The sequence below is a fragment of the Oryctolagus cuniculus genome, chromosome 16, assembly GCF_051225735.1.
Source record: "Oryctolagus cuniculus isolate XC-2025 breed Fujian yellow rabbit chromosome 16, ASM5122573v1, whole genome shotgun sequence".
NCBI lineage: Eukaryota > Metazoa > Chordata > Mammalia > Lagomorpha > Leporidae > Oryctolagus > Oryctolagus cuniculus.
The window spans coordinates 4631365-4703453 of record NC_142882.1 but is presented as its reverse complement, the minus strand read 5'-3'; the positions used below and the strand labels follow the sequence as shown (position 1 = coordinate 4703453).

At 39.4% G+C, this 72089-nt stretch overlaps 2 protein-coding genes across 2 annotated transcripts in view; both read right to left on the bottom strand.

The window, feature by feature from the left end:
- LOC127486802 (vomeronasal type-2 receptor 116-like) overlaps positions 1-6428 on the bottom strand; it is a 20467-nt gene extending 14039 nt beyond the window's left edge. Inside the window, exon 1 of the mRNA XM_089316310.1 lies at positions 6267-6428. Within this exon, the coding sequence (XP_089172436.1) occupies positions 6267-6428 (162 nt within the window). The remainder of the gene's footprint in view (positions 1-6266) is intronic.
- Positions 6429-23620: 17192 nt separating this feature from the next.
- LOC127489194 (vomeronasal type-2 receptor 116-like) lies at positions 23621-67455 on the bottom strand. Its single transcript, XM_089316309.1, has 9 exons — positions 67210-67455; positions 65869-66084; positions 34804-34967; positions 31411-31696; positions 30239-31045; positions 29291-29518; positions 28823-28946; positions 26306-26308; positions 23621-24555 (listed from the first exon to the last, which is right to left on the bottom strand). Exons 1-9 carry the CDS (start codon positions 67453-67455, stop codon positions 23621-23623), a joined length of 3009 nt encoding a protein of 1002 aa, XP_089172435.1.
- Positions 67456-72089: the final 4634 nt, after the last annotated feature.

Here is a 72089-nt window from a genome sequence, read left to right as displayed (position 1 = left end):
TCTATGCTCTTGAGGGAGATTGGTTTGTAATTCTCTTTCTCTGTTGAATCTTTTTCAGGTTTAGAAAATAATGTGTACTGGCTTCAAAGACAGAATATGGGAGGATTCCCTCTTTTGATTGTTTTAAATAGCTTGAAAAGAATTGTAGATAGTTCTTCTTTAAATGTCTGGTAGAATTCAATAGTGATTCCATCCGGTCCTGGGCTGTTCTTTGTTGGGAGGGCTTTTATTACTGATTCAATTTCTGTGTTGGTTATGGGTCTGTTTAGGTTTCCTATGTCTTCATAGTTCAATTTAGGTAGGGTGTATGTGTCGAGGAATCTATCCATTTCTGTTAGATTTCCCAGTCTGTTGGCATACAACTCTTTGTAGTAATTTCTGATGACTTTTCTTTCTATTTCTGAGGTTTCTGTGTTAAACTCTTTTTCTTCTCTAATTTTATTGGTTTGGGTCTTCTCTCACCTTTTCATGGTTAGTTGGGCCAAGGGTGTGTCAATTTTGATTACTTTTTCAAAAAAAGCTTTTAATTTTTCTGATCTTTTGTTTATTATTTGGATTCAATTTTGTTGATTTCTTCTCTAATTTTAATTATTTCTCTTCGCCTACTAGTTTTGTGTTTGCATTGCTGTGTTTTATACAAGATCCTAGAGATGCATTGATAGCTCATTTATTTGGTGCCTTTCCAATTTCTTAATGTAGGCACCTATTGCTATAAGCATTCCTCTTAACACTGCTTTTTCTGTATCCCATAAGTTTTGATATGTTGTGTTGTTTATTTGCTTCCAGAAAGTTTTCAATTTCTCTTTTGATTTTTTCTATGAGTCTGTTCATTTTGGAGCATGTTGTTCAGTCTCCATGTGTTTGCATATGTGCTAGGGATTCCTGAGTTGCTAATTTCCAGCTTAATTCCATTGTAATCTGACAAGATGCATTGTAAGATTTTGATTCTTTTGAATTTGCTGAGACTTGCTTAATGGCCTAGCATCTGGTCATTCTTGGAGAAAGTTCCATGCACTGCTGAGAAGAATGTGTATTCTGCAACCGAAAGATGAAAAGTTCCATAGGTATTCATTAGATCCATTTGTCTGTAGTGTCAATTAAATCTGCTGTTTCCTTGTTGATTTTCTGTCTGGTTGATCTGTCCATTGCTGAAAGTGGATTATTCGAGTCCCCCAATACTACTGTATTGTAGTCTAAATCTCCCTTTAAATCACTTAACATATCTTTTAAATAGTCCAGTGCCCTGTAATTATGTGCATAAATGTTTATAATGGTTACCTCTTCCTGTTGAATTGATCCCTTACTCATTATATAGTGCCCCTCTTTCTCTCTTTTAACACTTTTCATGTTAAAGTCTATTTTGTCTGATATTAAGATGGCTACACCAGCTCTTTTTTGGTTTCTGTTGGCATGGAATAACTTTTTCTAACCTTTCACTTTGAGTCTGCATCCTCTTTTGTTGGAAAGATGTCTTTCTGGTAAGTAGCAAATAGATGTGTTTTGTTTTTTAATTCATTCAGACAGTCTCTGGCATTTAACTGGAGAGTTGAGGCCATTTGTATACAATGTAACTATTCGTAAGTAATGACTTTGCCCTGTCCTTTTTCCAAAGAGATTTATAATATATAATTTGAACTTCCCATGATTATTTACTGAGAGATTTTCTTCTTTGACCTTCTTTTGTATTGAGGACTGTGTTTCGGTGTGTTACATATCTGTAAGCATCTTTTGCAGAGCTGGAAGCCTGGTGACAAATTCTTTCAATTTCTGTTTGCAATGGAAGGTCTTTATTTCACCTTAATTTACAAATGAGAGCTTTTCAGGTTATAATATTCTGGGATGACAGTTTTCTCTTTAGTACTTGGGCTATATCTTGGCATTACCTCCTAGCCTGTAGGGTTTCTGATGAGAAGTCTGCTGTGAGTGTAATTGGAGATCCTCTGAAAGTAATCTGGTGTTTCTCCCCTGCACATTTTAGAATCTTTTCTTTATGTTTCACTGTGGTGAGTTTGATTATAATGTATTGTGGCGAGGATCTTTTCTGGTCATGTCTACTGGGAGTTCTGTATGCTTCCTATACTTGGATGTTTCTTTCTTTCTCCAAACCCGGGAAGTTTTCTGCTAGTATCTCACTAAAAAGGCCTTCTAATACTTTCTCTCTCACCATGCCCTCATGAACTCCTAAAACCTGAATGTTGAGTTTCATAATAAATACTGTCGATTCCCAACATTTTTTATATTTCTAATTTCCTCTTCTTGTCATTGGTTTGACTGTATACTTTCTTGTGCTCTGTCTTCTAAGACCAATATTCTCTCTTCTGCCTCACTGATTCTGTTTTTAATGCCCTCAATGGCATTTTTTCCTTGTTCTCTTGAATTCTTAATTTCATTTTGATTTCTCTTCAGTATCTCAATTTCATGTTCTACTAAATTCCTCATTTCATTTTGATTCCTCCTTAGGATTTCATTTTCATGAGATAGATTTTCTTTCATTTCCTGCGTGGATTTCAGCAGTTTGTGTATTTGCTTTTGATTCCTTCTATGTATTCTTATCATCAGTATTTTCAGTTCCATTGCTTGCATTTCTTCTACCTAATCTTGTATTGAAGTGTCATTTTATTTTGGGAGTGTCATATTTTCATCCTTCTTCTTATTTCCTGGATTGTTGCATTTGTTGTTTTGCATTTTATGAAATAGTGGTTGGTTTCTTCTTTTTTGTCCACTGTGTCAGCTTTTATCATTGAGCTATGACTCTGTAGATAAGACTGTTTTCAGTTAATCTCTAGAGGCTTGTGGTGGGTGTGGCCAGAGAGCTCTGTTTAGTTCTCCAGGATCAAGAGTGTGCATAAAGTGAAAAACCCACTTTGGGTGCGGTCAATCTCCTCTCATTTTAATCAGAAGGAAAGTAATACCTCGCAGCTGAGCTATTCTCCTCGATGGAGACCAATGCAAGAGCACGAGCCCCAGTGGGTATAATATTTATCTACTCTGTCCCAAGGACCACACAAAGGATCTGTGCAGTCCTCAGTGTATTTCCCCAGAAATGTCTCTCACAGAGTTACGAGGACCACCCATGCTCGTGGCATCTCCCACTGAGACTGCTTAAAGTCTCAGCCACACATTGAGTTCTCCCACACAACCTTTTTTTTTTTCACAGTCCCAGTATAGAAGCCTCACACAATCACAAGTTCTTATTCGCCTTTTATTTCTCCCAACCAGAATCAGGAGTCTCCACTCAGCTGATTGCTTGGTGCAGACACGAGCAAGTGCAGCTGTTACTTATGTCCAAAATGGCAACTGCTCTATTGGCTTGTATGTCTTTGTAGGGTGATCAGTGAGAGCGAAACTTGTCTGCACCATCCTCTTTTTTCTCTCTTTTCTAGTTAGGCTGGTGAAATTTCACCCATGGGGCTTCAAGCCTCATTACCTCTAGGTTCTTCCTGCCACTTTTTCACCAGTGTCTTGGGCTACTGTGGTCTCATCTCACCTCACTTTCCAGCACACATGTGTAGCTCTCAGCTATTGGAGTCCCAAGCTGTGGGCATTCACATCCTCCCCATGGGTCCACTGTCTCTCTCTAATTTTGGAAGAGATTCCTCTGCCTTTTTTTCTCAACTCTTCCCTGAGAATACACTATCTCCACTTTTTTACAACTATTTTATCCTGAGATGGATCAGTAAGCTCCCTCACTATTCCACCATCTTGTAACTCCATCTTCTACATTCTTAATGCTGAACATTATGGTTTTTATAGCCCAGGCCACTGCAGTCTGATCTCCTCTCCTTACCCAAGATGTTATTTTCCGTGGTTCTTTGCCCCTAAAGTTCAATTTAGACAGAAATGTATGATCAGATTCTATACTTTTTTACAATTAGAATGTATATTTTCCTTAAATAAGTTTGAAGTGCTACATTTGAAGCATTCATTACAAGCTATAAAATCCATAACTTTCAGCAGAGAGCTGGAACACAAGAAAAGTGCCAGAACTGGAAACAGTGCCAATATGAGATGCCAGCACTGCAGGGAGTGGATGTACCTACTATGACAATTTGCCAGCACCAGTTTGAGAGCATTATAGATCACAACTCTTATAAAACATGTCCAGGAAAGTCCTTTTCTCCTTTACCATTTTCTTCTCTCTATGTAAAATAGAGAAAATATCACTACTCCTATCTCTGAGTGCTTCCTCTTTATATTCTACCTTTGGACAATGAAAATTTTCATTTTACATCTTTTTGTACACTTGAGAAGGTCACCCAGATGAATGTGGGTTTTCTGTCTCCCCTTCTTACCAATCTGTGGGAATTTGTAGAGTTCCAGGAGTGGCCCAATCTGAGTATAAATTCTTGTCCTGGAGAGTACTGCTACAGTAGAGGTCTCACTCTTCTTTAGCTGCAATGTGGGAAGTCTTTGTCCAGCCCTGAAGCCAGATGAGGAGACTCTCCCTTGTCCTTAGGTCACTGTGCATGACACAATACAGATCAAATCCCAGAGTCATGTTGGGCAAAAGAGAGGGGTTCCAGCTTCTGTCCTCATTGGTAAATACCAGAGCCAGAACATACTGGTAGTTCTAGGACACAAACCAACATGGAGGACACAGAGATGCTTAGGGAAAAGATTCCAACCATGATTATTACCAACTACAATCCTATCACTGCTATAGAATGAATGTGTTGTGCAAATATACAGAGGCTGAAATACTGCTCTGTTGTGTGATCATAGCTGATGAGGTCTTTGGGAGGTAATTACAATTTTTTATGACTTACCTACCCACTTTCTTGGATATTTCCAATATGAGAATGTGGAGAGAGATTGTACATCTCTACCTGGTGAGGACAGTGTGAAGAGGAAAAAAAATGCCTTTCGTTGAGGCAGGAAATGTGTCTTTAACAATCACCAATCTCATGTATCTTGACCCTTGTCTTCCCTCTGTAATTCTAAAAATAAATTTCTGTAGTTAAGTCACAACGTCATGGCATGTTGTTATACGGAAAATCTAGGTGACCAACACAACAATCAAGTTTGGATGAACATTAGTTGATTTCATTTGTGTCAACAGCTGGCTCTCGCATCTCCTTGGATTTGTAGCAAATGCCAGAACAGGCTCTGGAATGTTCTGTCTACATGCCATACACCATGACGAGGATAAACTAATTTTCAAAGGAAGGGATAATGAATTAAATGCAAATCACTCTTGGTGAATTCCTGCACATGTTCCATTCATGGGCCAAAATGGTTATTTAAGTTAGCACATCATTATATGATTCCCTGAACAGTGTCAACATGAACACAACTTTGCACAAGGTCATAGGATTGAAGAATAACTCACCTGAAGGCTATGTGGTCAGCAGAGGCAGGATATCTAAGTTTGGAGAATAGTGGAGTACAAGGCTTGACATTTATAATGGTTAATCTTTGCCTTATAAAACCTAGGCATCAGCTCCCATTCCAAATCAGGAAACAAACTCAAATTCAAAGCCTGAAAGAAGGAGGATCATAAAAATACAGAACTTTAGAAGATGTCAGAATCACTGTGTGGGTTCAAGTACTGTAGATCAAAATGCACTGCACCTAGTGAATTTGAAGGCCTGCCATCTATTTTATATGGGAATCTGAAAAGTATTTTCATATAAAAATTACTATTGGTAGCAGTTCTAACTCCAAAAAGGTCTTATTCTCTGAAGCATTTTCCAGACTTGCCTGCAGATAGAATTGCATGCAAAAACAAACAAACAAACAAACAAAAAACAACACACTTCTACAGGCAATGGCACAAAACTTCCTCAAGGAGAGTACACAGGTGCCCCTTGTATTTCAAATGCCCTGTGTATTCAGTTGTGATGAACTGTCTACTTCATGTTGAAGACTTGTTCGTGCTCACTGTGTTCCTGACAGGAGAGCCATCTTTGAATTGTTGGGCACAGAATTTTATATGTTTCCAACAAATGAAATTGTAAACTTGGCTTTTGAGTTTTCTTTTTATTATCTATATTGCTTTCTCTCTGAGTTAAGTTGAAAATTCTCCTTCTACGTGAAAATATATTTCCTTTTCTATATTGTTCTTTTTCTCTTCCTTGTCATTCTTGCAGTTTTCCTCTAATTCCTCTGTCCTCTTCATCTCCTCCTCCTACTTTCTTCTACTCACAATTCCCCAGGAGAAACCCAGGGGAACCCCCTACTCACACATCTCCACTCCTCCCCAGGTCTCACAACTTGGGATAGAGTCTGGGAGGGCCCACTGAGCTGCAGAGCAGTGAGGAGCTTACAGGGGGCAGTGGCAGGAACACACTTTGCTCCTCTGCAGCTCGGTCCTTGGGGACCACATACATAAAGCCCCACATCCTCAGATTTTGCACCAAAGAAGCAAGGCAAGGTGGGGCATCTTCGCATTCCCCATGCCTCATGATCCATATTCTTGTACAGGACATGGTTCCTACTCTGTCCTCACAGAACGTACTATTTAGTTAATACAGAAACATATGATCTAGTTATAAATGATAGAAATTATAATCAGAAATATCATTGGCACATTAACTCAGGACTTAGTTTTTGCATGCAAAGAATATGGAATTTCAGTTCCAGTGATCTTGCCTTTGTAATGATTGAATAATGAGAAGAGAATCCATATGGTGCTACATGCCTTATACCTTGGAACTGCAGAGCAAGGAAGAAGGATTGGGTTGAGTTTTCACAGAGTTCCTCCATGTAGTCTATTTTTGCTAGAAAGTCTTGACTTTCCATGACTGCAATGAGGACTTGTTTTAATGGTGCTATTCACTCTGTACTTTCATGGTGTATTCAACCACCCAAGGGTTGCAGTTTTTGTTTTAATGAGTATTTATTTATTTATTTACAATTTACATGAAAGTCAGCTTCAGAAAGAGGAGCAGAAGCAGGAAGGAGGAAGAGGGAGAGAAAGGAGGACAGGAGGACAGGGAAAAGGGGACAGGGAAAAATGGAGAGAGGAAAAAGAGAAAGGGAGAGATCTTTCGACCCAGTGATTCACAGGCCAAATGATGCTAATAGCTGGAACTGGGCCATTTTGAAGCCTGTAACTAGGAGCTTCTTCTGGGTCTTCTGCATGGTGTGGGCTCAGAAACCTGTGCCATCTTCTGCTGCTTTCCCAAGCATCATCAGAGAGCTGCATTGGAAGTGAAGCAGCTGGGACTGGAACTGCTGCCCAACTGGGATGCTAGCATCCCAGCCAGAGGCTTAACCTACTATGTTACAGCACTGGCCCCCAGTTCCCACTCTAAGTATCATGGACTGGGAGGTTTACTTTGTGAATTTTGAATGCACAGGAAGCACCCAGTGATCTCACTAAAGCACATCGCTCTAAGGTAGAATCTGGATCATGTCATTCTAGGGGTAAGCACTGCTGGACAGACCACCATTAGAAGGCAAATGGTCAAGTTCTAGAAAAACACAGAAGAGCTGTCTACTTGATACCAAGTGGAGTAGTTGCCACCCTTGAGCAGGCTTCCATCAAGGAACACACTAGGATGCTGCCTGTAATCCAAGTCAGTATGTAGAACACCTTGTACCCTACTGACATCTTTCCACTTTTCTGGCTTTTTATCATGAACATGAAATTTTCTCTCCAGCTCTTTCTGCATCCTCTTTTTTTCTATACATTGCTCCATCATTGTCCAATGTCTGAACATGCAGATGTCTTCCAACATGTATTTTATTTTGGGATATTTCATACGTTGGAGACATTACATGTACCATTTTTCACAGCTTATTTCCCAGAATTGGTAAGCAAAAATAACTGTTTTGTGTGTTTAATTTTGTATTCCAGCACTACTTAACTTAGTTACTGAATCCCTGATTTCATTACACCATCCCAGTAGCAGTTGTAAATGATGCCACTTGTATATCTTACTTTTTAGTAAGTTGTATGTCATTTTTTGACAATATGCATGGAGCCAAGCCTCGGATAATTATCTGCAGAAGTTGCATTTTTTCTTCAACTTTGTGTCCAATCTTCAGCCATAACTTCTATGTTATTGAATTCTGCAAATACTCTTTAAGATTGAAAACTGATTCTTCTTTTTGTCATGTTTGAGTTGTTTTGTTCTTTTTAACAATTCTTAGATCATTTAGATTACATCAAGTGTTTTTCTTCCATTATTCTAACTATTATTACATTTTTTCAGGGACTATAAACTGAATTAGAGTGTATACATCACTTTGGGATTATGTAACCTATTTTAAAATACTGTTGGATTTACATTGTTTTAGATTTCAAATGTGAGAATTTATTTCAACAATAGTCTTACAATTTCATTTTGCTGAATTGTCTGGCAATATTTGATCAATCAATTTAAGATGTTCCTGTAGAAGAAACAGAATTTTTCCATTTTTCCTATTCTCTACAGGAGTTGAGAAAAGAGTTCCTTTCCTACGGGAAAGTTTGGTTAAAGTCATCTTAAAATTGTGGAACACATATAAGTATTGGGAATTATTTTAATAACTGGGAGGATATTTGGATTTTTCAAATATTTCTCAATGTATTGGACAAGATTTCTATCAGGAAATTTCTGAATTCCTTCTGTATTCTTCAATGTATCACCATTAAATGATTAATATGTTCTAATATTACTATTTTTAATATCTACAGAGACCTCTTCAGCTCTCTTTGTGTATACGCGTGCACACACACCCACATACACCCACACACATACTGTATGTGACTTTCTTATCCCAGGAATTCTACAAGCCAAGATTGGCCTTGACTTGTCCAAAGGCTGCCTACATCTCCTCCTTTTTTATTTTATTGAGAATGGCCTCTGTCTTAGGTTGCCCTCAGTCATCTCTGTTCTTACCCGTCATTGGTAACTCTGGCAGCTTGGCGTAGATCCCTGTCTTAGGTTGGTACAGGATTCTGAATGTCTTACCCATCTCTGAGGACCGTTCCAGCTAGGCATTAGGTGAGAGTCATGGATGGATATGATATTTGGCCAAATATCAATTATTTTTATTACAAAGGAGGTTTAGTGTGAAGTTTAAATGATGAATCTCAGCCCATATAGACTGTAGTGAAGTTAACGTAAGTTGTAAAACACACCAAAAACTACCCATACAAAGTAGGAAAAGCAGTAGTAGTCCAGCCAACATTAATAACCAATGGATCCACTGAAACCCTCCAAATTATAGGGGTTTGGTAATGAACATATGTCGTATTTCACTCTTAAGCTTATCGATAACAGACTCTATATAAGGCACATTGTTAGTTATGTTAAAACAACATCCCCAAGGCACATATTCACAATTTATATGATCTTTCAACAGCAAGTAATTGATAGCTGCATGGTTTAAAAGTACTCCTGAGTGAACTTGATCCAATTCTTTGGCTATATTGGACAATGCAGTAGCAGTAAGATTGTTTTGGTCACCAAAAATGCAAGCCTTCGTAGTCCATGATTATTTCCATAAACCAATCCAGGAACTCCTGCTACTGATATAGCCATGGTAAAGGCAGTGTCTTCTCTGATTAAGATGACATTGTCATCGCAGTTCTCAGATAACGAACATAGTAGTACTGCTTCTTCCTAGCAGAAGCCCAAAGAATCCCTTGGGCAACAGCTCACAGATCCCCATGGGGAGGGCCTGAGCTCCCATTTTGGGCATTAGGACTGTGTAGGTGGACGTACTGAGGTCCAGTCCTACGCTCCCCCTAGTTGCTCGCTGCAAGGTACCAACTGATTTAAGGTGTTTTGTTGAGGAACAAATGTCATGGCCCCAAAGATTTGTCGGTTCTGTCGGGCCAGGCCTGGGGCTGGCTCCACTTCCAGTTTCCCAAACTCTGTTCTTTTAATGAATTACCTTCTTTATCAGTTTTGGAGTGACATTCATTGGCCCAATGCCTTCCCCTTTTGCACTGGGGGCAAATCCCAGGAAGATCCCTATTTTGATTTTTAACTTTCAGACAATTTTTTCACACATGTCCCTGCAGCCCACATTCATATCACACTTGTTTATTGGGCATAGCCCTCCTTGCTGATTCTTGTAATGGCACATTGATGATCTTAACAGGTGGCCTGAGTTGGTATGTGCAAATAGTGTATCATTGATACTTTGAGATACTTTGATTTATTAGTAATTGTGCTGGCCTGCTGCACCAGTCTGATAGAACCCGAAGGAAGGAGTGGTAATGAAAAGAGGGACAAGGGTGCAGAGAATGGAGCCAAGACAACAAGGCTGATCAAGGCTCATTTATTCCAGTGTCTCAGCATGGAGAGGGAGAAAGGATTATAAGGCCTTTTTAGTGAGATATTAGCAGAAAATTTCCAAGGTTTGGAGAAGGACAGACACATCCTAGTACAGGAAGCTCATAGAACCCCTAATAAACATGACCAAAAGTGATCCTCAATATGACACGTTGTAATTAAACTCACCACAGTGAAACATAAAGAAAAGATCCTAAAATGAGCAAGAGAGAAACGTCAGATTACTCTCAGAGGATCTCCAATCAGACTCACAGCAGACTTCTCATCAGAAACCCTACAAGCTAGGAGGGAATGGCGAGATATAGCCCAGGTACTAAGAGAGAAAAACTGTCAACCCAGAATATTATATCCTGCTAAGCTCTCATTTGTGAATGAAGGTGAAATAAAGACCTTTCACAACAAACAGAAATTGAAAGAATTTGTCACCACTTGTCCAGCCATGCAAAAGATACTTAAAGATGTGTTACACACAGAAACACAGAAACACGGTCATCAATATGAATGAAGGTAAAGGAAGGAAACCTCACAGCAAAAGATCACAGGAAGTTCAAAACATATATCAGAAAATATCTTTGGCAAATGGCAGGACAAAGCTACTACTTATCAATAGTCACATTGAACGTTAATGGCCTGAACTGTCCAGTTAAAAGACACAGATTGGCTGACTGGCTTAAGGAACAAAACCCATCTATTTGCTGCTTACAAGAAACACATCTTTCCAACAAAGATCCATACAGACTGAAAGTGAAAGGCTGGAAAAAGATGTACCATGCCAACAGAAATGAAAAAAGAGTGGGCATAGCCATCTTAATATCGGACAACATAAACTTTACCACAAAAACTGTTAGGAGAGACAAAGGGCGGTACTATATAATGATTAAGGGATCAATTCAACAGGAAGATATAATGATTATCAATGTATATGCACCTAATTACAGGGCTCCGGTTTATTTAAAAGATTTGTTAAGAGACTTAAAGGAGACTTGGACCCCAACACAATAGTACTGGGGGACTTCAATACTCCACTCTCAGATATAGACAGATCAGCTGGACAGAAGATGAACAAGGAAACAGTAGATTTAAATGACACTATAGCCCAAATGGATCTAACAGATATCTACAGAACTTTTCATCCTACACGGAAAGCATTTACATTCTTCTCAGCAGTACATGGAACCTTCTCTAGCATTGACCACATACAAGGCCATAAAGCAAGTCTCAGCAAATTCAAAAGAATTAGAATCATACCATGCAGCTTCTCAGACCATAAAGGAATGAAGTTGGAAATTAGCAACTCAGGAATCCCTAGAGCATATGCAAACACATGGAGATTGAACAACATGCTCCTGAATGAACAATGGGTCATAAAAGACATTAAAAGAGAAATCAAAAATGTTCTGGAAGTAAATGAGGATAACAGCACAACATACCAAAACTTATGGGACGCAGCAAAAGCAGTGTTAAGAGGAAAGTTTATATCAATAGTTACCTACATCAAGAAATTGGAAAGGCACTAAATAGAGGAGATTTCAATTCACCTCAAGGATCTAGAAAACCTACAGCAAACCAGACCCAAATCTAGTAGGAGAAGAGAAATAATTAAAATCAAAGAAATCAACAGGATTGAATCCAAAAAATCAATACAAAAGATAAGCAAAACTAGGAGCTGGTTTTTTGAAAAAATAAACAAAATTGACACCCCACTGGCCCAACTAACTGAAAAAAGAAAAGACCCAAATCAATGAAATCAGAGATGAAAAAGGAAACATAACAACAGACACCACAGAAATAAAAAGAATCATCAGAAATTACTACAAGGACTTGTATGACAGCAAACAGGGAAATCTATCAGAAATGGATAGATTCCTGACACATACAACCTACTTAAATTGAACCTGGAACACATAGAAAATCGAAACAGACCCATAACTGAGACAGAAATTGAAACAGTAATAAGGGCCCTCACAACCAAGAAAAGCCCAGGACCAGATGGATTCACTGTTGAATTCTACCAGACATTTAAAGAAGAACTAACTCCAATTCTTCTCAAACTATTCAGAACAATCGAAAAAGAGGGAATCCTCCCAAATTCTTTCTATGAAGCCAGCATCACCTTAATTCCTAAGCCAGAGAAAGATGCAGCATTGAAAGAGAATTACAGACCAATAACCCTGATGAACACAGATGCAAAAATCGTCAATAAAATTCTCGCCAATAGAATGCAACAACACATCAGAAAGATCATCCACCTACCAAGTAGGGTTTATCCCTGGTATGCAGGAATGGTTCAACATTCGCAAATCAATCAATGTGATACAACACATTAACAGACTGCAGAAGAAAAACCATATGATTATCTCAACAGACACCAATAAAGCATTTGATAAAATACAACACCCGTTCATGATGAAAACTCTAAGCAAACTAGGTTTGGAAGGAACATTCCTCAATATAATCAAAGCAATCTATGAAAAACCCACAGCCAACATCCTATTGAATGGGGAAAAGTAGGAAGCATTTCCACTGAGATCTGGCACCAGACAGCGATGCCCACTCTCACCACTGCTATTCAATAAAGTTCTGGAGGTTCTAGCCAGAGCTATTAGGCAAGAAAAAGAAATTAAAGGGATACAAATTGGGAAGGAAGAACTCAAACTATCCCTCTTTTCAGATGATATGATTCTTTATTTAGGGGACCCAAAGAACTCTACTAAGAGACTATTGGAACTCATAGAACAGTTTGGCAAAATAGCAGGATATAAAATCAATGCACAAAAATCAACAGCCTTTGTATACACAAGCAATGCCATGGCTGAGAAGGAACAGCTAAGATCAATCCCATTCACAATACCTACAAAACCAATCAAATACCTTGGAATAAACTTAACCAAGGATGTAAAAGATCTCTACAATGAAAATTACAAAACCTTAAAGAAAGAAATAGAAGAGGATACCAAGAAATGGAAAAATCTTCCATGCTCATGGATTGGAAGAATCAATATCATCAAAATGTCCATTCTCCCAAAAGCAATTTACAGATTCAATGCAATACCAATCAAGATACCAAAGACTTTCTTCTCAGATCTGGAACAAATGATGCTGAAATTCATATGGAGACACAGGAGACCTCGGATAGCTAAAGCAATCTTGTACAACAAAAACAAAGCCGGAGGCATCACAATACCAGATTTCAGGACATACTACAGGGCAGTTGTTATCAAAACAGCATGGTACTGGTACAGAAACAGATGGATAGACCAATGGAACAGAATAGAAACACCAGAAATCAATTCAAACATCTACAGCCAACTCATATTTGATCAAGGATCCAAAACCAATCCCTGGAGTAAGGAGAGTCTATTCAATAAATGGTGCTGGGAAAATTGGATTTCCACATGAAAAATCATGGAGCAAGACCCTACCTTTCACCTTACACAAAAATTCACTCAACATGGATTAAAGACTTAAATCTATGACCTGACACCATCAAATTATTAGACAGCAATGGAAAAACCCTGCAAGATATAGGTACCATCAATGACTTCTTGGAAAACACCCCAGAAGCACAGGCAGTCAAAGCCAAAATTAACTATTGGGATTGCATCAAATTGAGAAGTTTCTGTACTGCAAAAGAAACAGTCAGGAAAATAAAGAGGCAACAGACAGAATGGGAAAAAAATATTTGCAAACTATGCAACTGATAAAGGGTTGATAACCAGAATCTACAAAGAAATCAAGAAACTCCACAACATCAAAACAAACAACCCACTTAAGAGATGGGCCAAGGACCTCAATAGACATTTTTCAAAAGAGGAAATCCAAATGGTCAACAGTCACATGAAAAAATGTTCAAGATCACTAGCAATTAGGGAAATGCAAATCAAAACCACAATGAGGTTTCAGCTCACCCTGGTTAGAATGACTCACATTCAGAAATCTACCAACAATGGATGCTGCAGAGCATGTGGGGAAAAAGGGACACTAACCCACTGTTGGTGGGAATGCAAACTGGTTAAGCCACTATGGAAGTCAGTTTGGAGAGTCCTCAGAAACCTGAATATAACCCTGCCATTCAACCCAGCCATCACACTCCTTGGAATTTATCCAAAGGAAATTAAATTGGCAAACAAACAAGCTTTTTGCATCTTAATGTTTATTGCAGTTCAATTCACAATAGCTAAGACCTGGAACCAACAGCAATACCCATCAACAGTAGACTGGATAAAGAAATTATGTGGCATGTATTCTATAGAATACTATACAAAAAAAAAAAGAATACTATACAGCAGTCAAAAACAATGAAATCCGTTCATTTGCAAAAAGATGGAGCAATTTGGAAAACATCATGCTGAGTGAATTAAGCCAGTCCCAAAGGGACAAATATCATATGTTCTCCCTGATCGGTGACAACTAACTGAGCACCAAATGGAAACTTTTTGAAGTGAAATTGGTAGTATGAAAAACAGTGACCTGATCAGCTCTTGTCCTGACTGTTGATGTACAATCTAATATTTTATTTACTTTGTATTTTTTTTGTTCTAGTACTATTGGTTGAATTCTGTAATTAACACACGATTATTCTTAGGTGTTTAAATTTTAACTGAAAAGTGATCCCTGTTAGGAATCTGGAAAGCATTATGCTGAGTAAAATAAGCCAGTCCCAAAGGGACAAATACCATATGTTCTCCCTGATTGGTGACAACTAACTGAGCACCAAAAAGCAAACCTGTTAAAGTGAAATGAACACATGAGAAACGGTGACTTGATCAGCCCTTGCCGTAACTGTTGATGAACAACTTAATACGTTATCCCTCTTAGTATGTTTTTTTGTTTATTTGTTCTATTTAATACTTTTGGTTGAATACTGCAATCAATACACAATTCTTCTTAAGTGCTGAAACTTAACTGAAAAGTGATCCCTGTTAAATATAAGAGTGGGAGTAAGAGGAAAGAGATGTGCAATTTCAGACATGCTCAAGCTGACTTACCTCAAACGGTAGAGTTAGAAACATACCAGGGGATTCCAATTCAATCCCATCAAGGTGGCATGTACCAATGCCATCTCACTAATCCTGGTGAACAATTTCTGTTCACAATTTAGCATAATGATCGGACTAAGAGTCAAAGGGATCACATAAACAAGAATAGTGTCTTCAAATACTAGCTGATAGAATAAAAAAGGGAGAGAACGATCCAACAATGGGAAGCGAGATACACAGCAGACCCATAGAATGACAGATGTCCTAAACAGCACTCTGGCCTCAGAATCAGCCCTTAAGGCATGCGGATCTGGCTGAAAAGCCCATGAGAGTATTACAGGCATGGAAAGCCATAATACTCTGGCAATAAAAAAAATCTACATGAAAGATCTCCGCAAGTGAGATCCCAGTGAAAAGAACAGGTCATCAAAGAAGGAGGTACCTTTCTCTGAAGGGAGGAGAGAACTTCCACTTTGACTACAACCTTGTCTAAATAGGATCAGAGTTGGTGAACTCAAAAGTTTCCATAGCCTTGGCGACTCATGACAAAAGCCTAGGGTGATTACTGATGCCATAAAAAAGAGTGTTAATTTGTTAAGTCAACAACAGGAGTCACTGTGCACTTACTCCTCATGTAGGATCTCTGTAGATTGTTATTTAATGCTATAACTACTACTCAAACAGTATTTTTCACTTTGTGTTTCTATGTGGGTGCAAACGGTTGAAATCGTTACTTAATAGATGCTGAACTGATTTTCTGAATATAAAAAGAATTGAAAATGAATCTTGCTATGAATGGAAGGTGGAGGGAGAGGGAAAGGGGAGGGTTGCGGGTGGGAGGGAAGTTATGGGGGGGAAGGCATTGTAATCCAAACGCTGTGCTTTGGAAATTTATATTCATTAAATAAAAGTTAAAAAAAATATTAGAGTGGGAATACCAGAGGGAATATATGGAAAATTTGGGACATGCTGAAGCTGACTTGCCCCAAATAGTAGAGTTAAAAACATACCAGGCAATACCAATTCAATCCTATCAAGGTGGTAAGTACCAATGCCATCTCACTAGTCCAAGTGATCATTTTCTGTTCACAATTGATCACACTGATAGGTTTAAGAGTCAAAAGGAGCACAAAAACAAGACTAGTGTCTGCAAATACTAACTGATAGAATAAAAAAGGGAGAAAATGATCCAACATGGGAAGCGAGTTACACAGCAGACTCACAGAATGGCAGATGTCCTAAACAGCACTCTGGCCTCAGAATCAGCCCTGAAGGCATTCAGATCTGGCTGAAAAGCCCATGAGAGTATTTCAGGCATGGCAAGCTAAGACACTCTGGGAAAAAAAATGACCTAAATGAAAATCTCTGTGACTGTGATCCCAGTGGAAAGAACAGGTCATCAAACAAGGAGGGATCTTTCTCTGAAGGGAGGAGAGAACTTCCACTCTGACTATGACCTTGTCTAAATATGATCAGAATTGGTGAACTCAAAAGGCTTCCATAGCCTTGGCGACTCATGACAAGAGCCTAGGGTGATTACTGAGGCCATAAACAAGAGTGTCAATTTGTTAAATCAACAACAGGAGTCACTGTGCACTTACTCCTCATGTAGGATCTCTGTGCTTAATGTGCTGTATATTGTGATTTAATGCTATAACTTGTACTGAAACATTATTTTTCACTTTGTGTTTCTCTGTTGGTGCAAACTGTTGAAATCATTACTTAATATATACTAAACTGATCTTCTGTATATAAAGAGAATTGAAAATGAATCTTGATGTGAATGGAAGGGGAGAGGGAGTGGGAAAGGGGAGGGTTGCAGGTTTGAGGGAAGTTATGGGGGGAAAGCCATTGAAATCCATAAGCTGTACTTTGGAAATTTATATGCATTAAATAAAGTTAAAAAAGAAGACTTGAACCAGAGGCATGCAGCTAAGCTGTACCATATTCCTGGTTTAATTCTGAAATTAATACATAGTTATTCTTAAGTGTTGAAATTTAACTGAAATGTGATCCCTGTTAAACATAAGAGTGGGAATACAAGAGGGAAGAGATGTGCAATTCGGGACATGCTCAAGCTGACTTACCTCAAATGGTAGAGTTAGAAACATACCAGGGGATTCCAATTCAATCCCATCAAAGTGGCATGTACCAATGCCATCTCACTAGTCCCAGTGATCAATTTCCATTCACAATTGATCAGAATGATAGGACTAAGAACCAAAGGGATCACATAAACAAGACTAGTGTCTGCAAATACTAGCTGATAGAATCAAAAAGGGAGAGAACGATCCAACATGGGAAGTGAGATACAGAGCACATCCATAGAATGGCAGATGTCCTAAACAGCACTCTGGCCTCAGACTCAGCCCTTAAGGCATGCAGATCCGGCTGAAAAGCCCATGAGAGTATTTCAGGCATGGAAAGCCAAGACACTCTGGCAAAAAAAAAAAAAAAAAAAAAAAAAAAAAAAAAAAAAAAAACACCTAAATGAAAGATCTCCGCGAGTGAGATCCCAGTGGTAAGAACGGGTCATCAAAGAAGGAGGCACCTTTCTCTGAAGGGAGGAAAGAACTTCCACTTTGACCATGGCCTTGTCTAAAAATTATCACAGTCAGTGAACTCAAGGGGCTTCCATAGCCTTGGCAGCTCATGACAAGAGCCTAGGGTGATTACTGATGCCATAAACAAGAGTGTTAATTTGTTAAGTCAACAACAGGAGTCACTGTGCACTTACTCCTCATGTAGGATCTTTGTCCTTAGTGTGCTGTACATTGAGATTTAATGCTATAACTAGTACTCAAACAGTATTTTTCACTTTATGTTTCTTTGTGGGAGCAAACTGTTGAAATCTTTACTTAATGTATGCTAAACTGATCTTTTGTATATAAAGAGAATTGAAAATGAATCTTGATGTGAATGGAAGGGGAGAGGGAGTAGGAAAGGGGAGGTTTGCAGGTGGGAGGGACGTTATGGGGGGGAAGCCATTGTAATCCGTATTCTGTACTTTGGAAATTTATATTCATTAAATACAAATTTAAATAAAAAGAATTTCTAAGATCAATCCCATTCACAATAGCTACAAAAAAGTAAGTACATTGGAAAAAATTTAACCAAGGAGAAAAAAGATCTCTATGATGAGAATTACAAAACTCTAAAAAGATAAATAAAAGATGACATTTAAAAGTGGAAAAAATTTCCATGTTCACAGATCGGAATAATCATCATCATCAAAATGTCCATTCTTCTGAAAATAATTACAGATTCAATGCAATACCATTCAAAATACTGAATACATTCTTCTCAGATGTAGAAAAGATGATGCTGAAATTCATTTGGAAACCTAAGAGGTCTAGGATATGTAAAAAATCTTATACAACAAAAATACAGCCAGAGGCATCACAATACCAGATTTAAAGACATACTACAAAGTAGTTATTATCAAAACAGTATGGTATTGGTACAAAAACAGATGCATACACCAATGGAACAGAATAGAAATGCAGAAATCAATCCAACAATCTATAACAGCCAACTTATATTCATTCAAGTAGCTAAAACCACTCCCTAGAGCAAGGACAGGGATTTCCACATGCAGAAATATGAAGCAAGGCCCCTTACTTACAACTAACACAAAAATCCATTCAAAATGGATTAAAGACCTAAATCTATGACCCAATACCATCAAAGTACTAGAGAGCATTGGGGAAACCCTGCAAGACATCAGCCTAGGCACAGTGTTCCTTGAAAAGACCCCAGAGGCACAGGCAATAAAAACCAAGATTAATAAGTGGGATTACATCAAATTGCAAAGCTTCTGTATGGCAAACAAACAGGAAAGTAAAGAAGTAACAAGTAGAATGGGAGAAATTATTTGCAAACCACACAACTGATAAAGGATTAATAACCAGAATATATGAAGTGATCAAAAAATCAACAATAGCCAAGCAAACAACCCAGTCAAGAAGTGGGCAAAGGATGTAGACATTTCTCAAAAAACGAAATCCAAGTGGCCTACAGACACATGAAAAAATGCTCAGGATCACTAGCCATCAGGGACATGCAAATGAAAACCACAATGAGGTTTCACCCCACTCCAGTTAGAATGGCTCTCATACTGAAATCAACAAACAACAAATGCCAGTGAGGATGTGGGGAATAAGGTACCCTAATTCACTGCTGCTGGGAATGCAAACTGGTAAAACCACCATGGAAAATAGTTTTGAGATACCTCAGAAATCTGAATATAGCCCTACCCTAGGATCCATCCATCCCACTCCTTGGAATGTACCCAAAGGAAATGAAATCAGCAAATAAAAGAGACATCTGCACCTGTATATTTATTGTAGCTCAATTCACAATAGTCAAGATATGGAATCAACCTAAATGCACATTAACCAAAGACTAGATAAACTATGGAGCCAGTGCCACAGCTCACTAGGCTAATCCTCTGCCTGCGGTGCCAACACCCTGGGTTCTAGTCCCAATTGGGGCACTGGATTCTGTCCTGGTTGCTCCTCTTCCAGTCCAGTTCTCTGCTGTGGCCCAGGAGTACAGTGGAGGATGGCCTAAGTGCTTGGGCCCTGCAACCACATGGGAGACCAGGAGAAGCACCTGGCTCCTAGCTTCAGAACAGCATGGAGCATCAGCCACACTGCTCCAGCTGCATCGGCCATTGCTGGGGTGAACCAATGGAAAAGGAAGACCTTTCTCTCCGTCTCCCTCACTGTCCATTCTGCCTGTCAAAAAAAGAAAGAAAGTAACTATGGGATATGTACTATATGGAAAACTATTGGCAGTTTAAAAGAATGGAATTTGGTCATTTACAACAAATGGATGAATCTGGAAAATATCATACTTAGTGAAAGAAGCCAGTCCCAAAGGGACAAATGTCATATCTTCTCCCTGATCTGTGACAACTAACAGAGCACCTAAAAGGAAACCTGTAGAAGCGAAATAAACACTATGAGAAGCAATTACTTGAACTGCCCTTGGCCTTGGTTTGAATGTCAAGGAGCACTTTATTATTTCACTTTATCTAGTTCTTCATTCTTTTTTTCTTCTCTACTTAATACCATTAGCTAAACTCCTTACTTAAGCTAGAATTAATCATACATGTATTATCAATTGAAAATAGATTCCAGTTAAAAATAAGAATGTGAATGGAAGAGTGAGGAGCTGTACAGATCAGCACACATTCACACAGACCTACCACTAATGGTGAAGCTAAAAATGTTCCATGGACTCCAAATCCCATTTAGCTGGGTGGCACTATTCCCATCTTATGTGTAAAAGTGATCATATTAAGAATCAACTTGATCATGTACATAGGAACATCAGACAAAGGGATCACATAAATAAGAACAAGTGCCTGATAATAACAATAGACAGAATTACAAAATAGGGAAAGTTCTAACATGGGAAGCAGTCCACACAGCAGACACATAGAATGACAAACACCCTAAACAGCACTCTGACCTCAGAATCAGCCCCTGAGGCCTACTGAAAACATGATGAGAGAATTTCAGGCATGGAAAGCCAAGACATAGTGGCAAAAATGGTTCTGCATGAAGGATCTCTGTGAGTGAGACCCCAGTGGAAAGAAAAAGCCATCAAAGAAGGATGTACTTTATGCTGAAGGGAGCATAGAACTTCCACTTCATATATGCCCCTGAATGAAAAACTGACAGAGTTTGTGAATTCAAAAGGCTTCCATAACCTTGGCAGCTCATGTCAAGAGCCTCAGGTGATCTCTGACATCATAGCTAAGAGGTCAGTTGTTAAATCAACAACAGAAGTCACTGTGCACTTGCTCCCCATGCTGGACCTCTGTCCTTAATGTGTTGTACTACAAGAATTAAAGGGAAAACTTGTCTTCAAACTGTGCTTCATGTCATGTGTGTCTGGGTGCAAAGAGTGGAAATCTCTCTTAGTAAAGAGTAGGTCTTCTATATATATGAAGTCAGTTGAAAATGAATCTTAATAGAAAATGAATGGGAGAGGGACCAGGAGTACGGGTGGGAGGGTGGGAAAGGGGACAAGAAACAGTATAAACCTAAAAGCTGTACATATGAAAATTTGTAGTCATTAAATAAAAACCTTGAAAAATAAAATAAAAATAAAAAATAAAAAGTAATGGAAACTGGAGGTGGGCTGTGGTGTAGTATATTAAGCTTCTACAAGCAGTGCTGGCATCCCATATGTCAATGGCTTGAGTCCTGGCTGCCCCACATCTGATCCAGTTTCCCGTAAAAGAAATAGGAACAAAAGAGCAAAAAACTAAACATCCAGTTAAGAAATGGAAAACAACTTCAACACTCATTTTTCAAAAAGAAGAAACTGAAATGGCCAAAAGCACTTGAAAAAAATGTTCAGGACCACTAGCCATCAGGGAAATGAAATCAAAACCACAATCAGGTTCCACCTCACCCATCAGAATGGCTTTCATACAGAAATCAACAACCAACCTGTGCTGGAGATTTGTGTGAAAAGGTACCCTAATCCACAGGTGGTGGGAATGTCAACTGATACATTCATTGTGGAAGACAGTATGGAAATCTCTGAGAGCTGAAAAGAGATCTGCCATATGACCCAGCCAACTGACTCCTAGGAATTAACCCAAACAAAATGAAATCAGCATGAAAAGGGGTCATCTGTACCCCCATGTTCATTGCACCTCAATTCAATATAGCTAAGTATGGAATCAACCCAGATATCCATCAACTGATGAGGGGATAAAGAAACCATGGTATATATATTTGAAGAATATTAATTAGCATTAAAAAAGAAATCGTGTCTTTTGTAACAATGAACTACTACAAGGAATTATCATTTTGTCATAAAAAAGTAAATACCTGCAATAATGTGGAGGCCCCTTAAGAACACCATGCAAAATGAAAGGTTACCTAAATCCACAGAGTCCAATACTTCATTTATATGAAACACTCAGGACCATTAAATCCACAGAAACAGGAATAGATTGCTAGCTGTGTAACGGGCAAGACACGGAACTGAGAGTGACAATTAACGGATAAGGAACCTGATTTGTAGCGATGAAAATATTTTAAAATATGACAGAGATAATAGTTGCACAGTAGAGTGAAAGGTCTAAATGTCATTAGATCACTTTAAAATTGTTATTTCTTTTGAATTACTTTCAGATCGAGATGTAAAATCACTTTCTTTTGTCTGGTATTGGCAAAAGTAAATCTAAAGCCAAATCAATAATAAACAGAAAAGAGCAGATGGAAAAGAAGTCTGCATAATCACTTCTATGTATAATGAAAACTTGGTGTATGATTATCACATCATTTCAAATCCATATGAAATGGTATAAAATTAAGGAGTTTCAGGACAATGCATTATACACTTGAAAATGATTTAACATGTCTAATATTTGCACTGAAATATTCCAACTCTATTATAAAGCTCACATTAATAGTAAATGAATAATGACTGAATAAATACAGTAGTGAATAAATAAAAACAGCAAACAGGGGCAGACGCTGTGGCACAGCAGGTTAGCGTCCTTGCCTGAAGCTCCCCCATTTCATATGGGGTCCAGGTCAGAACCCGGGGCTCCATTTCTCATCCAGCTCTCTGCTACAGCCTGGCAAAGCAGCAGAAAATGGCCCAAGTCTCTAGGACCCTGCACCAGGAACCCCTGGCTCCTTTCTTCAGATCAGTGCAGCTCTATTCAACGTGGCTAATAGGAAGTGAACTGAACAGATGGAAGACCTCTCTCCCTCTGCCTCTCCTCTATCTGTGTAAACTCTTTCAAATAGATGAATAAATCTTAGAAAACAGCAAACATGTAACTCATTTTATTAAAATATGAATATTACAATGTCCACCAGGTGACAATGAAAACACAGAAATGAAAAGCAATGAAAAGTTTCAAGGAGAGCCTTTATCTGAGATCAGTTTGTGTTTGTGAACATGAAACCCAGGCTAAGAAATTTATACACAATATTATTTTTGAAGAGAGGAGGATTGGGACAAGTGTGAGTGTGTAGTGGATATAACCACCACTTGTAACTATGACATCCCAGGTGGGTGCCAGTTCATATCCTGGCTGTTCCACTTGGAATCCAGCTCCCTGTTAATGATTCAAAAAAAGCAGTAGAAGATGGTCTAAGATGCTGACACTCCAATGGACAACTGAAATGATCTTGCTTTGTCATGAACCAGCACTGGGCCACAGCAGATATCCTCAGAGTCTATCACCAGATGGAAGGTTTCTCTGATTATCCCTTCCTTTTCTGTGAATTGGTGCTTCAGAACAAAAACATTTTAAGAGAAAATAAACAGTTCATAAGAAGGTTACATTCTGCAAGTTATTTTATAACATCACAATGCAAAATCGGTTTTATAAATCTTAATCTCTAACAACTGAAAACTGTGAGAGCATTAAGAGCTACACTTCAGAACATCTGTTTCCTTGGAAGCTATTCTATCCCTGAATCCTTTCAAAGCATTCTTCTCAGGTCTGAAGAGAATAATGTAGCACTTGGGGACAAAGATGCAGCCCAGGAGCCCTGCACCAGAGGCCAAGATGGAGAAGACCTCCACAGCCACCATGACCTTCCCCTTGGTGCTGTGGTAGACAGGCAGGAAGGTCACCCACACACTGCAGAACACCAGCATGCTGAACGTCAGGAACTTGGCTTCATTGAAGGTGTCAGGCAGATTCCTGGCTAGGAAAGCCACAGTGAAGCTTGCCAAGGCCAAGGAACCCAGGTAGCCGAGGACACAGTAGAAGGCAGTGACGGAGCCCTTGTTGCACACCAGGATGATGTGGCCATGCTCAGAGTGTGCATCTGTGTCAATAAAGGGAGGAGAAGTCCCAAGCCAGATGCCGCAGAGAGCCAGTTGGATCAGGGAGCAGATGGGAATAATGGAGTTAGGTAACCCTGATATCAGGCACTGTCTCATCCTTCTCCCTGGGGCAGTGACCTTGAAGGCCAGAAGCACAGTGATAGTTTTGGCCAGGACTGTGGAAACAGCCATGGTGAACACCACTCCAAACGTGGTCTGCTGGAGGACACAGGTGGTTGTGTTGGGATGACCAATGAACAGTAAGGAGCAAAGGAAGCAGAAGATGAGGGCGATGAGCAGGATGTAACTGAGACCACGATTGTTGGCCTTGACTATGGGAGTGTCTCGGTGCTTCACAAAGACCCCAAGAACCACAGTGGTGAGGACAGAAAAGCACAGAGCTGTGCAGACCAGGGTCATCCCCAGGGGCTCTTCAAAAGACAGAAAGGTCAGTTTTTTGTAGAAGCACTGGTCTCGCTCTGTGTTGGCATACTGAAGAGCTGGACACTTCACACACTGGTCCATATCTGGTGAGAAATGTAATTAACATCATCTCAAGTTCAGTTATTCCTGATTCACAAGTATCTTCTAGAATACCCAATGTGGCTAGTTTAGGCAAATGGTCCTTATTTGATGTGAAAGACAGCATATAAAATGACATATAAAATTATTGGTGATTATTTATGTCCATCTTCCTCATGTTAGCCAGTTAATACTTCATCTTCCTAAGTACCTTACATAATGATGCGTACATGCTCTTTTTCTCCTAACAAAGCCCTAAGGGCTACTCTCTGAACCTATTCATGGTGCTTTAAAAGCATACCTTAGCCTGTGTTATTTTAACACCACAAATTCCTTCTTCATTGTTTCTTTGGATTGGGAACTGATGTTCAAGATGCCAGGGGGTTCCATGTGTGGTGAGGGCTACTCTGCCTTTATACAGGGCATATTCTGCTGCATGCTCACTTGGAACAAGAGCAAGCAGCAGCCCTCAGTTTTTGTTTTTATTTAATGATTGCATTTTTCATACATTCACCTTTAGGAATATAGGGGTTCTTTTCCCTATACCCACCCTCCCACTCCCACTCCCATCACATCTCCTTCTCCCTCCTCCTATACCATCTCCTTCTTCATTATGGTTCATTTTTAGTTTGATTTTAAATACAGAGGACCAACTCCATGATAAGCATAGATTTCAACAGTTGGTATCCACACACACAGACCACATATAGAGCACTGTTTAGGAACAAAATTTGCAGTCGATTCTCATAGTACAACTCATTAGGGACAGAGGTCCTACATGGGACTAAGTACACACTGACCTCTGTTGTTACTTTAACAATTAACATGTTTATGTATGTATGATGTCAGTGATCATCTGAGGATCTTGCCATGGTCTGCCAAGCCTATGGAAGCCTTTTGTGACCAGAGACTCCATTGGTATTTGGACAGGGTCATACACAAAGTGGTTGTTCTCTCCTCTCTTCAGACAAGAGTACATCCCTTTTTGATGACCCTTTCTTTCAAAAGAGGTTTCACAGAGATCCTCCATGTAGTCTATTTTTTGCTGCAGAGTTGTGGCTTTCCATGCCTGAAATGAGCCCTTTTTTAATAGTGCTATTCCCTCTGTACTTTCATGGCCTATTCAAACACCCAATGGTTGCAGTCTTTGATTTAATGAGTGTTCATTTATTTATAACTTACATGAAAGTCAGAGTTTCAGAAGGAAGAGGAGAAGCAGAATGGAGAGAGAGAGAGAAAGAAGGAGAGGAGGAAAGGGAGAAAGGGAAAGAGGGAAAAAGAGGAGGGGAGAGATCTTCCCCCGGTGATTCACACCCCAAAAGTCATTAATAGCTGGAACTGGGCTGTTTTGAAGCCAGTAACTGGGAGCTTCTTCTGGGCTTCCTGTATTGGTGTGAGCTCTGAAACTTGGGCCATCTTCAGCTGCTTTCCCAAGCATCAGGAGAGAGCTGCATTGGAAGTGAAATAGCTGGGACTGAAACTGCTGACCAACTGGGATGCTAGCATCCCAGCCAGAGGCTTACCCTACTATACACAGCACCGGCCCCAGGTTCCCACTCTTAAAATCATGGACTGGGAGATATACTTTGTGAATTTTGGATGCACAGAAATCACCTAGCAATCTCACTAAAACATATCTCTTTAAGGTAGAATCTGGATTATGTCATGATAGGGGAAAGCACTGATTGACAAACCACCATTAGAAGGCAAATGGTCAGGTTCTAGAGAAACACAGAACAGCTGTACACTTGATACCAGCTGGATTAGTTTCCACCCTTGAACGTTTTCATCAAAGAACACACTAGGATGCTGCCTATAATCAAAGTCAGTCTGTAGATCAGCTTGAAACTTACTGGCATATTTCCACTTTCCTGTCTTTTTGTCCTTGAACATGAATTTTTTCTCCAACCCTGTCTGTATCCTCTTATGTTCAATATATTGTTCCATTGAAGACTGATGTCTCAACTTGCAGATTTCTTCCAAAATTTAGTCTTTCCTTTGGATATTTCATACTTTTGAGACATTACAAGTGCCATCTTTCATAGGTTTGTTTTCCAGAATTTGTAAAGAAAATGACTGCTTTGTACAATTTTGTATACCAGCACTACTTAATTCAATTACCAATTCACTGATTTCATTACACCATCCCAATATCACTTTAAATGATGCCACTTCTATGTCTTCCTTTTTAGTAAGTTGAATGTCATTCTTTTTTGACAATATGCATGGAGCCGAAGCTCCTGTGTAATTTTCTGTAGAAGTTGCGTTCTTTCGTCAACTTTGTATCCAATCTTCAGCTGTAATTTCCATGTTTTGTAGCATTCTAAAATACTCTTTAGGATTGAAAGCTAATCCTTCTTTTCGTCATGTTTGAGTGGTTTTGTTCTTTGTTTACAATTCATAGATCACTTAGATTTTATTAACTATTTTTCTTCAGTTATGCTAATTATTATTACATTTTTCATGTACTATAAACTGAATTAGATTTTATGAAACTCTTTGGGCATGATGTAGCTTATTTAAAAAATACTGTTGGATTTACATTGTTTGAGATTTCAAATGTATGCATTTATTTCAATAACAGCGTCTTACAATTTCATTTTGCTGAAATATCTAGCAGTATTTGATCCATCAACTTGAGATGTTCCCATAGAAGAAACAGAATTTTTACATTTTTCCTGTTCTCTATAGGAGTTCAGAAAATATCTGAAAATTGTTTATCACCATTCAAGTATTGGGAATTATTTTAATAACTGTGAGGATATTTGGATTTTTCAAATATTGCTCAACATATTTCATAATATTTCTATCAGAATATCTGAATTTCTTCTATATTTTCAATGTATCAGAATTAAATGATTAATAAGCTCTAATATTAGTATTTTTATATCTAAATAGACCTCTTCAGCTCTCTTTGTGTATACACACACACACACAGTGTAATCTTATTGTTCGCACTGTTCCATCTTGCTGAGGTTCATAAATGTTTCTTGTTTATGATCACCAACTTTAAATTCTTCCAATTTTTACTTACTTCAATTTCCTTATAATGTCCACATTTTACCTTCAAGGTCTTGTGCTGAATTTGCAGTCATTGACCTACCTTGGTATGCATACTTATTTATTTTTAAAGGCAGAGTTACCAAGGGAGGTAGAGACAGAGTGAGGCCTTCCATCTGCTGGTTCACTCCCCAGATGGCTGCAGCAACCTGTGCTGATCTGAAGACAGGAGATTCTTCGGAGTCTCTCATGTGTGTGCAGAGGCCCAAGGACTTGGACCATCTTCTACTGCTATCCCAGGCCACAGCAGAGAGCTGGATCAGAAGAGGAGCAGCTGCGACTAGAACTGGCACCCATATGGGATGCTGGTGCTTCAAGCCAGGGCTTAAGCCCACTGCGCCACAGTGCCAGGTCCACTATGCATACTTTTTACCGTGTATGTCAGGTTGAGTTCTTTTGATATGAATTTTATAAATGTGTATACATATGTAAGCATAAGAATGTTCTTGAAGATTTATATTTTGAGCAGCAATGACTTTTGTCAAAGGCTAAGATTAGCCCCATTTGTGATATTTGATGAGTATCATCCTCAGGATGATATACTGCATGATTTCTAAGATAGTTTTTCACATAACACACAGTTTGTGTAGAGTTGCACTTTCTCACTCCAAGCATGCTACACTTGAATTTGGTGAAAGGAGTTTTACCTGTATAAGCACAAGGAACCCAGACATGAGTTTTCCTATACTGAATTAGCACATACACCACACTACTCCCATGGACTGTACTCTGTTTCCAAAAACTTTCATTATCAACAATAAGTTTCAAAAAATTAGAATTATACTAAATATATGGTAAAAATAACTACTCATACAACACAAGCAAAAACTGGAAAATTTTTATGATGCATGTGATGGCATAGTTCTGATTCATGAAATAAATCTTAGAAATGCCACACTGTTTTATGGGGTGAATATTACCCAATCTTGGTTTCTATACATTTTTTACCATATGTATATCAGCCTGAACTCAAACATGGTCAGCATTACAGAGACATTCAGTCTTTTATATGCTTTCAAAAATAATATAGGGAGTGTATTGTGGAAAGTTTTATCCTTTTGTGGATTATTATTGATTATAAGGATTAATTTCTACCTGAAGGGGGGGGAAGACTGTTCTCAGCAGTCATATTCCACATACTTTCTTTCCATGGATAAGTTGATAATTTAAGAAACAGGTGGTAACTTCTCCAAGAGGCAGGCACTGACTTACCTGTCTGATTGGAAATCTCGTTCTCAGGACAAGGTGTGCAATCAAAACAACAGGCAGGCTTTCCCTCCAGAGGGGTTTTCCTGAATCCAGGGCTGCAACTCACACTGCATACTGAGCGTGGAGTCTGAGAAAAATCAGATGAGTGTTGGTCATAGTTCAGACTATTACTTAAGTTCCAAGTAGAGGGTTTTCAAGTCCTGCAAACCTATTCACTGAAACTGTAAACATCTGTTTCTGACAAAATGACAACATTCAATTTGATTTTCTTAAATAGATTCAAAAGATGTGGTGGAAAATGTGTGTGTACTGTCCATCCTCAGACACTAAAAACATAAGAAAGTATTTGGGTTGGAAGTGGAGTGGTTTAATGTCCCTAAGTGTCTTTTGAATAAGCCATACTGCACATACTCCCTTAGCAGTTGGGGGGTAACAATGTGTCGTGTGAACCTTATGATCAGTCCAACTTACCTCTGTAATTCCTGTGGCCCACTCTATCAAATTCTCAGAGAGAGACAACTGTTCACTCTGTGAAACATATGGGGAAAACCACCCTACTTTAACCTTACGTCCAAAACCATATGGAAAATTCCAAAAGTTGAGAATGTCGTATTCAGCTTCCAAATTTATCCTGTGATTCAAATTCACTAGGTCACCAGCTGGATTGGTAAACTGGAGATTCTTCAGAAACGGGTGCAACTGAAAAAATGCATCATATTCTCATGAAGACTGCCCAAGCAATAACACATGAAACCCAGGTTAGAGAAAACCTCTCTTTGTCTGTAATCACAAATAAACAATAGAACCTGTTTAGAACCACCCAATGAATTGAAGTAAAAAAAAAAAAAAAAAAAAAAAAAAAAAAAAAAAAAAAACCTGATGAGAACTACATCAAGGTAAGTATGATTTCACTCATTTTTCTACAAAAACAAGTGGAATCAAAAATATCTAGCTGTGAGATTCCGACTATTTCCAACAGTGCAGTCCAAGCTACCAACACTCATTTTCTCAGTGTACCTTGGACAACTATCTGTAATAAAGTTACTAGAATAAAGAACTGTGCAAATTATATGAGATCCCTTATGTTCATTGTAGATGAGCATCCTCAGTAACATTTGGACCTGAAAATAATTACTGTACTGCTGAAGTTGAAAATGGAATAACACAGTCTATGTATTTCACATGTCAAAATTAAATTGACAGAATTGGAGAGTATTTTTAAGTCACAGCACTGATGCTTATCCAAGAGACCTGCCCACTTTTCATTGGAGCCCTTTTGCTAATGACAAATTACAGGCAGAGGCTCATTTTTATCTTGTGTTTTGCAGAAACGTTCCCAAGCTGCTTGGATTGAACACCTGCAGAAACTCTTAAGGGGATCACTTCAGGAGTACATGTCAATAATGGAAACCAAGTTACCTGCCAGGGAGAAAATGCCACCTTTGCCCCATTGTTCACTGGCTGCATTTCTACCTCTTGTAGAAGCATCTCATGTATGCTGTGGGCCACAGCATATACAGCATTGTATATGTTGTAACTCCCATCACTCATGGTCATATCAAAATGATGTGGAGGCAAGGATTCCAAGGAGGCATTCAGTGGACAGTTCTGTAAAGTTTTACAGGATGCCCCAGTAACTGAGCAATTAAAAGCCAGCGACCAGAATCTGGAGAGGTAAGAGTCTTCTTGGTACTTGGAAGGGTTAGCTGTCCGAAGAAAGTTTTTGAAACCAGAGATCTCACTATGGTGGTCGGAAAAAATGAGAGTCCCATGGAATGAGTGGAACAGGAAAGGTTTCTCAGAACTGGCAAAATCCCATTGTGAGGTGGTGACCCAGACTTTCCACATCATTAACTCCCCCCATGAATGAAAGCTGGTGCCTATGAGTGACTCAGTGACACAGAAAAGAATCACCACATTTGCTGATGATTTTATTATCTGAATTTTAGCACTATTTTGGTATGAAATTTGTGACTCTACTGTGGCTGGGATCAATTCCACAAAGTCTACACAGATGCCATTCTTCTGCAACTCTACTTTCAAATCAGACATAAACTGAATACCTTTTGGGAGGTCTGAGATGGCCAAACCCACCCAGGTCCACCCAAAATGGAACATCAAGGAGGCCATGCCATGGGCCAGAGAAGTGTCTTTGGGTGCCATCTGATAGAGGGATGGAAACTGACCACTGTCACTCAGAAGAGGTTCAAAAGGTCCAAGGGTCAGCTAAGGGAAAAGGCAAGAAATCTGTGTAAGGTTATTGTCATAGTGTAAAACATTATTCCTGAAAAAATTAAGCAGATAACAGAAGTGTCAGATTTCAGAATATTTCATTTTTATCATTTCCCACTACATGAGATCTTCCTAGTTCATGAATCATTAGACTCACAGGTTGCAAAAACATTTCTCCTTTTTACTCACCCACACTTCTGCTTCAGAAGAAATGTGGCTAATCCACAAAATCTCTGCACGACTTCTCTTTAGATCACATACTGTGTCAACTGTATAAGGTCTCTGTCCCTTAAATTTTTGGATCTAAGTAAGGCACCTAAGATGATGTACTTTATCCCACTTTTTCACTACACACTCACCTGTGGAATTTTGTAGAGTTCCAGCAGTGTCCCCATTTGGACAGCAGTGCTGCTTTCTGATATTACAGCAACAGACTTGCTCTGTTTCCTACATGTGTAATTAGGAACGTGCTTTTCCAGTCCCGCAAGCCAAATGAAGGGGTTCTCCATCACAGTCATATGACTGTGCATGACATTATAGAAACCAAATCCCAAGGTCATGTTGGGTAAAAGATAGGGGTTTTTGTTGATCTCCTCAATAGCGAAAACCAAGGCCAGAACATACTGGTAGTTTTTGGACTGAAACCTGCATGAAAGGCACAAGGATCTTTAAGGGAAAAGCCTCCAATCCAGATTATCATCAATTCTGTGATTACTGTGGCAGATGGATTGGTCATGGCCAACATTCATATGTTCTAATCCGTATGTGTAGATTTGCTGAGTACAGAGTGTGAACTGTTGTATTTGCAGGACACATGTCCTCACCAGAACCAAAGCTGCTACCAGCTTTTACTGGTTTCCAAGCCTAAATGATTCTGAAAAATAAGATCTGCTTTTACATCATAATGTCTTGGGCATGTTATCCCATGGTTGTCCATGTAGCCAAAGAGCATGATCTTATTTTTGGATGCAAACTTCATCAATTTTAATCATCTCTGGCAACAGCTACCTCTTCTAAGTGTTTGTATTTGATATCTACAGTAAATACTACAACAGGCTCTGGAATGCCCGCTCTAAAGTTCATGCACACCTAGGAGTACACTCCAGTTGTCAAAGAAAGCATGACAAGGAAACGCGTATCATCTTTAGCACTGCCTCTAAATGTTTCCTACATCCACAAACTACAATGATTCTTCATCTTACCACATCATTAAGTGCTTCTTGAAATAGCAGTCATACGATCATAAGGCTGCAGGTTGTAAAGGGAAAAGAGAGTAACTCAATTGAAGGCTATGTGTTCAAAAAGAGGGATGATGTCACAGTACTGAGAATGGTAGATGGAAGTCTGTAATTGATCCTGAAAAATCTCTTCCCCATCATACTTACCCATCAACCAGCATCACAAGCCAAGAAAATAAAATCAAATTCAGAGATTGAAAGAAGGGAAATAGTGAAAAGGGAGGAGCACTTTAGAGAAGCTGGAAACACTCCCTAGGTGAACATGAATCACTGGGCTATGAGGCACCTGATGCTTTACAATTAAGCCAGTCATGCATTTAGAACACTAAACATATGTGAAAGTAAATCATTATGAGTAGTATCAGTATTTACTCCAAACCGGCCTGCTTCACTCACGTTTTCCTACAATATTGAATATAAATAGCCTTACATGTGAAGGAAATGATGCATTTCTACTTTTCATTATGAGTGATATCAGTATTTACTCCAAACAGGCCTTCTTCACTCAACTTTTCCTACAATATTGAATATAAATAGCCTTCCATGCAAAGAAAATGATGCATTTCTACTCTCTAGGATCTGACATTTCACAAAAAATGTAAATGAGGAGCCCCTTGTATTTATTTCTGATGTCCTGTGTGTTAATTCCTTATGAATAGACTAGGTCATGCACACTGCTTGTTAAGGGTCACTGTGTGCTCCAGAGGAAGTGACAGTTTTTCAGTTCTTGGTCCTTGCTATAACATAATATGGATATATGTATGCATATTATATATGTATTCTCTCTATATATCTATACATAGGTATACTATAACCATGCACACAGTAGCTATATATATAGTTTTTTATGTATATATAATTTGCATACATATTTGCTATCCAAATATGTCATTCATACTTTGTAGAATGAGGAAATTTGAAAATCATTGCTATGAATCAAATAAAATTCAGTTTTGTATTTCATATATCTGTTTCTCTCCTCATTACTATGACACTTCCATTATTCCGCATCCTCAAAATTCTTTCTCCAGCTGCTGCCTTGTACCAAAATGTCTAGACGGCTCTTGGACACACTGGAATTTGTAAGAATTTATCTCTTTTATGCTGTGTTCTTTATCTCTAAAAACAGTTTATCAATAACTGTTGTATATTTTAAAGTTAGTGAATCTAATGTTGGAAGGTATAGCACCTAAATCTATTGACAGTTCAGTATTTCTTGTTTTTCCAAGTATCATCAACAAAGATATTTTCCCTGAGTTTATTAAGATTTGATTATGATCTCCAGTTTGCATGGCATACATCTTGGAGGAACTTGGGCTCTATTCATAGCCTCTTTTCCTACTACTGGAAAGTCACTATTTCCTCGTCTCCATCATTAAGGGTACACTTAAATGATGTGCTGCATGCATAACCAGGGGGAATACTACTACTAATGAATAAATATTTCATGAATTGGACCCCATGGACACATATTAAGTTAGGTAAATTTATAAAAATCAATGTGAAGTGAGTAATATTGCTACACTAAGCTAGTATACATTAGATTTTTTCTGCAGAGGTCTTTGGATAAATGCCTAAAATACTTCATCAGTTGGATCACCTTGGTGGCAACAACTATACTTCTCAAATCCATTGGCTTTAATGATACTGAAATGATCTATGTCCTAATACCTACCTTCTACCAAAGTTCTATGCAGCTGCAACCTACTTCCTGTAGCCTTACAGTAGAAAACAATTAGAAAATTGTCACCCTCATAAACAGGTTTGAAGAAAACAATTCCGCTGTCCTACAAGATACTATATTCTGCATGCATGAAATTTATATATGCTATATATGTATATGAAATATTTATATTTAGTTACAAATAAAGGATCTTCAAGAGGGGCAAAAACAGAATAATCCCCCTTAAGAAATCTATTTTGCCCAGAAAAGGCAGAATCTGGGAAACACTGTAAATGTAGTAGATTACAACCATTGAAATTCTTATGAGTATATTCATCAGTAAAATATAATTACTATATTTGTGCAAAGGTGTTGCCCTGAGATTACTTTTACATAGAAAAAAATTTTGAATCTTTTCTCCTTTACAACTGTAGAAGAAATGAAGTGTTCTCATGGCCCCAAATCTAGTATGTAGCAGAAAAGAGTGTGAGCACATGTGGAAGAGCTCATGTAACTCAGTTGATTCATTTCAGTGCATGGGTTCTGTAAGAATCTACTACTGAGGCACAATAGGCCCCTGAGCTGATGAAAGTGGACAGGGAAGGATAGGAGGATACCGACCAGATTCTGGTTCCCCCTCTGATAAGACAACATTTCCCTGAGCCATCCACGGTGCCAGGCAGAAAGAAATGTCTTCCTCATGCCCCAAATCAATCACCAGCAGTTTTTAGGAGGGACAGAAGATGGACAGGGCAGGGATACAGAACATATTTGCCTATCCATTTGCAGACCCAATAACAAGTAGCTAATATGTAAATAAATGGAAAATGGTTATGGCAAGGAGAACTTACCAGCTGAATCTGCGATATTTGATGAAACTTCTCTCGATTCTGGGAACATCATATGTGTAAATGTGCAAAAAAGCAGCGATCTCAATATCTCCATCCTTGTAAAAACTCTGTTCCATCTGGGAATAGCAGTCGTGACCATCCTGACATGTCACAAGGAGATACAGCTGCAGAAAGAGCATGAGAAAAATCAAAGAAAACATCTGTGAAAAACCCTATGAGACAAGAGCACTGGAACATGCAGGGTCATGCAGGTGGAAACATAGTGTGTGTGTGTGTGTGTGTGTGTGTGTGTGAGATTGCTTGAAACAAGTCACTTTAATACTGCTCCATCTGACCTCTTTCCACCAGCTGTCCACTCATCCATGGGGGAATCTGATACTTTTCTGCCCTGAGGCTCTGCAGTTCAGGTCTTCTGTCCTGGTGGAAAACACAAGAAGGAAAACATGTTTGTGAATCATCCTCTTCACCCAGGTGCCAGGATTTCCTCCAAGTCCATGGATACAAAGACTCAAGGGAGAAACTCCTGCTAGTTACATTTGGTCCAAGGGCTTTGTCAATAAACCACTCCATGATTTTTTGGCAATTATGTACCAGGATTGCATCAGAGGGCATGAAGGGAGGCATCAGGTGAGGCTTTCTGTAAGCTTTCAGACCAGAAATCTCCAGTGTCACACACTACAATGACTCAAAGTGCAACAGGGCAGCCTCCCTCAAGCAGTGTTCTGGGAAGCCACAAATCACTTTGATAGCACATAGACTCCAAACCAATCCTGTTTACAGAGATACCCACTAGGACATGTGGTTTTCAATCACTGTGAAACCAGTAATCAGCCTGAATTCAGATATGTCCATTCTGCATTTCTAATCACTTCATCTTTAGTTGTAAAATATAAAAAACTTCCGCATTGCTGTTAACCATGGTAATCCCATGATGATCTGCTTTTGCACCTACAACCTTGGTTGGTGCTCACATGAGAACCTGGGACTATTTGAGTACTTATACCTTTTTTACTCTAAGCAGACAATACCAGCTGGAAGTCACCTCTTTATTCCCACCACCACAAACACCAAGGGCAGAATAATGCATGCAGACACCTATACTTCTTGAATGCAAGTGACTTTCAGGATGCTTATGTAGGACACCATCAGGGCAGCTAGGTACCATTAAACCTTTGCCAAACCACAGACTGTACAAGACGAGAGTGAACAAAATGGATATCATGTCCTATAGGCAATAATGAGGATCAACACTGAATAATCATTTGTGCTTGTATACCTGTGTGAGGTATTGCCAATATAATAAATCTAATAAGGGAGGTAAGAAATGGCATATATGCGAACTCTATTTTTCCACTCAAAAGTTTTTTAAACTCAAATTACTGTAAATGTGGTGCCTAATATTTTAAGTAAAACACATTTTTCATTGCTTAGCCACTTCTCTGATGCCATTAGGGAGATTTTGATTAGGGGTACACGCAAAGTGAGATGCAGTATAGGAACAAAATACACAACAGAATTCAGTGACTTGCCTAAAATTGAAAATATAATTTCTTGATGAGTTAAACTTATTACTGGTACATTGATGAAGCTTGTTGTCTATTCAGTTAAACAAGAAACATAAACCTAAATCAGAGAGCAAGCATCCGCTGTTCTCTCTAATGTGTAGGAACTAAAAATAGAGTCAATCTTAATGCACTCCATTCACTGAAAATAAATTGGGAATGGAGAGGATGAATTCCGTGCAATGAGGAGGCTTCAGAAAATTCATGGAAAATGTGTGTTATGAAACAGTTATGGACAATTTTTTTAAAAATTAGCACCCAGATTTATTCAGTATTTTTGCTTAAGTGTTTCTTTCATATTTAACATTTTCATCTTCTATATCCTTAATGCTGCATTTGACATTTTTTATAGTTTGTGATGAATGCTTCAATTCTAGAACTTCAGACTTAATACAGGGAAATATATATTCTAATTGCATAAACTTATATGGAATCTGAAATCATACATTTATGTCAAATTGAACTTTAGCAACAACATCATAAAAGTTGATAATATTTTTTTTCTATTTGAGACTTTTTATAATTTATATTGAAGTCCAATATCATGTAGGTTATTGCAAAGCAATTTCCAAAAATAAAAATTCGTGGACATTTCAATGGGTAGGTACAGAGTTCTCTGTGTGTAGAGGGAACACACACATGAACTTACACTCATTCTACATCGAGAACACTGTCTCCAATGGACTATCCTGGACTATCTTCTCAGGCTCAGTACACTTCAAATCAAAAGTAGAAATTGTCCCTTTTTCCCCACATCCTCGCCAGCATCTGTTGTTGGTAGATTTCTGTATGTGAGCCATTCTAACCAGGGTGAGGTGAAACCTCATTGTGGTTTTGATTTGCATTTCCCTGATTGCTAGTGACCTTGAACATTTTTTCATGTGCCTGTTGGCCATTTGGATTTCCTCTTTTGAAAAATGTCTATTGAGGTCCTTGGCCCATCTCTTAAGTGGGTTGTTGGTATTGTTTTTGTGGAGTTTCTTGATCTCTTTGTAGATTCTGGTTATTAACCCTTTATCTGTTGCATAGTTTGAAAATATTTTTTTCCATTCTGTTGAGTGTCTCTTCACTCTCCTGACTGTTTCTTTTGCAGTACAGAAACTTCTCAATTTGATGCAATCCCAATAGTTGATTTTGGCTTTGACTGCCTGTGCCTCCCGGGTCTTTTCCAGAAATTCTTTGCCTGTGCCAATATCTTGAAGGGTTTCTGTTGGTGGGAATGCAAACTGGTCAAGCCACTATGGAAGTCAGTCTGGAGATTCCTCAGAAACCTGAAGATAACCCTACCGTTCGACCCAGCTATCCCACTCCTTGGAATTTATCCAAAGGAATTTAAATTGGCAAACAAAAAAGCGGTCTGCACCCTAATGTTTATCGCAGCACAATTCACAATAGCCAAAACCTGGAACCAACCTACATGCCCATCAACGGTAGACTGGATAAAGAAATTATGGGATATGTATTCTTTAGAATACTAACCACAGTAAGAAACAACAAAATCCAGTCATTTGCAACAAAATGGAGGAATCTGGAACACATCATGCTGAGTGAAATAAGCCAGTCCCAAAGGGACAAATACCATATATTCTCCCTGATCGGTGACAACTGACTGAACACCAAAAAGGAAACCTGTTGAAGTGAAATGGACACTATGATAAACGGTGACTTGAGCAGCATAGCCCTGACTGTTAATGAACAACTTAATACATTATCCCTCTTAGTAGTTTTTTTTTTGTTGGTTCTGCTTAATATGACTGGTTTAATTCTGTAATTAATACACAGTTATTCTTAAGTGTTGAAAAAAAAAGTAGAAATTGCTGTAAGTACATGGTAACATTAATGTCATAGCAAGCAGTAAAGGAAACTAAGAAAATTCGCAATGCAGAGGTGACCTGGCATGTCAGAACTCACTGTATCAATTCTCAGTAACTCCAAATTAGCTATGCTGGTATGTAAAGTCTACAACACTGCATTTTTAACCATTCTGAATTATGTCCCAGCCAAAAATCCCCATTTCCTCCAACTTCCAGCCATACTTAATCTGATGCAGCTCCTCTGAATATAACAGAACATGATACTTTGCTAGTGTTGCCATTTCTGGTAATCCATCAGGAATCTGTTTCCACCATTATCCATCTAACCTAGGAATAATACTACAGATTACTGAAGAGAGACCAAGATGGCTGAATGAGAAGGACATACTGTTATAATCTAGGAGGAGATATAAAAGTAAAAGTGGAAGAAATACATTCTCCTGGGATAGTTAGAAAACCACAGTGGGAATTCTATGGAAGGAAGAATGCTGTGGATCAGTGTGGAAGGTGCAGACATACAGTATGTTCAAGGACACAACAGAGAATTCCAGCAGCCAAGAGCCAGAGAAAGCAACAGTGTTGGAGAGGGAGGGGAGATCAGACTGCAGTGCCTGAGCCACTGGTTATGTAATTGGAAAGAGAGATTTCAAGAGTCAACCACCTGAGAGAAAATTGGAGAATATGGCTACATATCCTTCCAGATACATGTTTCCAACATACAAATTAAAAAACAGAAGGGACAATACAAATATCATCCAAAATGTGTAGAGTAATTGAACAGACATTGCTGCACAAATAGAAGAGTCAAAGGCCTTACCAAGGGTGATAAACATTAGTAAACTTGGAATACTATTCAAAATCACACTGAGATATCACCTCACATCTGCTCGATTGGATACAATAATTTTTGTTTTAAAGATTTTGTTTGAATGGAAGATTGAGAGAGTGAATGTGAGTGATACAGTCAGAAAGAGAGAGAGAGAGAGAGAGAGAGAGAGAGAGAGTATCTTCCATCCCATGGTTCACTCTCCAAATGATCACAACAGCTGGAGCTGAGCTGATCCAAAGACAGGAGCCAGGGGCTTCTTCAGGTCTTCCAAATAGCTGCAAAGGACCAAAGACTTGGGCCATCTTCCACTGCTTTCCCTGGCCATGAAAGGCACTTGGATCCTTAGGGATTTTGGTAAATGTCTCCAACGATTATTATCAACTCCAAACTTAGAACAACTAGATAATGAATGTTTTGTGCAAATATGGGGAGGTTGAAATACTGCTCTGTAGCATGATCATAGTTGATGAGGTCTTTGGGTGCTAATAGCAATTTTTTAAAGCTTACCTAGTTGCTTTCTTGGAATTTTCAATATGAGACTGCGGAGAGAGTTTGTTACATCTCTCTAACAGGTGAAGACTGTGAGAAGAGGAAAGGAAAACTATCCTTAGTGGAGGCAGGAAATGTGTCCTAGAAAAACACAAACCTCATGTATATTGATCCTGGCCTTACCAGCCTCAGCAATTCTAAAAAATAAATTTCTGTTCTTAGGTCAAAAAGTCATGGTATGTTATGACTAACACAACAAGTAAATTGGGATGAACACTAGTTACTCTCATTTGTTTCAACAGATGACTCTCCAAGTCCTTGGATTTTGTATTTGCAGCAAATGCCAGAACAGGCTCTGGAATATTCTGTCTAAATTACATGTACCACAAGGAAGAGAAGCTGATTTTCAAAATCAGTTTTTCAATCTTAGTTTCTAACCATTCAAAACTGAGATTGCCTTAAGACCTACAACTGAGAACATCCTTTTCCTTGGAAACTATCCTATCCCTTAAAAATTTCAAAGCATTCTTCTCAGGTCTGAAAATAATAATGTAGCACTTGGGAACAAAGATGCAGCCCAGGAGCCCTGCACTGGAGCACAAGATGGAGAAGACCTCCACAGCCATCATGACCTTCCCCTTGGTGCTCTGGTAGACAGGCAGGAAGGTCACCCAGACACTGCAGAACACCAGCATGCTGAATGTCAGGAACTTGGCTTCACTGAACTTGTCAGGCAGATTCCTGGCTAGGAAAGCCACAGTGAAGCTCACCAGGGCCAAGGAGCCCAGGAAGCCCAGGACACAGTAGAAAGCAGTCACTGAGCCCTTTTTGCATACCAGGATGGTGTGCCCATGATCAGAGTGTGCATCTGTGTCAATAAAGGGAGGAGAAGTCCCAAGCCAGATGGCACAGAGAGCCAGTTGGATCAGGGAGCAGATGGAAATAATGGAATTAGGTGCCCCGGAGATCAGCCACTGTCTCATCCTTCTCCCTGGGGCAGTGACCTTGAAGGCCAGAACCACAGTGATAGTTTTGGCCAGGACAATGGAAACAGCCATGGTGAACACCAATCCTAACATGGTCTGCAGGAGGACACAGGTGGTTGTGTTGGGACGACCAATAAACAATAAGGAGCAGAGGAAGCAGAAGGTGAGGGCAATGAGCAGGATGTAGCTGAGACAACGACTGTTGGCCTTGACTATGGGAGTGTCTCGGTGCTTCACAAAGACCCCAAGAACCACAGTGGTGAGGACAGAGAAGCACAGAGCTGTGCAGACCAGGGTCATCCCCAGGGCATCTTCAAAAACAGAAAATTCACTTTATTTGTACAAGCACTGGTCTCACTCCATGGTTGCATCTGATGATCTGGACACTTCATACACTGGTCCATATGTAGTAAGAAATGTACAATGACAACATCCCAAGTTCAGTTATTTCTGAGTCACAAGGTTTTCCTGGAATACCCAAATGAGCTATTTCAGGAATATTCTGATTTGATGTTGAAACAGCATATAAATGACATCTAGGATATTATTGGCTGTTATTCATTCCCAGCTTCCTCATGTTAGCAGAGTTATTACTACACCTCCATAAGTACCTTACATACTGATGGATACATTCTCTTTTTCTCATAACAAAGCTCTTTCCTTCTTAATCTTTATTACCAGGCACACATTTGTATACTTGTGATGTTTCCATCCCCAATTTCCTTGATTTACATTTTAAAAATAACCTGCTAAAAATATAAATTAAAATAACACTTTTAAATAAGGTAAGACATCAAATTTCAGCCTAAGTCACTTTAAGTAGTATGTAACTATTTTTCATGAACAGGTTATGAAAACATATTTGTTAAACAAACCCAGTAGTGGTATAGAAATGATGAGGCATTTTTCCATTAGCTCATAGGCCAAAGAAATAAAAGTACATGGTTTGCATCCTGGCTGGACTAGGCATAGAAACAGAAGTGTACCTCAGGTCCTAGGTCTCCTGAATTTGAGCTATCTCAAAACTCCCACTGCCTGTGGCATCTAGATGTGCACTGATGCCCACAGGGAAGGGAGAAAGGTGAGGGAGGGATTAGAATGTGTCACCCATTCTCACTCAGCCTTTCACACCTGTAGCCTAGGACATATATTTGTTAAAAGGCACACACATGGAGTGATCAGTTCCCTTACTGGCTGTGTGCTAGACTGGGCCTCTGCCTGCTCAAATATATACTGTAGCTTAGTTCTTATACATAAGGAAAAATAGTAGTTCTATGCCTCTCCTTGCATCTAGTTTAATAGGCCTGATTTTGACAATGAACTTTCATGGTGAAAGCGTAAGCAAAGATGTTTGTACACTAGAGTGCCATCCATGGCTACCACCTTCATTGGTGACTACATGGGTGAAGTCACAAAGAAGCAGAGTGGGGGAATATAATTCTCCCCAGTAAAACTCTGAGGTATCTGGCAGTGGGGACCCTAAAGAGAGAATATAGAAGGAAGATGGGGGATACCAGAGACATGCTGTGACTTGTCTATGCCACGTGGGGACTGTTTTAACCCAGATCTAACAAACTAATTATCTAGAATTATCTAAGAATTTGAGTTTGTAGAAATTGTGGAGACTTGAAGAGGTATAGAAAGCATTTAGAAGGCAGTGGCAAGATGGCTGAATAGGAAGGGAGCACACTGATAGTCCGGGGAGAGACAGTTTAATAAAAGTGGAGATACTGCAGGTTCAAGGAATAGTAGGGGAAGAAACAGCAGAGGACACTCTTCCAAAACTAGTGATCCACAGTGGACCTGTGGGGAGAGTGTGGGAGCCCACAGTTCGGGACACCAGCAGCAGACTCATCACACCAGCACTAGAACGCGAGGTGAGCCAAATCTCAATAGCCTGAGACACCGGCAGGCAAGCAGAAAGAGGAGACTAGAGGGAACGAGTACTGAAACCCCATGGGGAAAAGTTCACTGGGCTAACTAGAAGATAGAGAGAGTGACCGATACGGACACGAGTTTCTCTCTCTCCACTCACCTCTCAAAGGCAAGCAAGACAAAGAGCAGGTGCCATTTTGGCCATACGTCACAAGCAGGGCGACCTCAGGTCTGCACCGGCCCTGAGCCTAGCAGAAAAACCTGACTCTGGGGGGGGGGTGAAATAACAGGAGATTAAGACCTAGTGAATGTGTGGTGCTCCCGAACTGAGACTGTTAAAAAAAGAGACCGTGGGGGAGAGAACTCAGGGAATTCATGTTAGTACTCTCCAGAGATGCTACAATTTGGTAACCATGGCAACCCAGTGGGAGACTGAAGGGGAATTTGAGCCCACATTGAGGGCAGGACAGATTCCCTGTGTGGTCCTTGGGAAAGAGCTTCCAATCACTGGCTCCTGTGGGTATATATTTCGCCTGCTAATTACCTCCAATTCTGTTCAGCTGTGTGGAATTACTTCCCTTTAAAATCAAAAAAAGAAAGAAAGAGACAGAGAGAGATTTACCACTCCTAACCTGAGAGTGTCACCTTTGGCACACGCTTAACCCTGAGGAACCAAACAGAACTCTAAGGCCACACACATCTCAAGCCTCTAAGACTCCATAAAAAGCAGACAGTCCAGTTAATCTAGAGTCATAATATAACAAGAAAAAGCACCACAGTGAAGAAACAAAAGAATATCTCCAATATGCCAAACAACAAACTCATAAACCAAGGTAACAAGAACAAGGAAGACACTATGACACCCCCAAATGAAAAAGACACCCCAATTCAAGATTATGAACATGATGAGATAGAAGAAATGCAAGAAGCAGATCTCAAAAAATTGATAAGAACATTAAGAAGTTCTCAAAAACAAATCTTGAACTACAGAAATCCTTAATGGACAAGATAGAAAATCTTTCTCATGAAAATGAAATATTAAGGAGGAATCAAAATGAAAGGAAACAACTAGTACAACTGGAAACTGTGATAGTGATGAGAAATCATAAGGAAATGAAGAATTCAATAGATCAAATGACAAACACATTAGAGAGCCTTAAAAACAGAATAGGTGAAGCTGAAGAGAGAATATCACAAGACAGAGCACAGGAAAGTATACAATCAAACCAAAGAAAAGAAGAGGAAATTAGAAATCTAAAAAATATTGTGGGGAATCTACAGGATATTATTAAAAAGCCCAACATTCAGGTTCTAGGAGTTCCTGAAGGCATGGAGAGGGAGAAAGGATTAGAAGGCCTTTTTAGTGAGATAATAGCAGAAAATTTCCCAGGTTTGGAGAAGGACAGAGAAATCCTAGTACAGGAAGCTCACAGAACCCCTAATAAACACGACCAAAAGAGATCCTCACCACGACACGTTGTAATTAAACTCAACACAGTGAAACAGAAAGAAAAGATCCTAAAATGTGCAAGAGAGAAATGTCAGGTTACTCTTAGAGGATCTCCAATTCGACTCACAGCTGACTTCTCATCAGAAACACTACAGGCTAGGAGGGAATGGTGAGACATAGCCCAGGTACTAAGAGAAAAACTGCCAGCCCACAATATTATATCCTGCAAACCTCTCATTTGTGAATGAAGGTGAAATAAAGACCTTTCATAGCAAACAGAAATTGAAAGAATTTGTCGCCACTCGTCCAGCCCTGCAAAAGATGCTTAAAGATGTGTTGCACACAGAAACACAGAAACACGGTCATCAATATGAAAGAAGGTAAAGGAAGGAAACCTCACAGCAAAATATCACAGGAATTTCAAAGCATATATTAGAAAATACCTTTGGCAAATGGCAGGGCAAAGTTATCATTTGTGAATACATTGTTGAACATTGAATGTTAATGGCCTGAACTGTCCAGCTAAAAGACACTTATTGGCTGATTGGGTTAAGGAACAAAACCCATCTATTTTCTGCCAACAAGAAACACATATTTCCAACAAAGATGCATACAGACTGAAAGTGAAAGGCTGTAAAAAGATATACCTGACAACACAAATGAAAAAAGAGCGGGCGTAGCCATCTTAATATCGGACAACATAAACTTTATCACAAAAACTGTTAAGAGAGACAAATAGGGACACTATATCATGATTAAGGGATCAATACAACAAGAAGATATAACAATTATCAATGTATATGCACCTAACTACAGGGCACCGGTTTATCTAAAAGATTTATTAAGTGACTTAAAGGGAGACTTAGACCCCAATACAATAGTACTGGGGGACTTCAATACTCCACTCTCAGAAATAGACAGATCATCTGGACAGAAGACCAACAAGGAGACAGTAGATTTAAATTACACTATAGCCCAAATGGATCTCACAGATATATACAGAACTTTTCATCCTACACAGAAAGCATTTACATTCTTCTCAGCAGTACATGGAACCTTCTCTAGGATTGACCACATACTAGGCCATAAAGCAAGTCTCAGCAAATTCAAAAGAATTAGAATCCTACCATGCAGCTTCTCAGACCATAAAGGAATGAAGTTGGAAATTAGCAACTCAGGAATCCCTAGAGCATACGCAAACACATGGAGATTGAACAACATGCTCCTGAATGAACAATTGGTCATAGAAGAAATCAAAAGAGAAATCAAAAATTTTCTGGAAGTCAATGAGGATAACAGCACAACATACCAAAACTTATGGGATACAGCAAAAGCAGTGTTGAGATGAAAGTTTATAGCAATAGATTCCTACATAAGAAATTGGAAAGGCACCAAATAGATAGGTTTTCAATTCACCTCAAGGATCTAGAAAATCTGCAGCAAACCAAACCCAAATCTAGTAGGAGAAAAGAAATAATTAAAATCAGAGAAGAAATCAACAGGATTGAATCAAGAAAAACATTACAAAAAATCAGCAAAACTAGGAGCTGGTTTTTTGAAAAAATAAACAAAATTGACACCCCATTGGCCCAACTAACTAAAAACAGAAGAGAAAAGACCCAAATCAAGAAAATCAGAGATGAAAAAGGAAACGTAACAACAGACACCACAGAAATAAAAAGAATCATCAGAAATTACTACAAGGACTTGTATGCCAGCAAACAGGGAAATCTATCAGAAATGGATAGATTCCTGGACATGTGCAACCTACTTAAATTGAACCAGGAAGACATAGAACACAACAGACCCATAACTGAGACAGAAATTGAAACAATAATAAAGGTCCTCCCAACAAAGAAAAGCCCAGGAGCAGATAGATTCACTGCTGAATTCTACCAGACATTTAAAGAAGAACTAACTCCAATTCTTCTCAAACTATTCAGAACAATCAAAAAAGAGGGAATCATCCTAAATGCTTTCTATGAAGCCAGCATCACCTTAATTCATAAGCCAGAAAATGATACAGTATTGAAAGAGAATTACAGACCAATATCCCTGATGAACATAGATGCAAACATCCTCAATAAAATTCTAGCCAATAGAATGCAACAACAGATCAGAAAGATCATCCACCCAGACCAAGTGGGATTTATCCCTGGTATGTAGCACGAAACAATCAATGTGATACACCACATTAACAGACTGCAGAAGAAAAACCATATGATTATCTCAATAGATGCCGAGAAAGCATTTGATAAAATACAACACCCGTTCATGATGAAAACTCTAAGCAAACTAGGTTTTGAAGGAACATTCCTCAATACAATCAAAGCAATTTATGAAAAACCCACAGCCAACATGCTATTGAATGGGGAAAAGTAGGAAGCATTTCCACTGAGATCTGGCACCAGACAGGGATGCCCACTCTCACCACTGCTATTCAATATAGTTCTGGAAGTTCTAGCCAGAGCTATTAGGCAAGAAAAAGAAATTAAAGGGATACAAATTGGGAAGGAAGAACTCAAACTATCCCTCTTTGCAGATGGTATGATTCTTTATTTAGGGGACCCAAAGAACTATACTAAGAGACTATTGGAACTCATAGAAGATTTTGGCAAAGTAGCAGGGTATAAAATCAATGCACAAAAATCAACAGCCTTTGTATACACAGACAATGCTATGGCTGAGGAAGAACTTCTAAGATCAATCCCATTCACAATAGCTACAAAACAATCAAATACCTTGGAATAAACTTAACCAAGGACGTTAAAGATCTCTACGATGAGAATTACAAAACCTTAAAGAAAGAAATAGAAGAGGATACCAAAACATGCAAAAAGCTTCCATGCTCATGGATTGGAAGAATCAATATCATCAAAATGTCCATTCTCCCAAAAGCAATTTATAGATTCAATGCAATACCAATCAAGATACCGAAGACCTTCTTCGCAGATCTAGAAAAAATTGTGCTGAAATTTATATGGAGGCACAAGAGAACTTGAATAGCTAAAGCAAATTTGTACAACAAAAACAAAGAAAGAGGCATCACAATACCAGATTGCAGGACATACTACAGGGCAGTTGTAATCAAAACAGCATGGTACTGGTACAGAAACAGATGGATAGACCAATGGTACAGAATTGAAACACCAGAAATCAATCCAAACATCTACAACCAACTTATATTTGATCAAGGATCTAAAACCAATTCCTGGAGCAAGGACAGTCTATTCAATAAATGGTGCTGGGAAAACTGGATTTCCACGTGCAGAAGCATGAAGCAAGACCCCTACCTTACACCTTACACAAAAATCCACTAAACATGGATTAAAGACTTAAATCTACGACCTGACACCATCAAGTTATTAGAGAACATTGGAGAAACCCTTCAAGATATTGGCACAGGCAAAGAATTTCTGGAAAAGACCCGGGAGGCATAGGCAGTCAAAGCCAAAATCAAATTGGGATTGCATCAAATTGAGAAGTTTCTGTACTGCAAAAGAAACAGTCAGGAAAGTGAAGAGACAACCGACAGAATGGAAAAAAATATTTGCAAACTATGCAACAGATAAAGGGTTAATAACCAGAATCTACAAAGAGATCAAGAAACTCCACAAAAACAAAACAAACAACCCACTTAAGAGATGGGCCAAGGACATCAATAGACATTTTTCAAAAGAGGAAATCCAAATGGTCAACAGGCACATGAAAAAATGTTCAAGGTCACTAGCAATCAGGGAAATGCAAATCAAAACCACAATGAGGTTTCACCTCACCCCGGTTAGAATGGCTCACATACAGAAATCTACCAACAACTGATGCTGGTGAGCATGTGGGGAAAAAGGGACACTAACCCACTGTTGGTGGGAATGCAAACTGCTCAAGCCACTATGGAACTCAGTCTGGAGATTCCTCAGAAACCTGAATATAGCCCTACCGTTCGACCCAGCCATTCCACTCCTTGGGATTTATCCAAAGGAATTTAAATTGGCAAACAAAAAAGCGGTCTGCACCCTAATGTTTATTGCAGCACAATTCACAATAGCCAAGATCTGGAACCAACCTACATGCCCATCAATGGTAGACTGGATAAAGAAATTATGGGATATGTACTCTTTAGAATACTATACTGCAGTAAGAAACAATGAAATCCAGTCATTTGCAACAAAATGGAGGAATCTGGAACACATCATGCTGAGTGAAATAAGCCAGTCCCAAAGGGACAAATACCATATGTTCTCCCTGATCGGTGACAACTGACTGTACACCAAAAAGGAAACCTGTCGAAGTGAAATGGACACTATGAGAAACGGTGACTGGATCAGCATAGCCCTGACTGTTAATGAACAACTTAATACATTATCCCTCTTAGTAGTTTTTTTTGTTGGTTCTACTTAATATGACTGGTTTAATTCTGTAATTAATACACAGTTATTCTTAAGTGTTGAAACTTAACTGAAACGTGATCCCTGTTAAACATAAGAGTGGGAATAAGAGAGGGAAGAGATGTATAATTTGGGACATGCTCAAGCTGACTTGCCCCAAATGGTAGAGTTAGAAACATACCAGGGGACTCCAATTTAATCCTATCAAGGTGGCATGTACCAATGCCATCTCACTAGTCCAAGTGATCAATTTCAGTTCACAATTGATCATAATGAAAGTTCTAAGAGTCAAAGGGAGTACATAAACAGGTCTAGTAGCTGCTAATACTAACTGATAGAATAAACAAGTCTAGTATCTGCTAACACTAACCGATAGAATAAATAAAGGGGAGAGTGATCCAACATGGGAAGTGAGATACTCAGCAGACTCATAGAATGGCAGATGTCCTAAATAGCACTCTGGCCTCAGAATCAGCCCTAAAGGCACTCGGATCTGGCTGAAAAGCCCATGAGAGTATTTCAGGCATGGAAAGCCAAGACACTCTGGCAAAAAGATCTCTGTGAGTGAGATCCCAGTGGAAAGAACAGGTCTTCAAAGAGGGAGGTGCCTTTCTCTGAAGGGAGGAGAGAACCTCCACTTTGACTATGACCGTGTCTAAACAAGATAAGAGTCAGAGAACTCAGGGGGCTTCCATAGCCTTGGAAACTCATGACTGCAGCATAGGGAGATTACTGATGCCATAGACAGGAGTGTCAATTGGTAAAGTCAACAACAGGAGTCACTGTGCACTTACTCCTCATGTAGGATCTCTGTCCTTAATGTGCTGTACATTGAGACTTAATGCTATAACGAGTACTCAAACAATATATTTCACTTTGTGTTTCTATGGGGGTGCAAACGATTGAAATCTTTACTTAATGTACACTAAACTGATCTTCTGTAAAAAAAAAAAAAAGAAAAGAAAAAAAGAAAGAAATTATCAATTCCCAACTTGACTCTCACTGGGATTAAACATGACAATAGGTCTGATCTGATTTCATCATCATTTAAAAAAAATCATCTATTATTTTTCACTTTATGTTTCTGTGTGGGAGCAAACTGTTGAAATCCTTACTTAAGGTATACTAAGCTGATCTTCTGTATGTTAAGATAATCGAAAATGAATCTTGATGTGAATGGAAGGGGAGAGGGATTGGGAAAGGGGAGGGTTGTGGGTGGGAGGGACGGTATGGGGGGGGAAGCCATTGTAACCCATGAGTCGTACTTTGGAAATTTATATTCATTAAATAAAAGATAAAAATAAATAAATAAATAAATAAATAAATAAATAAATAAAAAAAAAGAATTAAATGACAAAAAATAAATAAATAAATAAATAAATAAATAAATAAAGGGGAGAGTGATCCAACATGGGAAGCGAGATACTCAGCAGACTCATAGAAAGGCAGATGTCCTAAATCGCATTCTGGCCTCAGAATCAGCCCTAAAGTCATTCCAATCTGGCTGAAAAGCCCATGAGAGTATTTCAGGCATGGAAAGCCAAGACACCTGGCAGAAAAAAAAAAAAAGAATTGCAGCCACACAAATCACTTTTAACTGGCTGACAGGGACCCAGTGTTTTAGGGAAAATGAGAGTGACTATGAAAGAGACATTCTGAAAAAAAGTGAAAGCAGTCTGTATGCTCACCAGTCCAGTGAGATTATCCAACGTTGGATGCACATCACACAGGAGTTGCAATCTGAGTCACATTGGAGTTTCTCTCCAAGTAATAGCACCAAAATATTATGGGAAATGGTGGCACAAAAATTATTGTTACCTTGGTTCTTTGCCTCACATGGAAGAAGAATTTCCAAGTAGATGGCAAAGAAATTTAAAATATTTATTAGCATCAAGGACCTCCAGCCAGAGTGGCATGGAGGGGGGCTTCCAAGAGAGGAAAACTGTGAAAACCCACATTCATTTGGGTGAACTTCTCAGGTGCATAAAAGCTGAAAAATGGAGATTTTCTTTGTTCATAGGTATGATTTAAAGAGGAAGTACTCAGAGATTGGAGTAGCCATATTTGTGGTATTTGAAGTAGAGAAGAGGAAATGGAAAAGGAGAAAGGGACTTTCCTGGATGACTGTGTCAGAAGAGTTGTGATCTACAAAGCTCTCAAACCATGGGAGATTATTAGGAAAATTAGAATATTCTAGTCTTCCACCATTTTCAAGCATTGTTGACAAAGTTCAGGGTTGAGATTGTATATTACGGCTGTCCTCTTATGTAGCATGTTATTTGTTTCCCCCCTTAGCTGACCTTTTGTTCTTTTGAACCTCTGTGACCATAGTCACTTTTCATTCTCTCTTGCAGATGGCACTGAAGAACACATCTCTGACCCTTGCACCTAGATGCTTCATTTCAGCGCAGCCCATGTGGGACTGGCCATTTCTGATCACCTGAAAGGTATTTGATTTATGTCAGGTTTGAGAGTTAGAGATAGACAGGATAGCATCTGTGAAGTGCTGTAGGATTGATCACAGTCACTGAGATGAGACATTAAGCAACAGCCTGGCCATATCAAATACTGATCAGGACATCATCAGCAACCGTGGTTATTCTTTTCTTTGACAACAAATTTCTGATAGTTGTAGCCAATGGAACATAGTGAGGTGGTCACAGATTGTGGTTTTGAATAGTTTTCTAAGTTTACTGATGATTAACACGCTTGATAAGGCCTTTTGCTCATTTATCTCTGTGGAATGTCTGTTCAATTGCTATACCCATTGTTGATGATATTATTGTTGTTCCTTCTGCTTTTTTTAACTTTTACTTAATGAATATAAATTTCCAAAGTACAGCTTATGGATTACAATGGCTTCCCCCCCCATAACGTCACTCCCACCCGCAACCCTCCCCTTTCCCACTCCCTCTCCCCTTCCATTCACATCAAGATTCATTTTCAATTCTCTTTATATACAGAAGATCAGTTTAGCATATATTAAGTAAAGATTTCGACAGTTTGCACCCACACAGAAACATAAAGTGAAAAATACTATTTGAGTACTACTTATAGCATTAAATCACAATGTATAGCACATTAAGGACAGAGATCCTACATGAGGAGTAAGTGCACAGTGACTCCAGTTGTTGACTTAACATATTGACACTCTTGTTTACGGCATCATATTTTTTTTTAAACTTTTATTTAATGAATACAGATTTCCAAAATACAGCTTATGGATTACATTGGCTTCCCCCCTCCCCCAATGACTTCCCTCCTACCTGCAACCCTCCCCTTTCCCGCTCTCTATCCCCTTCCATTCATATCAAGACTCATTTTCAATTTTCTATATATACAGAAGATCAGTTTAGTATACATTAAGTAAAGATTTCAACAGTTTGCACCCACATAGAAACACAAAGTGAAAAATACTGTTTGAGTATTCATTATAGCATTAGATCTCAATGTACAGCACATTAAGGACAGAGATCCTACATGAGGAGTAAGTGCGCAGTGACTCCTGTTGTTGACTTTACAAATTGACACTCCTTTTTATGCCATCAGTAATCTCCCTATACTGCAGTCATGAGTTGCCAAGGCTATGGAATTCTTTTGAGTTCTCCGACTCTTATCTTATTTAGACAAGGTCATAGTCAAAGTGGAAGTTCTTTCCTCCCTTCAGAGAAAGGTACCTCCTTCTTTGAAGACCTGTTCTTTCCACTGGGATCTCACTCACAGAGATCTTTCATTTAGGTTTTTTATTTTGCCAGAGTATCTTGGCTTTCCATGTATGGCATCATATTTTTAAAATATAAGTTGTAATGAAACTGGTTAAGCCACTGTGGAAATCAGTCTGGAGATTCCTCAGAAACCTGAAGATAACCCTACCATACAACCCAGCCATACCACTCCTTGGAATTTACCCAAAGGAAATGAAATTGGCAAACAAAAAAGCTGTCTGCACCTTAATGTTTATTGCAGCTCAATTCACAATAGCTAAGACCTGGAACCAACCCAAATGCCCATCAACAGTAGACTGGATAAAGAAAGTACTCTATAGAATACTATACAGCAGTCAAAAACAATGAAACCCGGTCATTTGCAACAAGATGGAGGAATTTGGAAAACATCATGCTGAGTGAACTAAGCCAGTCCCAAAGGGACAAACATCATATGTTCTCACTGATCGGTGACAAATAACTGAGCACCAAAGGGGAAACTTGTTGAAGTGAAATGGACACTATGAGAAACAGTGACTTAATCAGCTCTTGTCCTGACTGTTGATGTACAATGTAATACTTTATACCTTTTAGTATTTTTTGTTCTAGTACTATTGGTTGAACTCTGTAATTAACACACAATTATTCTTAGGTGTTTAAATTTTAACTGAAAAGTGATCCCTAATAGGAATTTGGAAAGCATTATGCTGAGTGAAATAAGCAAGTCCAAAAGGGACAAATATTATATGTTCTCCCTGATCAGTGACAACTAACTGAGCACCAAAAAGGAAACCTGTTAAAGTGAAATGAACACTATGAGAAACAGTGGCTTGATCAGCCCTTGCCCTCACTGTTGATGAACAACTTAATATTTTATCCCTCTTAGTATTTTGTTTGTTTGTTCTACTTAATACTTTTGGTTGAATACTGTAATCAATACACAGTTATTCTTAAGTGTTGAAACTTAACTGAAAAGCGATCACTGTTAAATATAGGAGTGGGAATAAGAGAGGGAAGAGATGTGCAATTTCAGACATGCTCAAGCTGCCTTGCCCGAAATGGTAGAGTTAGAAACATACCAGGGGATTCCAATTCAATCCCATCAAGGTGGCATGTACCAATGCCATCTCACTAGTCCCAGTGATCAATTTCTGTTCACAATTGATCATAATGAAAGGACTAAGAGCCAAAGGGATCACATAAACAAGACTGGTGTCTGCAAATACTAGCTGATAGAATAAAAAGGGAGAGAACGATCCAACATGGTAAGTGGGTTACACAGCAGACGCATAGAATGGCAGACATTCTAAGCAGCACTCTGGGCTCAGAATCAGCCCTTAAGGCACGTGGATCTGGCTGAAAAGCCCATGAGAGTATTTCAGACATGGAAAGCCAAAACACTCTGGCAAAACAAAATAAAAAAGACCTAAATGAAAGATCTCCGCGAGTGAGATCCCAGTGGAAAGAACAGGTCATCAAAGAAGGAGGTGCCTTTCTCTGAAGGGAGGAAAGAACTTCCACTTTGACTATGACCTTGTCTAAATAAAATCAGAGTTGGTGAACTCAAAAGACTTCCATAGCCTTGGCAACTCATGACTGCAGCATAGGGAGATTACTGATGCCATAAACAGGAGTGTCAATTTGTTAAGTCAACAACAGGAGTCACTGTGCACTTACTCCTCATGTAGGATCTCTGTCTTTAATGTGCTGTACATTGTGATTTAATGCTATAAGTAGTACTCAAATAGTATTTTTCACTTTATGTTTCTGTGTGGGAGCAAACTTTGAAATCTTTACTTAATATATGCTAAACTGATCTTCTGTATGTAAAGAGAATTGAAAATGAATCTGGATGTGAATGGAAGGGGAGAGGGATTGGGACAAGGGAGGGTTGCGGGTGGGAGGGAAGTTATGGGGAGGGGAAGCCATTGTAATCCATAAGCTGTACTTTGGAAATGTATATTCATTAAATAAAAGTTAAAAAAAGAGAGCTGAAGTGGTCTCTGCACAGATATAAAAAATACTAATATTAGAATGTGCTAATCATTTAGTGGTGATACATTGAAGAATACAGAAAAAATTCATAAATTTTCACATGGAAATATTATTAAATATATTGAGACATATTTGAGAAATCCAAATATCCTCATGGTTATAAAAATAATTCTCAATATATTTATTGTGATTAACAATTTTTAGATAACTTTTACCAAATTTTCATATAAGAAGGAAACTCTTTTCTCAACCCCTGTGGAGAATAGGAAAAATGGAAAAATTGTGTGTCTTCTACAGGAACATCTTGAGTTGATTGATCAATTACTGAAATTGTAAGACACTGCTGTTGAAATAAATTCACACATTTGAAATCTCAAACAGCATAAATCCAACAGTATTTTTAAATGGGTAACTTCATGCCCAAAGCATTGCATGTAATGTAATTCAGTTTATAGTCCCTGAAAAAATAGTAATAATGACTAGCATTCCTGAAGAAAAGCATTTAATTTAATCTAGGAGATCTAAGAATTGTAAACAAAGAACAAAACAGCTCAAAAATACCAAAAAGAAGGATCTTCTTTTAATCCTGAAGAGTATTGACAGAATGCTAAAATCATGGAAGTTATGGTTGAAGATTGGATAAAAAATTGAAGAAGCAATGCAACTTCTGCAGGAAATTACCCAGGAGGCTCTGCTCCATGCACATTATCAAAAAAGAAGGCATGCAACTACTAAAAGAGAAGATATACAAGTGGCATCATTTGCAACTGATATTTGGATGTTGTAATGAAATCAGCGAATCAGTAACTGAGTTAAGTAGTACTGGAGTACAAGATTAAACACACAGAACAGTTGTTTTGTTTATGAATTCTGGATAATGAAGATTCTTAAAAAAGGTTTATTTGTTTATTTCAAATCAGAGTTACACATACACTGGAGATGCAAAGAGAGTGGAAGAGTTCTTTCATCCAATAGTTCACTCCCCAATTGGCTGCAATGCCTAGGATCTACACTGATCTGAAGCCAGAAGCCAGGAGCTTCTTGCCAGTCTCCCACGTGGTTGCAGGGGCATCTTCTACTGCTTTCCCAGGCATAGCAGAGAGCTGGATAAGAAGTGGAGCACTGCCTTCTACTGTGTCCTGGGCTTCCTGGGCTCCTTGGCCATGGCCATCTTCACTGTGGCTTTCCTAGCCAGGAATCTGCCTGACAAGTTCAATGAAGCCAAGTTCTGATGTTCAGCATGCTGGTGTTCTGCAGTGTCTGGGTGACCTTCCTGCCTGTCTACCACAGCACCAAGGGGAAGGTCATGGTGGCTGTGGAGATCTTCTCCATCTTGGCCTCTGGTGCAGGGCTCCTGGGCTGCATCTTTGTCCCCAAGTGCTACATTATTCTCTTCAGACCTGAGAAGAATGCTTTGAGAGGGTTAAGGGATAGAATAGTTTCCAAGGAAACAGATGTTCTAAAGAGTAGCTCTTAAGGCTCTTGCAGTTTTCAATGGAGAGTAAGATTTATAAAACCGATTTTTGCATTCTGATGTTATAAAACAACTTGCACAATGTAACCTCCTCATGAACAATTTACACTTCTCTTACAATGTTGTTGTTCTGAAGAACCAATGCACAGAAAATAAAGGGAGAGTGGGAGAAACCTTCCATCTGGTGAGAGACTCTGAGGATATCTGCAGTGGTCCAGCGCTGTTTCATGCCAATGCAAGGAGCTTAACTCAGGTGTCCATGTCAGTGTCAGGGATGGAAAGAATAGGCCATCTTCCCCTGCTTTTTCTGGGTGAGTAACCTGGAGGTGATCTGCAAATAGAGAAACCAAGGGAGGAAATGGCACCCACATGGAATGTTGGGGATTCAGGTGATGGTTAAATCCACTGTACTCCCACACTGGCCCCAATAGTCCTCTTTTCAAAATAATACTGTGTACAAATTGCTTAGCCTGGGTTTTATGCTCACAAACACAAATCCATCTAAGATAAACGCTCTCCTTAAATTTTTCATTTCTGTATTTTAATTTTCAACTCATCAACCTTGTAATATTCATATTTTAATAAAAGAGTTACACATTTGTTGACTTTTTTCATTCATTTTTTAACTTTTATTTGATAAATATAAATTTCCAAAGTACAGCTTTTGGATTACAGTGGCTTCCCCCCCCATAACTTCCCTCCAACTCGCAACCCTCCCATCTCCCGCTCCCTCTCCCATCCCATTCACATCAAGATTCATTTTCAATTATCTTTATATACAGAAGATCAGTTTAGCATATATTAAGTAAAGATTTCAACAGTTTGTACCCACACAGAAACACAAAGTGTAAAGTATTGTTTGAGTACTAGTTATAGCATTAAATCACAATGTAAAGCACATTAAGGAAAGAGATCCTACATGAGGAGTAAGTGACTCCTGTTGTTGCCTTAACAAATTGGCACTCTTGTTTATGGCATCAGTAGTCACCCGAGGCTCTTGTCATGAGTTGCCAAGGCTATGGAAGCCTTTTGTGTTTGCCAACTCTGATCATATTTAGACAAGGTCATAGTCAATGTGGAAGTTCTCTCCTCCCTTCAGAAAAAGGTACCTCCTTTTGGATGGCTTGTTCTTTCCACTGGGATCTCACTCACAGAGATCTTTCATTTAGGTCAATTTTTAGCACAGTTTCTTGGCTTTCCATGTCTGAAATACTCTCATGAGCTTTTTAGGCAGATCTGAATGCCTTAAGGACTGATTCTGAGGCCAGAGTGCTGTTTAGGACATCATTAAGTCTATATTAATTTCAGCTTTATAATATAGTAGGAATATTTTCAGTGCAATCATTAGACATGTTAAATCATCTTAACGTGTATAATGCAATTTTCAGAAGCTCCTTAATTATGTATCATTTCATAAAGGTATAATCATTCTCCAAGCTTTCATTATACATAGAAGTGATTTTGCAAACTTCTTTTCCGTCTGTTCATTTCTCTTTATTATCAATATGGTTTTAGATTTTCTTTTGCTTGTTCCAGACATTAGAAAGTGATTTTTATATCTTGAGCAGAAAACAATTCAATAAAATTAACAATTTCAAAGTGCAGTAATGGCATTTGGGCCATTCACACCATTGTGCAACAATTATCTCTATATTTTAATCACTTAAAATCAAGTTCCTTATCCATTAATGGTCACTCTCAGTTCCTTCTCTTGCTGGTCACACAAGCACCAATTTGTTTCTGTTTCCATGGATTTAACGGTCCTGAGTGTTTATATAAATCAAATATTGGACTCATGGATTTAGGTGACCTTTCATTTTAAATGGCATTTTCACGGGTCATCTACATTATTGCAAGGGTCTACATTTTTCATGACAAACTGATAATTGTGTCTCCAGTTAACCATATACTGACTTGTGTGTTGTTTCCATCTTTGGCTGTTTGGAGACAAACACTGATGTACAAGAGATTTTTGATATTTTCTGATTTTTGTGTGTACTATTAGGTGTGGAATGTTTGGGTCATAAGTGAATTTTATGTTGAATTAGTTAAGGAGGTGACAACTGTCTTACATACATTATGTGTTGTAGCTTTCTCACTATCATGGTTTTAAGGTTCCAAGTTACCTATGGCATCTCCATCATTGAAAAATTTCATAATTTATTGTAGCCCTGGAGTGGATGTGATATGGAGTCTCCTTCTGGTGTGGAATGTTTTCTCCATACTTCTTGCTGATTAGGATCCTTTGTAATGCCCTTAGTCATATATTTACCTGTACAGAAACTTTCATCATATCCTATTCCCGTTTTTCATGAATTATTTATATTTTGTTGTTAAATCTGCTTTTTAAAACATATATTTTATTGTTTGTAAGTTGCTCAATGTGTTTATATTTCCAATTTTAGTTGAGGTATACAAGTCTCATAAATTTCATATATACAGATTTAGGAAGATAGTGATACTCCCCTCCTAACCCTCCCTCCTGTCCACACTGTCAGGCATTTCCATCCTCCCTCTCCTATTCCCATGCTTAATTTTTTAAAGAACTCTTTTCTAGTTTACTTTATGCTCATGAGATTAACCCTACCATATGTAAAGTGTTTGACAAACTGTAGGAAGAAACCAACACTATTCCTCAGAAATAGAGACAAAGACTATAAACAAACATGGATTCTCAAAGTGTCAATTTCACTCCAATACATTGCATTGTAAGCATTTGTGTTAGGTAAGGGGACACATATGTACATGTCTTTTCTGATACTGGCTTATTTCTTTAAGTATCATGGTTTCTAGTTGCATCAATGTTGTTGCTAAAGAAAGGATTTCTTGTTTTTAAACCTCTGCTTAATATTCTTAGAGTGTATATACCATGGTTTCTTTATCCAGTCATCAGTAGATGGATGCCTGGGTTGATTCCATATCCTAGCTATTTTGAATTGAGCTTCAATGGACATGAAAAAGGTGACCCTTTTTCATGCTGACTTCATTTTTTGGGTAAATTCCTAGGAGTCAGTTGACTGGGTCTTATGGCAGATCTACTTGCAGCTCTTGGAGATTTCTATACTGTCTTCCACAGTGCTGCATCAGTTTACATTCTCAGCATCTGTGGATTAGGGTACCTTCTTCCCCAAATCCTCTCCAACATAGGTTGTTTGCAGATTTCTGTATGAGAGCCATTCTGACAGATGAGGTGGACCTGATTATGGTTTCATTTCCCTGATGGCTAGTGGTCCTGAGCATTTTTTCAAGTGTCTTTGGCCACTTCAGTTTCTTTTTAATAAATGCATGTCAAAGTCCTTTCCCATTAATTAACTGGATGTTTGGATTTTTGTTGTTGAGTTCCTTTCACTCTTACAGGGAACTGGATGAGATGTGAAGCAGCCTGGACTAGATCCATTGATTTATGGGTTGCCAACACTCAAGGTGGAAACTTAACATACTACACCACAACACAGCTCCAGTTTCCATTATTATTTTTTTTAAAGATTTATTTTATTTATTTGAAAGACAGAGTTACAGAGAGAGGTAGAGCCAGAGAGAGAGCTCTTCCATCCATTGGTTCACTCCCCAGATGGCTGCAATGGCTAGAGCTGTGCCAATCCAAATCCAGGAGCCAGGAGCTTCTCGCAGGTCTCCCACATGGCTGCAGGGGCCCTAGGACTTGAGCCATCTTCCACTGCTATCTCAGGCCACAGCAAAGAGCTGGAATGGAAGAGGAGCAGCCAGGGCTCGAACTGGTGCCCATATGGGATGCCGGCACTTCAGGCCACAGCTTTAATCTGATGTGCCACAGTGCTGGTCCCCAGTTTCTATTATTCTTAAAAGATAAGTGGAGAAGCACAAGATTAGGCTAATTTCAACCACTTTTTGAAAGCCATTTCCCCAATTGAAGCATCTTTTTTTAACTTGTATTTAATGAATATAAATTTCCAAAGTACAGCTTATGGATTACAATGTCTCCCACCCCCCCACATAACTTTCCTCCCACCCACAAATTGCCAATGTCCCCTGCCTGATTCTAGGTCTAGAACGTCCAGGGGTCCCTGAAGGAGTGGAATGTGTCAGCCTAGGGAGAAATGAGAGACACACTCACTGCAAGGCTGATGGCATGGCTCTTGTTCTCAAGCACCAGACTTCATTTTCATATCATGTCACATACTGATTCTTTCTTTTACAATAAAAAGTCTGATGTTCATTGACCTTGCATATTGTGCTGCCTCTAGATTCTATGTCTACATCTAGTTACAATTTCTTTGACTTTCTAGGGCATATTCAGAGCACGGGTTACAAACACAGACAGATGCGAGAAAATGGGCTGCCCACAGAAGCCCAGGCCTGAGTGCTTCAAGCTATGCAGAAATTAATTACAGAAGCTAGAGTATTACCTTCCTAATCTAATCTTTACTAGAATTCCAAATGTTCAAAGCAGGCCCTTTTTTAAAATGTATCCCCTCTTTTGCAGTTCTTTCTATAACACTTTAATTCTTTACTGTACTTACCTAAAGGTTCACTTAGACCTATTCCACAGTTTTGACATCCTAACCATTGTTGTATTTGTAGAACATATTGAATTAAAGCTTTAATAACATTTATCTTTATTTAGTGGGATGTATATACCGGGGAGCCTATTGCCTTTTAATTCTTTTCCACAAACACACCAACTTTGCATAAAGCATTAACCCCTTCTCGTACACTAACTAATTCTGCTTGATTAAAATTCTACAAAGCAAAGGACATTTTGGGGATTATGAGACTAAGCATTATTCCCTAAAGTTAGGAATACAGTAATGATTAGCAGGAACACCAGGAAGCTCCAGCTTTCTCATGCAGAGTGTAATTTCAAACAAACTTAAAACTATCAAGAGGACCACAGCTGTCGTTCTCATGCCTTGCTGAGACAGACCTTCTGCTGTGACCTCTTTAGCCAGCTGAAGTTGCCTTGGCCTTGCGAGTCCCCATTGACTCCAATACAGTAGACAGTTCCTAACAGAATTATTTCTTTCTCCCCAAAGCCTCCAACAGAGTCTTCATCTCCTATAGCCTGAGAGGCATTTGGGTGGGAGATATCATAACTTTATGTGGTTGTCTCAGAACATAGGAATACTTGCTGAGTCACACTCAATTGTGTATGAGTAGCCATTAGCAGGTGTGCATCTTTTAATATACAAGTCAGTTGAGGTCTAAGATTGCTTGCATTTTAAAATTGTGTGCATGTGTGTATGTGTGTGTGTAAATGTATATTATCATTTTGATTACATTATGGAGATACAGAATAATCATTTCCTCCATGATATCAGTAGATGATAATCAATTCACATGTTTCCAGGTTCTTAAGTTATTTTACAGTTGTGATTAACACTTACTAGTACTGTGATATTTTAGTCTATGTATGCAACATATCCAGAGTACATTCATAGAAAATTGAAGGAACTTAGACGATTGAACTGTTTTAATTCAGATGCTTAATAAAGGCAATTGAACTGTCTTAATTCAGATGCTTAATAAAGGCAAAGCACCAGTGGTGACTGGATGAAAAATCTCAAATTATTAGACTTTCTGTTTTACAACAGGTGAAATTTACAAAATATTTGAGCAGAATACTAGAACTGTCTTATATGTTTCCAACTTCTTTAGCTACCCTCCATTGATAACAACTCATGATAATAGGATAGTAGGATAAAATGAAGAATTGATGAGCCACTTGGGACACATCACTTTGCCTAAAGTTCCTAGTTTACCTTGGGGTTGCTTTTTTTTGTTGCATAATCCACAGGTTTTGACAGTGAAGTAATGATACGTATTCTCCATGATGGTATCCTACAGAGGAGTCCTGAAAGTCACTTGCACTCCAGAGACATAGTTATCTATAGGGTGTTCTCCTGCCCTTGGTAGTTGTAGTGGTGAGAATAGAGATGATTTCCAGCTGATTTCTCTGCTTTCAGGTGAAAATGGGGACTTGCTCACTTAGGTCCCAAGTCCTCATAAGGGCATAAATGGGAAATACCCATGGTTGTAGGTGTAAATCTTCATGGAATTAGTGTGGATATTAGAACATTGGGGAAAGGTGTCACATAGATACGTGGCCGTCAAGATACATTGAAGTTCGTGTATCAATTAGTAATCTCTGAATTGAAAGTGATGACTGGTTCCACAGTACTTGGGGAACGTGTATTTGTGGGTATCTGTGTGTACAGGATTGCTATGAGATCTTTGTGGGAAACAAGGAAAAGTCCGATGGCTGCCCTGGATACTGGGTGTGTGGGGCTACCCCTTCCTCTTTTGTCCTTTGGGGAGTCTGATGCTTGAAGGTTCTTGGCTAACTCCTGACTGAGATTGGCCCTTCCAGATTCTCACCCATTGCACACTGTGATGCAATCCACTTGCATCATCCCAAATGGCAAAGTTTTTGGATCAAATCTAACAGAAGTTCCTCTGTGGGATCTTGCTAACCATAAACTTTGATGACATCAAGGCACCTGGGTATGGAAAGGATGGGATAAAAATGTTCTCCATCTTGTATTTTTCACCTGGACATAAGACCTCAGCTGCAGAGCCCTAGGGAAGAAAAGCTTCCAAACTCCAGGGAAGGATAGGAGGCTTGACAGAAAGGAGTCAGAAGGAAAACCAGTAGAATATTCACTCCAGTCCAGCAGAAACTCACACAGATTTGCATACACACATGAAGAGAAACACAGTATGTGTATGTAGCTGCCTGACACTGAAGGTTCCAAAACAACTGAGTTATAGGGTTTTGCACAAATTTCTTTTTCTTTAACTTTTATTTAATGAATATAAATTTCCAAAGTACAGCTTATGGATTACAGTGGCTTCCCCCTCCATAACTTCCCTCCCACCCGCAACCCTCCCCTTTCACGCTCCCTCTCCCCTTCCATTCACATCAAGGTTCATTTTCAATTCTCTTTATATACAGAAGATCACTTTAGAATACATTAAGTAAAGATTACAAGAGTTTGCTCCCACACAGAAACATAAAGTGAAAAATACTATTGAGTACTAGTTATAGCATTAAATCACAATGTATAGCACATTAAAGACAGAGATCCTACATGAGGAGTAAGTGACTCCTGTTGTTGACTTTACAAATTGACACTCTTGTTTATGGCCTCAGTAATCACCCTAGGTTCTTGTCATGAGTTGCCAAGGCTATGGAAGCCTTTTGAGTTCACCGACTCTGATCATATTTAGACAAGATCGTAGTCAGAGTGGAGGTTCTCTCCCCCCTTCAGAGAAAGTTAACTCCTTCTTTGATGACCCGTTCTTTCCACTGGAATCTCACTCGCGGAGATCTTTCATTTACTTTTTTTTTCCCCCAGAGTGTCTTGGCTTTCCATGCCTGAAATACTCTCATGGGCTCTTCAGCCAGATCCGCATGCCTTAAGGGCTGATTCTGAGGCCAGAGTGCTGTTTAGGACATCTGCCATTCTATGGTTCTGCTGTGTATGTCACTTCCCATGTTGAATCATTCGCTCCCTTTTTGATTCTATCAGCTAGTGTTTGCAGACACTAGTCTTGTTTATGTGATCCCTTTGACTCTTAGTCCTATCATTATGATCAACTGTGAATAGAAATTGATCACTGGGACTAGTGAGATGGCATTGGTACATGCCACCTTGATGGGATTGAATTGGAATCCCATGGTATGTTTCTAACTCTACCATTTGGGGCAAGTCAGCTTGAGTATGTCCCAAATTGCACATCTCTTCCCTCTCTTATTCACACTCTTATATTTAACAGCGATCACTTTTCAGTTAAGTTTCAACACTTAAGAAGACTTGTGTATTGATTACAGTATCCAACCAAAAGTATTAAGTAGAACAAACAAAATACTAAGAAGGATAACATATTAAGTTGTTCATCAACAGTAAGGGTAAGGGCTGTTCAAGCCACCACTTCTCATAGTGTTCATTTCACTTTAACAGGTTTTCTTTTTGGTGCTCAGTTAGTTTTCACCTATCAGGGAGAACATATTATATTTGTCCCTTTTGGACTTGCTTTCTTCACTCAGCATAATGTTTTCCAAATTCTTAATAGGGATCACTTTTCAGTTAAAATTTAAACACCTAAGAATAATTGTGTGTTAATTACAGAGTACAACCAATGGTACTAGGACAAAAAATTTACTAAAAGGTATAAAGTATTACATTGTACATCAACCATCAGGACAAGAGCTGATCAAGTCACTGTTTCTCATAGTGTCCTTTTCACTTCAACATGTTTCGCCTTTGGTGCTCAGTTAGTTGTGGCCGATCAGGGAGAACATATGATATTTGTCCTTTGGGACTGGCTTAGTTAACTCAGCATGATGTTTTCCAGATTACTCCATCTTGTTGAAAATGACCGGGTTTCATTGTTTTTGAGGGCTGTATAGTATTCTATAGAGTACATGTCCCATAATTTCTTTATCCAGTCTACTGTTGATGGGCATTTGTGTTGGTTCCAGGTCTTAGCTATTGTGAATTGAGCTGCAATAAACATTAATGTGCAGACAGCTTGTTTGTTTGCCAATTTCATTTCCTTTGGTTAAATTCCAAGGAGTGGGATGGCTGGGTTGAATGGTAGGGTTATCTTCAGGTTTTGAGCAATCTCCAGACTGACTTCCATAGTGGCTTAACCAGTTTGCATTCCCACCAACAGTGGGTTAGTGTCCCTTTTTCCCCACATCCTCTCCAGCATCTGTTGTTGGTAGATTTCTGTATGTGAGCCATTCTAACTGGGGTGAGGTGAAACCTCACTGTGGTTTTGATTTGCATTTCCCTGATTGCTAGTGACCTTGAACATTTTTTCATGTGTCTGTTGGCCATTTGGATTTCCTCTTTTGAAAAATGTCTATTGAGGTCCTTGGCCCATCTCTTAAGTGGGTTGTTTGTTTTGATCTTGTGGAGTTTCTTGATTTCTTTGTAGATTCTGGTTATCAACCCTTTATCTGTTGCATAGTTTGCAAATATTTTTTCCCCATTCTGTTGGTTGCCTCTTCACTTTCCTGTTTCTTTTCAAGTACAGAAACTTCTCAATTTGATGCAATCCCAAATGTCGATTTTGGCATTGACTGCCTGTGGTTCTGGGGTATTTTCCAAGAAGTCTTTGCCGGTACCTATATCTTGCAGGGTTTTTCCAATGCTCTCTAATAATTTGATGGTGTCGGGTCATACATTTAGATCTTTAATCCATGTTGGTTGAATTTTTGTGTATGGTGAAAGGTAGGGGTCTTGATTCATGATTCTGCACGTGGAAATCCAATTTTCCCAGAACCATTTATTGAATAGACTGTCCTTATTCCAGGGATTGGTTTTGGATCCTTGATCAAATATGACTTGGCTGTAGATGTTTGTATTGATTTCTGGTGTTTCAATTCTGTTCCATTGGTCTATCCATCTGTTTCTGTACCAGTACCATGCTGTTTTGATTACAACTGCCCTGTAGTATGTCCTGAAGTCTGGTATTGTGATGCCTCCGGCTTTGTTTTTGTTGGACAATGCAGGCGTACACCTTCCGGATAGGTTAACGCCTGCGAGACCTCGGAGACACCAGACGCGTTTATCGGCTTTTCAGCTTCCACTTTATTTTTCAGCAGACTCACGTTACATGTCGCGAATGCCCGCCGTCTTCGCCTCCTCCAACCCTCTTATATCTCCCGCCCACTGTCCACCTCTTTATATATGATTCATGGAAAACATGTTACCAACTCAGCAAGAGTAAGTGTGGGAAACATGCAATAACAGGATGCTTAAAGTCAAAACAGGATCTTGCAATTAGCAACGGGCATGGTGGAAAAAAACCAGCACTAAACTTCTTTTCGGGAGGGGCCCAGCTGGCCAGGCTGTCCCATTCCCTGACATCTCCCCCTTATTTCTTTGCAAAATTGAGTGGTACTGTGCCTGTCTTAGGTGACCAAGAGCATCTATCAGGCTTACCCGTCATTGGCACATGAACATGAGGTGTGGAGGGAGCGTTCATGCCCTGTCTTAGGTTGCCTTGAAGACCTCTCAGAACTTACCCATCTTTGACTACCATTCCAGCAGATTCAGCCACACCTGAATCTGTCCGTTTTGCATGGGGTACTGGTTATTGAATGCTAGCTGGCTTGTTTAACCACCATTTGTGTATTAACAGCCCTTGCAAGATCTGAACAATAATTGATCCTGTTGTAAGCACAATAAGAGCCAACCCTATAATAACGGCCCATTGTTTAATTGGATTCCAACTACCATTTAACATGCTACCCAAAAGACAGGACTGATTAGCAGCAAATGAAAAGTGGTTGTAGGGGTAGGTGGTAACACAAACTGCAGTAGTTCGAATAACACAGGGTATGCCAACCAGGCCTAATCTTACAATAAATCTGTTCATTAACAGCTGAATAGCAGTATATCATCAAGTGCCTGGGCGGTAGATCTTGTGATGCTATCAAGTGTGGACAGTGTGGAGGTTTGGCTCACGGCCATGCCAATAGCGGCCTAACCAGCTGATAACGCCGCAATTACTGCAACGACGACCACGGTGACTCCAAAGTCTCTCCTGTGTCGAACAGCCATAGAGAAGTCCTTCTCAGACACCACAACTGGTACAGGAACCCAAATAGGAATCCACACAACCACCAGTGTTTCCGCTTCACTTAATTTTCCTTTAACACATGAGGAAATAACTCCTGTAGTGCAAGTATTATTAGTAGCATTACAGTGATACCAAAAGAAGGGAGGCTGAAGAAAAACAGGGGATGATCGTTGGGTGACGAAAAGGCAAATCAAGACAGCTGGAGAATTGGGGGTGCCTGGGGAGTGCAAGAAGGAAGTGGATTGGTAGGAGGGTAAGGAGCAAATGGCCTGTGACACTCCTGGCACCTGAGAGGTAGCGACTCAGATCAAAAGGCTATAAGTTTCCCTGTAATATTGGCTCTGTAAGAACTACCTGGCTCATTCCAGTTGATAACATCTCCCATGGAATAAGTGGCCACATTAATACATGGCATAGGAAAGCCGGTATAATTATAACCACAAAGATCTGCACCAAACTTAGGCTTATGGAAGCATAGCGCTCCCGAAAGGTGGATGGATAAGTTAACCTGGCCCTGATGGGAAGAATTGACAAGACTGTTGTAAGGCACTCCGAATCTTTCACCTATGGTAGAGTTATGCAAATACACAACTGGCAGAAGGTTAGAAGAGTTAGAAACAGGGAGAGGGAGAGGTAGGGCTCTCAAGAGACCCCAATACTCATCCAGTTTGGCCATCATCGGTGACAGTGGTATCATTATTAGTAGGAGTAGGATCATGATCATCTTGCCACTCTATTGTTCTTGTCCGTCTTTCTGGAGTCCAGATTGGATTTTTTTCTTCCTGTGGGAGAAAACAAACAGCGCCTCGTACCCTTCTTATTAATGGGTATGGGCCTTTCCATTTGTTATCTTGTGGGTCTTTCCACATAATCATTTTTCTAACGTGTGGCTGAGCTTCTGTCGGTTCATGGGGTTTATTACTATTGGGGGTCTGTTCCAAGATTACATGACGTTCTGCCGGGGTGAGACCATCAGCTTTTTTATTTAAAAAATTTATGGTAAGTAAGGCGAGGTTGAGAATGTCTTTAGGGGAACGGGATAGTGCCCCTATTCCCCCTTTTTGTTTTAATACAAAGTTTTTCAGATACAGATTAGTGCGTTCCACAACAGCTTGTCCAGTAGGGTTATATGGGATGCCGGTTAAATGAGAGATATGAAAAGTTGCTAAAAACTCAGCAAAAGCCTTAGAAGTATAAGCAGGTCCATTATCAGTTTTTATTATATTAGGAATTCCCCAAGAAGCAAAACATTGTAACATATGTTGCATTACATGGGAGGTGGACTCTTTGGTGGCGGCGGTAGCCATAACCACTGCTGAGTAAGTATCCACCATAACATGGACACAGGATAGCTTGCCAAAGGCAGGGATATGCGTTACATCCATTTGCCAAATGTGACATGGATAAAGGCCCCAGGGATTAGCTCCAGTGGGCATAGTAACAGGCTGATGAATAACACATTTTTCGCAATTTTGGACAATAGATTTAGCTTTACGAATAGGGATATTAAACCTCATACTTAAAGTCTTACTATTAACATGCCAAAGTTTGTGATATTCTGTTGCCTGTTCCATGGCAGTGCAAGCTAAAAGGAAGCGGGAATGTTGATCCGCAAGGGCGTTTCCCACGGTGAGAGGACCTGGCAGGGAGGTATGTGCTCTAATATGGATGATAAAAATGGAATCTGATCTCCTAAATAAAGCGTGCTGAACAAGCTCAAAATAAGGAAACACTGTAGAACTTTTGGATATTAACGAAGGGGAGCCTAGCCTCTTAACAACATTAACAACATATAAGCTATCAGAAATGATATTAAGAGGACCCTCAACCATATTTAATAACTTAGCCACTACATTTAGCTCTGCATGTTGAGGTGAGGGAGATACAGTAACTGCATGATGCACCTGACCTTGTAAAATAGCCACCCCGGTACCTCCTTTTGCTCCATCAGTAAAAGCTATGGGTGCTTTGGGAATGGGATTAGAATAAACTCTTTTAAAATAGTGTAAGGGTACCATGTCACAAAATCTAATAAAGGGATGATTGGGATAATGGTTATCTACACTTATGTCAAGGGTGATGGTGATGTGGGACCATTGCCAAGTTTCCTTAGCCCACTCCTGAATGACTACAGACTCTAATGGAAGAATGCAGGACTGTGGTCTTCTCCCTGCAATTTCTACCACTCGGTGGATGGCTTGTAAAACTAAATTTCCCATAGCCTCCGCATAGGAGGTAATAGATCTGGGCATATGGTTATGTGGGTATATAAACAACAATGGTCCTTCTTGCCAGAGTAAAGCATAAGGATAATGACTTTGTATGAACACCAAAATACTTAGGGGCATAGTGGGGTCACACCGCTGCATAGCGGTGCTCTTAAGGTGCTGTTAAAAATTTTTTAATACTGCTTTTGCCTCCTTTGTAAGTTGTCTGGGTGAATTTAGGCATGCATCGCCTTCCAGAAGTCAGAACAAAGGGTGCATTTCTTCAGTAGTCATTTTACAATAAGGCCAAATCCAGTTTAAATTTCCACACAATTTTTGTAAGTCATTTAAGGTTTTAACATGATGAGTGGAGATATTAAAATCAAGAGGCTTTACTGTGGTAGGGGTAATCCGTAGTCCTAAATATTGTACTGCAGGAACTCGTTGAATCTTTTCAGGGGATAAGATAAGATTATAATTGTTTAGGGATTGCTCTAATGCAAAGAAGGATTTATCTAATTCTTCCTGGTTAAGAGCAGCCAATAGAATATCATCCATGTAGTGTACTATTGTCATTTGTGGAAATAATTTTCTTACAGGTGCAATAGCCTTAGCAACATATATTTGACATAATGTGGGACTATTAGTCATTCCTTGTGGCAATACCGTCCATTCAAAACGAGCATTGGGTCCTATATGATTTATAGAGGGAATTGTAAAGGCAAAACGTTGTCTATCTTCCTTGGCTAGGGGGATAGAGAAAAAACAATCCTTTATATCAACTACTATTAGTTTCCATTCTCTAGGTAGCATGGTTAAAACGGGGAGGCCGGGTTGAGTGGCCCCCATAGGTTGCATTTGTTTATTTATAGCTCTTAAATCATGAAGTGGGTGATATTTACCTGATTTCTTTTTAATCACAAAGATAGGAGTATTCCAAGGAGAAGTAGATGGCTGAAGATGTCCTGCCCCTAATTGTTCCTCTACTAAGGTTTTTACAGCAGCCAATTTTTCTTCTGTAAGGGGCCACTGCGAAATCCACACTGGCTTAGAGGAGAGCCAAGTTATAGGGATTGGCTGCAGTGCGGTGGCCCCTCCTGGAAACCCAGTCCATGCCTGTCCTTTTCTCCTTTTGGACTAATGGGCGTTGTAATACCCTGTTCCCTAGCTCCCAGGCCTCCACCTTTATATCCCATTCGTGTCATGATGTTCCACACAGCCTGTGATCCTTGTTGTTTTCCCTTTTCATTAGTCAAGGTAAGTCTTAGTTCCTGTAGGACGTCTCGTCCCCACAGGGTAACTGGCAGCTTACAGATATATGGTTGGAACTGTCCAGAATGGCCTTCATTGTCGGTCCAAGTGAGGATGCTGGCACTCCTAGGTGGAGCATTGGTAGTACCCAACCCTACCAGTGTATTCTCTGACTCTTGTGTTGGCCAGGAGGGAGGCCAGTCATCTGCGGCTATCCTACTTACATCAGCCCCAGTATCTAACAAGCCTTGTATTGTTTTTCCCTGAATGACAAGAGGCCAAAGTGGTCTGTTTTCCAATGATAAGGAGAGTGCTGCAAAATTACTTCCTTGTTTAGCTCTCTGATCTCTAATTTTTTCCCAGCATAGTAGTTGTGCTAGGGGTCTGTCATTATCTACGATAGCTGCACCTAAGGTGGCTGGAATGATAACTTTAGGTTTGCATGTGGGGAAAGTTACTATTGCTGCCTGAATTTGGAGTCCACGCTGAAAATTGGTGGCTCGTCCAATCACTAGTCCGAAGCCAGTATTGGGAAGAGAATTTTTAGTAGGGACTACATCAATGATTTGAGGACCCATAGCTGGAGTTAATATTTGAGACTCCGTTGGCCGCAATTCGAAACAGCTTACTGTTCCTGATCCCCCTTTTTTGATTGCTGGCGCACTCAATTTTGCTTCGGGCCCCAGTGTGCTGGGGCCCCTCTCCCGTTTTTTGACTCTTGGGGAATGGGGTTTCCTGCTCTATCAGTCTTAGAATAACAATCACTGGCCCAATGATTACCTTTCCCACATTTAGGGCATAATCCTGGCTGTCGTTTGTTGGGTTTATGTTGTCTACATTCCTTTTTTACATGTCCGGGTTGGCCGCAAGTGAAACATTTGCGGTCACTCGCTCTATTGGCCTTAGCCATTGCCATAGCAGCATGAGCCCCAGAGGCAACATCATCCATGACATCTCTGCAAATTTTCATAAAGGTAGGGATGTCCTTATGTTGCCAAGGCCTTAGCACAGAGCGACATGTTTTATTAGCATTTTCATATGCCAGTCGTCTCAGCAAGGGTGCGGCCTCTTCAGGAGACTCAAGCACATTGCCTGCAGCTTCATAAAGGCGGTTAATAAAATCTGCATAAGGCTCTGTTGGTCCTTGTATTATCTTAGTCAGACTGTGTTTAACTTCCCCTTTTTTTGGCACTACCTTCCAGGCCCTCAAGGCTATATCTCTTATTTGTTGTAATACCTCCCGGGGACACCGAGCTTGCACCGGTTCTGCATGGAATGCTCCCTCTCTGTTTAACATGTCCTCATTCCAGGCAGGTTGCCCATCAGCTCGGTTTTGCGCCGCCTGAGTACGAGCTAGTTCCCTATAAGCGGCTGACCATAAGAGATAATCTCCCCCTGAAAGGACTGCCTTGCAGACATTTCTCCAATCTTCAGGAACTAGGCCCTGAGTGTCTAAGGTTCCTAGGATAGCTTTGGTGAAGTTAGCATGTGGCCCGTAGAGAGTCACTGCCTTTTGCCACTCTTTTAATGATGTGAAGTCGACCGGAGTCCACCCGCGATTTCCTTGGCGGTCTTCAGTCACTGGAAAGATCTGATGGGGGTTAGAGAACTCTGCCTAATTTGGTTTCAGGCGCCGTGGTGGGTGGGGAGTTGAATCCCCAGTATTTATAAAAAAAAGCGGCTTCATCGTCATTACGAGCACTTTCGTTTTCAAGTATTTGCCTTCTAGTCTGTTTCTCCGGCCCAGACTCTAAAACTATGGGCCTCATCTCTCTGGAAGCATTGCCGGCAAAACAGCAACAGCGCATAGGATGATGGGGTGGTTCATAAGGAGGAGCGGAGGGCATTAAGGGCAACTCCGGGTATAGTGGAAGCGATCCCAGCATCTGCGGATGTTTCGCTTTTGGTCGGGCTCCTCCGCTTGCTTCCATACTTTGTTCCTCTATATTATCTCCTTTTTCGCTACTATCATGGGAGTGTTCGCTGAGCTCCTCCAGTAGTTCGGAGCCTTCATCTAAGAGTTCCCCAATCTGGTCATCCTCCGACCGTAAAGCAGTATCTATCAGATACCACAAGTGGATCACTCCCTCCTTGACTCCAGCGTTTCGCAATTCACATCCCACCCGTCTCCACTGAACCTGTGATAAATCTCCTTCTTCAACAAACCAAGGACAAGTTTCATATAGTATCCTCGTAAAATTGCACACAGCTACACTCTTTACGGGCATCCCCGTTGCCTTTAAAAGGCGGCTAATCAATAGGTGCATTTTCGTGGTGGACTGTGTGTTCCCCATTGTACCGCAGTATTCCTAGGCTTTTTCCCCTAGACTCCCGTCTATAGACGTTTTTTTTTTTTTTTTTTTCTTACCTTCTTTCCGCGTTACAGCGATCTCAGTCATGGCACCAGTTGCAGGCGTACACCTTCCGGATAGGTTAACGCTGGCGAGACCTCGGAGACACCAGACGCGTTTATCGGCTTTTCAGCTTCCACTTTATTTTTCAGCAGAATCATGTTACATGTCGTGAACGCCCACCATCTTCGCCTCCTCCTACCCTCTTATATATCCCGCCCACCGTCCACCTCTTTATATATGATTCACGGAAAACATGTTACCAACTCAGCAAGAATAAGTGTGGGAAACATGCAATAACAGGATGCTTAAAGTCAAAACAGGATCTTGCAATTAGCAACG

Coding starts and splice junctions, on each gene's coding strand:
- LOC127489194 (XM_089316309.1), bottom strand. CDS start 67,455: ATGAGGTTTAATATCCCTATTCGTAAAGCTAAATCTATTGTCCAAAAT. Junction 31,697..34,803: donor AAATATCGCAGATTCAGCTG/GTAAGTTCTCCT, acceptor CCTTTCATGCAG/GTTTCAGTCCAAAAACTACC. Junction 31,046..31,410: donor AACTCTACAAAATTCCACAG/GTGAGTGTGTAG, acceptor CTTTTCCCTTAG/CTGACCCTTGGACCTTTTGA.